Consider the following 70,839-nt stretch of genomic DNA (forward strand, 5'->3'; position numbering starts at 1 on the left):
TTCTGCCCCAGCTGAGGTGACTCTAAATAACATCACCTTCTAAAATTTTTATGCAGTTTCAAAGCACGTATCCAAAATGCAAACGCACACAATACACACCGCACAAAGTCCGAGTGCTCGTTCCGAATCTTATTTCACTTTCAGCTGTGAGGAAAATCACACGCTGTTTGGCTCGCAGCTTGAGTTCATTCAGGCTAGAGTGGAAGCGACAGTTAGCCTATTTACTTTTATTCTGGACTTGTGCTAATTATCTTAACTACACAAGTAATTATCTTTCACATCAAAGGGCTGTGCTCCGAGGCCTGCTGATCCCCCACCTCCCACCTTCCCTCCCCTGCAACTCACCAACCAGCCAGCCCGCCCCAGACGCGCGCCATCATCGGCACGTTTCCGGAGCCAGCTGAATCATGACATTAGCAGATAATTAGACGATCGCCTGACTGCGTTTGATGGGGGCACATGTGACGAGCAGCCGTCTGCGAGCTGAATTATTGAACGGGATTCCAGAGAGATATTATCCCCCAGATTTAACCGTAGCTATTAGATCTTAGGTGTTAAGCTGCAGCCTCAGTGAAAAGCCTGCATAGCATTTTACAGATTAGCAGTAAATAAATGACATCCCAGAGGATCGTTGATTTTTTTCTTCTTTTCTTTTTTTTACTCTCTTTGGTTTATTCCGTGCTGAGCATCTCTTTCATCTCATCCATTAGCACTGCTGTTTCTGATCACAGTCCACTCTGATCAATGAATAATGCAGCTGCTGGTTTGACTGCTGCCCAGAAGCCACGACTTAATGGCATAACCTTATGGCTAGGAATGTACGGCGCATGTTTGTGTGCGCATGCTTTCATTAGCTTCATCTTCGCCAGTGCCTCTGGGCTCCAGCTCCAGCAAACAGACAATAATCAGGTCATCTGGCATCAGGCGCAAAATCCTTCATTAACAATATAACGATAATCTTTGCAGAAACATGTGACTGTGGGAGAAAATTTACATGAACTGCATTTAAATTCCTTTGAAGTTGTTTGTTTTGCTCACCTTGGAAACACTATTTCTACTTCTCCTCTGTGGTAAGAAGTAAACGCACCCCATAAATATTTATCTACCTAGGGCCCGTGCTATTCTGGCCCAGTGTTTTGAACATAGCCACTGGAGACTGGGCCTATCAGGGACCTGCTGAGAGAGACCGAGAGAGAGAGAAGGAAAGAAGCAGGGAGGGAGCAGTGGAGGATAATATTTGTGTGTGTGTGTGTGTGTGTGTTCCAAAATGGAAAGTGGATAGTTTGCGCAATGTTTAATGCAGGAGGATCGGGGCACAGTTCATAGTGTTTCCTTTACGAGTCACCTCACACACCTCTGAACTTTCAGTCGCAAACAAGATGATTCTCATCTGCATTTTTGAGGCTTTGTGCTAGTTGGAGAAATATTTTTGCCACAAATTCACAGTAAAACCCAAGATTTTTAACCTCTCCGGCATGTCTGGCAACGTGATTGAAAAGAACTTTAAAACGTGACTTTTGAATCTAATGTTATTTTGAGCCAACACTGAAGCATGCCCGTGCTGACATATCCATTTTGGCAGGTATTTAAGAGCAGACCAGAGCACTTATTAAACATCTTCTGTTTGAAAGAACAATCACAAAGCGCCGTTTAAGAAAAGGAATCTTATCAAAGATTCCTTTAAAGGGTAAATACGCATGGGATGAAGATCTGGAAACTAAAATCCCAGCAGAGGATTGGAAATCAGCTTGTGATGGAAGCACTATGTTGGGCAGCGCATAAACGCTATAACATTTTAGGAAGCGGTCAGAGTGACATGAAAACATCTCAAAAGAAAGTCACTCCTGCTTAGTTTCACAGCTACACAAATGTGATGAAAATGAACAAAAGCTATTAAACTCGAAATTAAAATTTCATGCAAAAATACAATTATTACTACTTTTGCTGGAAATTAATCAGCTACTCTTCAAAAACTGCACTCAAAGAACTGTGTGACATGGGGCATGCTAGCTGGAACCTAACCAATTTATTGGCAGGCTGATGGTATTGCCTGATATTAGCCATTTGTATCAGCATTCATAACTGCTGTTAAATGAAAACCTGAAACGCAAATAAGAAATGGGCAAAACACCCTACACAATGTTATGAGTGTTGACATTGCACTTTATTCACTAGGGGGAACATCTGCGACTGCAACACGTTTGAAACGTCCCAAACAACAACCAGCTGACTGTACATACACATAACAAATGTTAGCTACACATAACAAATATTAGAGGTTTTTTTAATGTTTCATTTGTATGAAAGGAAAAAGGATTTTTAAGTCACCAAATATCAATTTCAAAAAAGTTTAAATAGTAGAATTTACACTGGACCTCATCTTTGCTTGTTTTTAGAGGAGTCACAGTAGTCATGGCTGTGCTTCTCCTTTTACTAAGTAGCATCTAACCTCATCACACTTGCTTTAACACGCCACATCTGGTAGTTAGCGGTGAGTACTGCCGCCCTGTCCCAGCGGTTCAAATTTCCCACAGAGCTCATGATAATGCAGGATTGTTTTGGTTTTCATTATAGTGAACTTTCTTTGAAGAAGAATTAATGATAAAGTACAGACTCAATCTCCATAGACTCCCATGTTATGTACCCCCATGTCTTGAATTCACATAACTGAAAAGTATGTTTATATCCTTGGGCAAAAACAGTATGGGCATCTATTGTTTACTTTTCCATAACAACTCTGAGTAAGTTGAATTCTTTTTTAATACCTCAACACCTGGATTCCGGCATGGAAGGCATGGCTGCACTGATTGGCCGGTGTCCTAACATTAGCAACTGTAGCCGTGTGTCTGCCGTGCCTCACCTTTGCTAAACTAGATCATTCCATTGTGCTTGTGCCAGTGGTGCCAAATGAACTATGTTGGTTTCAGCAGCTTTTACTTTATAGGCAAACATTCACCGTTTCTCCCATCATTTAGAATATAAAATATAAACAACAAACAAACAACAACTTCTCACAGATCAAGTTGATCAGGGGCCTCTGTGTTATGTTCTTTACTGTTATAAAAATACTCATGGCCACCAGTGATACCCCTCAGCATTCTAGCAGATGCAGCTAATTTGTAAGTCCTTGGTGACTTCCTTCTTGTCACCTTGTTCTTGAGGTCACAGGTCAAGTTTTCTGAAAATCACCTAGGACTTTGAGGTCAAGGTCACTGAGGTTTGAACTCGTCAGAGGTTTTTAGTAGATACCAATCTGAAAATCCCAGGTAACATCTTTCCCAAGTTATCATGTTCACAAGATTTTCAGAAAGCTTGACCTTTGACCTTAACCTTGAGGTCACGGTCACCGGGATTTTAAGTCATCCAAAGTTTTTTGCAGATGGGCCTATGGTATAATGGATTGGATTTATATAGCGCTTTTCAAGGCACCCAAAGCGCTTTACAATGCCACTATTCATTCACTCTCACATTCACACACTGGTGGAGGCAAGCTACGGTTGTACGGTTGGCAGACTGACAGAAGCGAGGCTGCCATATCGCGCCATCGGCCCCTCTGGCCAACACCAGTAGGTGTTGGCCAGAGTAGGCAGTAGGTGAAGTGTCTTGCCCAAGGACAAGGACAACGACCAGGACAGAGGTTACAGATACGCTTCCCAACCCCCTGAGCCACGGTCGCCCTAATGAATGAATGAATGAATTTGAAAATCCTACGTTGCCTCTTTCTCCAGTTACCGTGTTCACTACTCTTTGTATCCACGCCGCACACCTGGGTGATCACAATGCCTCATCGGCTTTTTTAAAAACAATTAAAGTGTGAGTGAAGTGCAGACTTAAAGCTTTACAGCCAAGGGGTAAAATCTGATATGATTAGCCAATTATCAATTAGCTATTGTTTTTTTCTTTTTCCTCTGCTTGCATTACCTTAACTTCATGAACAAAAAACAATAAAAATATCTTCAAAGCCATAAAAAGGCAAATGCCAAATAACAACATCTCTGCTGTGGGTTTGCTGACAGAGAGCGTGCGACACCAGCTCAGATACAAGATGCATCTGCTTGACATTCTTCCTTCTTGATCTGGTGAAAGAAGTCAAAAATGCCAGGCGCCATATTCTATCCCCCCTCCCCCAAAAAATCTTGGCGGCAGGGTGGGAAAAGTTAGTTGCCGGGTCTGACACCTGTGTGCAACGCAGGCAATTCTTGCTGTCACTTGCTGACATGGAGCCAGGAAAAAAGGGCAAAAGAAAAAAAAATAAAGCTGGTGGCACAGGCTCATAACAATCGGCTGCATGACTACGGGATGCACATTTACACCTACGAACTTGTGCTGTTCCTCACGCCTTCATGCAGAGGAGCACGCCTATGTGGGGAATGTGACATTTCCTCCCTGAACCCTGTTGACACTTCTGTGAGGGCCGGGTTTGGGGAGGGGAGCTTGGATTATACATCCGCAGGCCTGTTACCTGGTGAGCTCTGCAGACTTCCAGAACATCAGAGCCCTACGCCTGGATGTTATTGCCACCCGCAGCACCGCTGCCTGAACCACATCTCTAATGAGGCCTGCCTTCAACTCAGTCAAAGTCATCTGATGACACTGATGTGGGGAGATTGATATTCACGCTTGACTCGCCGTCCTCTCCACTTGACTGCCATGTTTACCTCCCCGCGCAATTAGTATCTGGTGAAGACAGACAGACAAAAGAGAGGAGCGAGGGATGGAGTCAGACTCTGCTGTGCGACTGCATTAGCTCCAATTGTTTATGAAGATGGGAGATGTCTTTCAACAGCGGCTTGAAGGTGGCCTTCTATATCACAGGGCCATTACTAGCTCATTTAATCCCCATAAAACTGCTTTACCTCGCTGAATGTCAGGAGCCTGAAATATCAGAAACTGTATTGGCTTAAGTAAAATGCATATTTCAACAGTTTTTCTGCTAAATTTGCATCGAAGACGTGCCTCGCTTTGGCCTTTTAAGATGCACTTAGGAAAAAAGAACCCACAGAGCAAAACTCCACAAGCGTGACGGTGCAGGTTCAACTCCAGCCCACACGAAGCAGTTTACATGCCCCCCCTCCTCTCTGTGAGCTAGCTTCATCGCACTATTAGCATATGAACAAATAAAACATTTAAGATAGAAATTGTCTGCCCACTCGCTGTGGAAAAAAAAAGGAGAATGGAGTTAAGGGTAGAGATGGACAAGGATTGGCATTAGCAGACTTTTTATCTGAGCTGTTGGAGAGAAGAGCCAAACCCATGTCTTCGAAGTGATTTAGCGTTAATTGACAGTCTTCTAATCGGCCGCATTCACCATTTGAACACAGTAATAAAAAACTGTTTGTATGCTGAATACAGATGCCTACCCGAGAGGAGAAACGACCGGGGCTGAGCAAAGCAGGTGGACACTCGGCTACGCCGGGTGTTGTCACGGCGGAGGGGGTGTTCGGATGTGTGTGTGTGGAGCAACAGCGCCTCCCTGTGGAAAGTGGCTGCCTTAATCAGAACAGATGCAAAACTTGTATCCACTAGTTAGCTTAACTGCTTACTCCGACTGTAATTTAACTCTTTTTTTAAATAGTACTTTAGTACGTTTCATAGGTAATTATATAACTTTTATTACATTTATTTATCTTGAGCGTTACTTTTATGTTATTTTTAAGTCCCATGTGTAACTCCACCAAGGAGAGGAGATACAATGTGGGACTTTAAAAGAGACAAAAGCTAAAACAGGTAGCTTAGGATAGAGAATTGTGACACATGTGTTTTTTAACTGTTGGGGCCATAATTTGTTAGAAGGCGCAGTTTTTGTAGTTTTTTTCCTTTGTATATCACCACAATGTTTTTTTAAATCAGTTAAAGCGTGAGTGAAGTGCAGACTTTAAGCTTTAATTTGTATATTTAAATTAACTGCTTAGGACAGGTATATCAAACATAAGGCCCAATTGGCCCCTGGCCCCCGAATCGATTCCAAGCTGGCCTACTGGACAGGTTTGCCAAATCTGAGGGCATGTGGAAAATGGATTTTGAAATTTCACCTGTATTTTTGTAGGTTTCATTTGTGGCCGTTTGTAGTACACCAAAGTAAACAATTAAATGACCGAAAGCTTCCAAAAAAGGACCTTTGTTGTGGATTAATGAAAATCTTTTGCTTTATAAATACAGGACAGTCTGCACAATCTTCTGTTTCTTATATTAAGACATCTCAGGGATAATACATTAGTTAAAGTTCTTTACACTGGCAGAAAAGGCAGCTTCCAGTCCACCCCACTTAACATTAAAGTGAGCCACACATGGCAATTATTGATGTGGAAATTATTTCTATGGTTAAGAAAAACACAACAGCTAACATTGTGTGGGGCATTATTATGGCATGGGCATGTATGTCTGCCAGTGAAATCGGGTCACTAGTGTTTATTAATGATTTGACTGCTGGTGGAAGCAGCAGGATGAATTGTACTGCAGAAGTAGTCCCAGTTTCTCATGGCAAAGAAATGGGATATTTTTCAATGCCCAAGTTAAGCCACAATTTCAATCCACCTGACACAGTAAAGGCCTTAAAGAAGAATTCAAAGGAAGAAACGCAACATTTGGTGAGGTTCAAGATCGGAAAATGCAAAAGGATTTCATTCAACAATTAAAAACAGCCATTATGAAATTATGCTAGTCTAAGCCTCCGATGTATTAAAAGGTTGTAATTAGTTGACAGTCAATACAAATTATTGTTAATCACTTGAATTCAAGTCTTCAAAGTCTGCACATCAATCTTTGATTTAAAATCTACTACGGTGATTCACAGAGGCAAAACTACAAAGATTGTGTCTTTATTCAGCAAATTATGGATCTAACAGTATAAATGCACTCCAAGAGAGCTGAGAGCTTCATGTGGACCAGCAGTAAAACACCACTTACACACTGATGTATTAGCAACAATCTAATAACCATATCCACGATGGGCAACATTTTTCACAAGCACTTTAAGTGTAACAAATAATTAATTTTAGTAGAGAGAGCATAATAAAAGGCTTGTTCAAGTAGCTTTAGATTATTAAACAGGTTTATTACCTATATGACTGTACAGTATGTACTAATATACATCCAGAAGCTGCATAAAAATTAAATTGATAAAACTTCTTGAATGCAATTTTGTACAGCAACAGAATTTTTCAGTTGCAGATTAATTAGAAAAAACTGAATGAGGCTTTAAAAAAATAAATAAATGTGCACTAGCTTGACAGTATACCTAAAAAAAGAAAAAAAGGCTAAATGAGTTCTTATTTGTATGTTTTATTTTTTGCTTTACTACAAAAAAAAAAAAAAAACAGTCCCAGCAATATTTTTGCATCATCTGATTAAAAAAAAACAAAACAAACACAAAAACTACTACAGTTAAATACAAAATGAAATATACCAAAACTACCCAATGCTACCCAGAAAGAAAGAAACAAAAACAGGCACGAGTATAAAATAAAATATCTGGAAGTCTACAACTACAAAAAAAAGTTAGAAAAACGTTACTTAAAAAGAAGGCAAGTATCCACCACAAAATGTGCCACTTTACCACAATCAGCTTGCACATCTTTCCTCGAATATAAAGTAATGCAAATACTTTACAATAAGTTAACGCAGGCGCATCTCCCTATGACTACAGCAAAACCAAGTAACAGTCTAATGTATCACATGGAAATACACTTTTTTTTCTCCTTTTTTGTTTTTGGCAACAGTTTCAACACATCACACAGAGAAATCAATCTAAGACTTCTGGGTAGCAATGTTTTTGTTTTATGTTATTTTCTTGTTTTTCTTTTCTTCTTTTGGTTTCTTGAGAACATATGTTGTGTCCACAACATCACACACTGCCTGCATGAGTTTCAGAGGCTTACAAACTGTATACTATGTATTCAAATCATATAAATATATATTTATATATATATATATGTGTGTGTATATATATGAACAAAAATATACTAAAACTATTTGTAATACAAAATGATTTAATGCCAAATGGAAGCTTACGATAGAAACTTCAATAACTTAAAAAAAATGAATATGTTGATACTTTTCAGAAACATGACAATTTAGCCCTAATCTCCTTAATACAAAGGCTTTTGCGTTTGTTTTACTTTTTAAATTCTTGTTCACACAGCACTGGCAAAACAGCACTCCCCCTAGTGCCAAGAATGCGTCAAGTATAAATACTAAGAAAACACCTGTACAGTACTGATTCCTGTCAAACCTACAAAATAAGTTAATGTCAGCCAACTGTACACAGTATTTACATTTACAATACAAATGGAGCTGACTTGAGAATGTAAAGATAACCATAACATCAACACAGGCTTTGGCCACAAATTTGATGCCAGTGAAAAGCCTCTGTGAAAGCATGAAATGTACGATCTCGACCACTTGAGAAGTTTTGCGGCCCAATTTTGGCGTGAGGACGACTGTGGCTGGATGCCAAATTAACGGTTTAAAGTTTAAGTCAGTGTGACAGTTTCCGTTTTACTCCGAGTCTTGACACCACAGACTGATTTGGTAAAAGGCTACCAAAAACGTATGAAATTAATCACTGACACTTTTTTTTTTTTGCCTTGAAATGATAAAACGGCAGTCATGGGTGACTAGAGTGAGGGTGGCAAGGTGGGATGACAAAAATAGCAGTCTCTAAGCATGGATGTGGTGAGGAGAGATCGACACATTCATTTCAGCAGCAGCCGTATCCCGTCGGGACGTGGTAGGAGTGTGTACAGACAGGAATGGATAAGGAAGAGACACCACCTGTTACAGCAGGTGCCCAGTAAACATTTCAGTCTCCTGCAGAGACAGAGGGGGTCCAGGATGGGTGCGAGGGTGAGGGTAGTCACAAGCTATTTGGTACAGGAGAGGTACAAATCTGTGTGTGTGGCAGAGAGTCAGAGTCAGTCTACGTCGCTGAGGTCGCTGACTGGCTCGTCCTGGACTATGCTCAGGTGGTTCATGGCGCGGCTGAAGGCGATCTGGACAGCCTTACGGATGCTGGATGTGCGTCCTTCCATCATTTTAATCTTGTCTATGGTCTTGTCTATCCCCAGAGGAACCATCTTGGATCTAGGAAGCCATTGCCTGAAGGGGAAAGCAACACTAATGTCACATCATTGGAAGAGCAGCTAGAGGTCATTGTTTCCTATGATTCCTGACAGGAAAATAGCACCCTGCTCACAGGAAAAAGCAGGAGAAAAGCTAAAAACACAACCTTAACATGACAACAACCATATATATTCTGGGTTTTGTTTATTTATTTTAAAGTAACTGACCACAAAAAACTCTTTAAAAAAAATGTAATATTTATGGAATACAATAAGCATCTATAATCATTTTCCCCTTCACAAACAGCTTTAATTATGACCGTTTTATCATTATTAGAAATGTTAATGTCTACACTGGCCCTGCGACATATCAGCAAATATCTTGGTATTTACCAGCATCATATCAACTTTGTGCTTGGTTTAAAAAAAAAAGAAAGAAAAAGATGTGATGAAGAGCTGAAAGACTAACACAGGTCAGTTCTGTCTAATATAGAAAATGTTCTTGTAAGAAAGCACAAAAAAATAAATTTTGCAATCAGTGCATCCCAAGTGTACATACAGGAAAGCTAAAAGGTTTTCTGCACGGTAACGGGAGTCATGCCAAAATAAATGTGCGTGTTTAGGAAGGTGTGAGGTTTTGCAGGGTTTTTTGTACACTATTTAAATGATCCAACTACCCACTTTACCGACTGATAAATACAGACACTGGCACTCACCAACTGCGCTTGTTGTCGAAGAAGAGGACGAGGTAGAGTTTCTCTTCTGCTTTGTACTGCATCTGTTCTCCAATGCGCAGCACGTCCAGGGGAGGCATGGGGATGGAGACCCCATTGTGCTGGCAGCCCACACGTGGCATGTGGGGGTCGATGATCTATTTGCAGTAGGGGAGGTAAAAGGGGACGTTACAAACACACACACACTTATAAAACAAATGCAAAGATATAGCAGAGAGACGTTTGCAATTTACACACACATGCACCTCCACTACCAGCTTGTGCCACTAAAATTTTGCTTCCTCATTTGTCTCTTCATGCAAAGCTCAAATTGCTGGTTTACAGAGAAATGCTGCCACCTAGAGCAAAAACTGAATATTTTTACAAGCAGCAATCTAGCCACCTTGCTGCTGAAAACAACAGCTGTACTGAAAGGATTGTTTCGTCCTGTGGATAAAAGTGTCATAAATTTGCTATCAGTGTGTCCTCAGACTGGGAAGGAGGCAAGAAAACGTCAGAATAAAAAGATTACAGTGTCACTGTCATGCTTTCTCTCCCACAAGCACTCACCAAGGCAGGGTAGGAAGGGTATCCACTACATTTGGCCCAAACTAGCTTTAGGGGTTCCAATGCAACAGTTGCAGCACTAGCAGGCATCCAAATATTGCTGTTGCCAACCTCTATGGAAGTGGGAACAACACCAGACAAGTTATGTGTGAGATTTAAACGCACACAGAAACACATTTCAAAAAAAATAAAGCCATGCTGCAAGTGCAGGGGCACCAAATCAGGGTGGGAAATTAACTTTGGGAGCCACGGTGAGAGACAGATATTAAAATTTACCAGCCACCCTCAGCTGTTAATTAACCAAAAGGGAATTGCAGATGAGGGCCGAGTCTCCAGATGCTGACTGGTTAGATGCCACGGTGGCAGCAGCGTATAAAGACTAGCCAGTCAGTGCCAAAATTCACAAGAACTTGGCTGGTAGCTGCAGTTAATTTCCAACCCTGATTTTATATGTATGTATGAATACCAGGTGTCTGCTGGTTAAATCAAGTTAAACCTCTGAGAGTGCTTTGACACACAGAAGCACAAAAACACAGTTCAGCCACATTATTTAATTTCAGAGACGTTTTGAAACGTACGGGACCAGCAGACAACTGGGAGTATACATAACAATGTTACTTACTAGTCGCACCAATTCAAACCGACTACAATACATATGTTGTTAATGTTGTTAATATAATCCCATTTTCACATATTTACACTAGATTGTCACGATACACTCTGTATATTTTGGTCAAGAAGAAATTGGAGCCTTTTAACTCTTTAATCATCAATTTAATAAAGTTAATCATATTTTATGCAGGAGTTTTTATTTTTTTTCCTGAGAAGGCTGCAAATTCACACGTTCACATATAATCAACCATGTCAACGACTCATTTTGAATGCCTTTTGAAAAAGAAAAAAAACTATTGTTATTCAGTATTTTGTTTTGCACTTGCCTTATTAAGAAACAGTTAATAGCCAGGAGGCATGGCTGACAAGAGCAAATAAAAGAAATTCCCTAAATGTAGGCTGTCAGTTAACCTGCCATTGTCTGTCATATGTTTAGTTAAGGGTAATGTTTTAATCTAATTAACAGGAATTTTATCGCCACTTTTTCAAAACCATGCTGATTCTAATCCAATTAGGGTTTTTTTTTTTTTTTTGCTTTAATCCCATCTGGTTGCAGTTTAACAATAAAAGCTGTCTTTAATATTTGAAATGAATACTAGGCTCCCCAAACACCAGCTTTGTCAAAAATAAACTTCTCTAAAGGGATCTTAGTTTCTGCTTTTAAGGTAAATGACCTGCTCGGCATTGTTTTCAACATTATTAATCTTTGGCTCTATTCTACAGTGTGTCTTTTTCCCCGTCTCCCTCCCCTCACCACCAACCGTTCACAGCAGCCTGGACCTGCCAGAGGTTTCTTCCTGTTAAAAACAAGTTTTTTTCCCACTGTCACCAAGTGCTTTGCTCACAGGGGGCAGTCTGATTCTTGGAGCTTCTTTGTATAACTTAGAGCAGAGGTTGGGGAAATCCAGGCCTCAAGGGCCATTGTCCTGCAGGTTTAAGATGTGTCCTTGATCCAACACAGCTGATTTAAATGCCTACATTACCTCCTCAACATGTCTTGAAGTTCTCCAGAGGCCTGGTAATGACCTAATCATTTGATTCAGGTGTGTTGACCCAGGGTGATATCTAAAACCTGCAGGACACCGGCCCCTGAGGACTGGAGTTCCCCACCCCTGACTTAGAGGATATTTATCTTACAATAAAGCACCTTGAGGTGACTATTACTGTGATTTTGGATATATAAATAAAACTGAACAGAATTTAAAAGGCTGATAATAACCAAGTTTAAAGACTACTCGTAAAATCTGTTTACACCCTAAAATTGTTTTTAAAAAAAAGTTTTCTCTCTGTTGTTAACCTTGCATTTACCTCAAAAACTCAGTTTCACTATAGTTTTAATCGATTTTGTTTGCAGGACTGAGTAAGTTAATTAAGTATATTACAATTTAAAATAGTTAATATTTGTATTTCTGTGAAAGATGTCTACCCACTCCCCAGACATGCATTTAAATTCTTTTGACAATCTGGTCACGTTACCAGCAGCGATTCGTGCGGCTTTTGCAAAATTCCCAGTTTCGATGCAGGCGATTAATTCGCTCTTGTCATCCACAGTGTTTCTCCGGACTAAGGCGGGTTTTCCCTTCCCACATTTTGGAAGACTGAGAATGGTGCTAAAAGCAAAACAAGCAAAAACACAACACAAAGTCAACTTTCAAAAATATCTGGTGGCACGCATGCTTTGATAATACAGATCAGATACACAGCTGCCTAAACAGGCAAACTGCCTGCAGCAGGCCTGTGTTACATTATCTGCTGCTTCTTCATTTGTATTCAGCTGCAGATTATCGACGGGGAGGGGAACAAAAATTTGTACCTGGTGTTTCCCTGCAGACTGCTACATGAAGATATGGATGACTCAGAGGCGCAGCGTCTTCGAGGCTCCACAGGTCTACTAGTTCTGCTGGTTTCTTCTACTTTTTTCTGCTCCTCGACCTGAAGAGCACCACTTGGCAGGCCTAAAAGAAGCAGAGCAGCGAATTCCAAAAATATTAGACTGAGATCTAAAGGCCACAATCTTAAAACCAGCAACTCCTGTTAAATGACGCTGATCAAGCTACAGATTGTTAAGCCATTTTCTGATTAAAGCCAACAGATAAAAAGGAGTAAACAAGGGAAGTTAATTAGGACTGACTGAGATGACTTTTATGAAAACTCTCTGCATTGTTAGTGATGATAGATTAAGAGGTTGGAGGTATAGCTCAATATTAATGTAGTAATTTAATCAGAACCTTTCTATTTCTTAAATACCAGAACACAAAAGCAGAATTTACCCCATGTAAGAACGTTAAAACAAGAGACCACATGCAGAATCAATCAATGTTTATTTAAAATCTTGTGTTTTCAGAGGACTTCCTCAGTAAACTTCTCACCAGTGTCGAGTCGTTTAACTGGAGACTCGCCCGACTCTTCACGCTCTTCCTCTCCTCCCTCATCCTCTGCATCCCTGCTGCCGCTGTGCTTCCTCTTCTTGCCATGAAGCAGAGTCTCCAGCCTGGGTATGACCACTGACAGGAAGGACTTGGAACCTAGCTGTGCGTCATCTTCATCTTGCTCCTCCTCGCCCTCTTTTCCGTCAGTCCTGTCGGACTCTTCGTCTCCGCTCCTGGGTAGCTTCTGCGGGCTGGCTGCCTTCGACTTGCGGAAGAGAACGGCGGTTCTGCGGTTAACCGCGCCTGTGGGCTCTGCGAGGGTCGACGTTGCCACCACGCTCACGTCACCTTCTAACAAAGGGTCCTGGAGGCTGTTGTGTGCGTGGCCATTGAGGCATGCGGGAGAGGAGAGCAGGTCTGGTATTTCCCCATCCAGCTTGGCTCGCTTGCCATGAACCTTGTCTTCACAGTCAGGGGCGGCATCTATTGGTTTTAGGGTGGGGGGTTCGGGATCTGTGTCTGAGTGGATGAGGGGAGGAATGGTATCCGATGGCTCCAGTTTTGGAGGAAGAGACTTATCTCCTGTGGGGGCAGCGAATGAAACAATAAACAGTGGTGAGCTTTATTATCACACAGGGTTCTAACAGTGTAGTGATAGCTCAGTCGCCTGCCAGGCTTAAGTGAACCACTAAGCACAGTGGATATTTTTTAAAGACCAAAGCAACTACTATTTCGTTAGCTACTGTATAGGTCTCTCTGTGTCTCTCCTCCTGGGTGCAGGACTGTTCTAGCTGAGGCACTGCACAATTACCAATTAGCATTACAGTGATGGAGAGCTGCGCATGAGTCAAATACAAAATTAAACTATATATGAACCACTAGCGCTTCCCAGTGCTGCAGCAGCAGACGGGTCTAACAGTATTCCTTGTGGAAAAATGATTTTAAACATCTACGTTTTATACATTGTATTTAATGTAAAGGAATGTTAAATTACTAACCACTGACACAATGAGTTCAACTTACAGTCCCACGTGTATAAATACTGTTTTTATACCATCTTATAAAAAAACAAAATGTAATCCTAAAGCGTCCCTGACAGAGACCTTTCACTAACAATAATTTGCTGCAGTGCCCACACTTTCTCCTTGTGTTTGCACAAATGCTGATGTTGCACATTATTATATGACCTTTTGTTTATCATACAAGTAAAACAAGCAGTGTTTAGCATAAACAGGGTGATCTTTATAAGAAAAATGAACAATGAATTTTTCCTTTGCACTAGCACATTGTAATGCCATCTTTGAATTGCAAACTCTTAATTTCAGTAAGTGGCTTTAAGCTTGAGGAAGCCACTGTGTGTGTGTGTGCGTGTATGTTCGTGTCAAAAGATGCTGGAAGGTTATTTTTCCATAGGTGTGGACAATGCCGCTTCCTCAGACCCATTCAGGGATGTGTTCCAAGAGGGAACACACGAGTGTTTTCGGGATTTAGCAATAACACCTTTTATCTGATGCTAAAGCACAACCACCACTGACAAGTAAACCTCGAGTTGTTCCGATTTGGTTCAGCGAGTCGGAATAAAGACTTCGCAAATCGCTTTGTGTATCAGAAAGCTCTTTGAACAATTCTAGTTTTAAAGTTTAGCCATCCTTTACAGAGTATAGATCAAAGCTAGTGAGTTTTGTTTTTCACACATCTACAGTTTTTTTAACCACCTGTGAAACTCTTCCTGAATAAAAATGAAACAATACTGTATTTTGATACATTTTGTTTCTACAGTCAGACTCGTGGGAGTCTGCAGTAACTATTTAGTGTTTTATTTCATATTATTTATTTATCAAAACATACACTCATGGTGTGCTTAAAGCAAGGAACATTTCTGTGACTGAAATTAGTGGGGAGAGGGTGCAAATGTCTGAGCATCTTTTTTCTCTCCTTACATTCAGGTCAATTTTTATGCACCAATTTGTGGCTTTTCTACTGCAGTCTTTTTGGTCACATGTTCCAAAACCCTGGACTTGAATAGCTTTTATGGGTTTCTTCGAGATTGCTGCTTATGTTCAATGACGTTTAGCATAGTAACAAAATCCTAATCACATGTTTCAGATATGTTAGTCAAACTATTATTTTACAATTAGTGAGCAAATAAGGAAGGAACCAATCCAAGTTTGAAAAATATCACCTAATAGATAGCTTTGTTGTATTTGAATGTTTTATTATGGATACCTATGATTACACAAAGCACATACAAATGTTATTATTAAATGAGTAGGGAATACTGGTCTCCTGTGGCTGTAAACATGCATAGTTAGCCATCATCTTGCTGGATGACAGACTGTTTTTGGGACCAAAATTCAGATAAATGCAACAACACGTGTGTTTTAGTATTATAGGTAGCAGCGTATGTATTGAGCCTGCAGTTCTCCTAGGAAATGACAGGGGCCGCCTACACCTTTAAGGAGTCTAACCTAGCCTCAAAAATTAAGAGGGGGGGGACACCACAAATAGTATAGATACCACAATAGCTCCACTCCAATTTGCTGATAACAAAGACAGTAAGAGTCGGGTATGAAAATATTTTTCTTGTTGTCCATTTTGTTTGTTATTGTGAAATCTGCTTTGTTCCATAGGCTACAATGTTTACAAACCTAACAATGGTTTTTGTTGGGTTCTTTGCAGCTACGTGACTGTGAGCCATGTGATGTTCAATTGTCTGCCATTTCGATGAGTGTGACAGTGTAGTGACAAAGAATAAAGTGTCTGTTACACAGAGTAGTCTGGTGCATGACCATCTGGCAGCCACTGGTCGCTAGGAAAAACATGTACTCTCTGACCAAGTGGGAGAAAGCCTCCTTGGGATTGTTTTGCTCACTTACAGATATCTGCATTTACCTGCCACTAGCAGGAAATATGCAGACTTGTCTGAGAACGCTTGAGAAAGTTTGACTTCAAAGTAAAAGCTGTGTCTCAGGGCTGCAGCCAACACGTGCAACTTTTACTTTGTAACTGAGTTTTCTTCCTTTCTGGTTTGTGTGACATTTTTTAGTATCTCTCAGCTAATAGTTAGAGAATGTTTGCAGACAAAGGCACATCTTCCTACAGGTGACTGGAACAAAGCAACCACATGGAGGATGACTGTATGTTTGGGGATGTGTAAACATTCTACCCAGCAGCAGACAGCATCCAGTCTGTCACCAACATGTCAGTGGATTTAACACGAGTAATTACTACTCATTTTGACACTGATTACTACACTCCTGTATTGTAACCTTTCTACTAGAAATATATCTATTTATCTGTCCATTTATGAATTTGAAAAAGCTTCCTGGGTGGAAAAATTACCAAATTTTACTCTAAACTTGTGTTAAAAATTAATATAAAGTAGCTACTTGTTAGAAAATAATATAACAATCAAAATGCTCTAAGAGTTTTCACCTCATCAACATAGTATACAATTTACAAACATCACCATATCTGAAAGAAATGCTCACTTCCATATAAACAGAGCAGGTTTCATAATCATACTTAAAACTAAACTGTGATATTGTGATTTTCCCGTCCTCCCGACATGCTTTATAGACAGATCATCATGGGACTTTCTGGTTGTGGTTAGGCTAGGTTAAGACTTAGGTCTGACCTTTGACCTGTACTCGTGATTCTCTTTACAATCGCAGAGACTGTGACGATCAGTGGGTCAAGCAGAAAACTAACTTCAAAATAAAGCAGTCACACATACCGTCATCCTCGGAGAAATGCCCATTGGGCTTCAGTCTTTCTTCCTTAGCTGTAACCAGCTCTGGGAGGGAGAGAGCTGTTGAAGACGATGCTGAAGTTGTTGGAGATGACGAGGAAGAACAGTGGTGGTGAGAGGGTAGGACTCTCTTCAGGCTCATTTCGTTGCGCACATCATTGATGGTCTTTTTCAGCAACTTGAGCCGCTTGCTGCGGGAGGGGCTGGACTTCATGGCACAGGTGAGATCAAACTTCTCAAGTAGCTGCTGCAGCTGCTTGTCCAGAGGCAGCTGCTCCCGATTAGCTGGTACTAGTAAACGGTCCACTATGAAGAGAATTAAAACAAAAAACAAACAAGGAATCATTAGAAGATATAAAGTAGTTATGGTTAATCTAACTAGTTATTCAGAGAGGCGTGCTCTTCCCTTACCATCCTCCCAAGAAAACGATGGTGGTGCTTTGACTTCCGGAGCATCTGCAAAATGCATGCCGCTCTCCGTGTCAAAGCCGATTTTCTCTGCATCTCGACGGGCCTTTCTGAGCAAGGCCCCACCCTGGTCTCGGAGTCGCACAGCAGCCCGATAGAAGTAGGTGTCCTTTGAGTTATATTTCATACAATTTTCAATAATGAGGTTAAAGTCATCCTCAAATGTATCAAAGTTGTTGTAGCCTTGGGCATCGATGCGTTTCCGCATGGTGGAAAAGTCCATCGGGTGTTTGATGTGGTCGAGATAATCAGGCACCTACGAGAAAGCATCAGAAATATGAATATTTTGTAAATTACTTTTAATAATGTTTAAAAAAAATTAAGCAATGTTTGAACTTGGCTTTTTAAATTAAAGATTCTTGACAGCAATTCAGCCATGTAGAAATTCCACCCACCCAATAACAGAGTCTATTCCAAGAATCAGGAACCTACTCAAACAGAATCAAGATCAAAAGCTGCGCCCAACGTGGGGCTCGAACCCACGACCCTGAGATTAAGAGTCTCATGCTCTACCGACTGAGCTAGCCGGGCTTATGAGGAAGAGCACCCTTCACCTCCAAGGCCTCCCGACCATGCAGCAGACCATGAGCTCTTGTTACACATTCACCCTAACAGGAAGTCACATTGCTTAACACTTTTACAGAATGGGGGGTGGGGTGGAGTAATGTCTAACATGAGTCACAGAGATCAGAACATGTGACTGGAGCAAGCAGTTGAGCGCTGGTTGCTTGCGTGAAGCTTCTAACAAATGTTTGAGAAAATGCAGAACAGAAAATTCTTTAGTAATTTTAAAAAGTCTTATTTTGTGTGCCGATGATTTATAGTCAAGATGTTCACAGACATAAAATGTACTTTACCAGAGTACAAAAGTGATCTAATTGACTTCCACAAATAATTTATGTCAATGTACCATTTCTGGTACACTCATCTGACAGTCAGGAAAAGGAACTAAAGGCAAAACACAAGGGAAAGTGTAGAAATCTGAACCAATAAGCCAAGTTTGAAGCTTTGTCAAACAGCATGGCAGCTAAATTGCACATTTAAATTTTTTCTTTTTCTTTAATGGACCCATTATGATCGCTTTTAAATCCATGGCATTATTCTTCAGCTCAACTAGATTAACAGTTAAGAACAACCAATATTTATCATTCACTGGATCTTGGTGCAGCTGCTAGGTTCTAGCTGCCTGCTCCCTCCCTTAAAGGCAGTTTTCTTGTTATTGGCTGCCCCTCACAGACAAAATGTCTAGATGGCAGGCTGATGGGGCTGCTGTGCTCACACCCTGATTGATGTGCCTGGGATTTAATATATGCCCTATCCATGATATTATTAACATTCCAGGGGGAGAAAAATGTCTAAAATTGTCCGTTTTAAGCAGTCTGAAGTCTGAGTAACTGTCTCACTTTCTCACACAAGTCTAATATGAGCTGCCACAACTGTAACAATAAGCCCTCTTTATAGCCAAATTTTACAGTTCTTTTGACCAATAGTCTTCTGGCATCTTAACTCCCTCTGTTCTCTTTTTTCCCCTTCAGCTTCAACAAGTTGCAGCAGATGGCTGCCCCTCCCTGAGCCTGGTTCAGTCAGAGGTTTCTTCCTTTTAAAAAGGAGTTTTTCCTTCCCACTGTCACCAAGTGCTTGCTCATAGGGAGTTGTCAGATTGTTGTGGTTTCCCTCTGACATTGTAGGATCTTCATCCTACAATACAAAATGCCTTGAGGCAGCAGTTTTTGTGATCTCAACCAGCACACACCTTAACTATCTATCTGTCAGGGTGTTGCCAGATATTACAGTTGTTCCTACAAGCATGTCAGCACTTTTTCTTATCCACTATTCTTCTTCAGGGAGCTGGCAAAATGATACATGGCACATCCCATGTGTTATTCAGTGTTTGAATTGTATGTGTCATTAGTGATAACACAGCAACAAGGCAGAGCCAGAAAGAAGCCTACAGCTTTAAACTTCTGCACAGAATAATTAACAGTACTACAGTGTGAATCAAAGTACAATCATAAATAGAATAGATTGAAAGTGTTTGAATATCTGCTGCAGATCACCTCAGTGACATCGACAGGCTGGGTGAAGATCCTGGCCTGATCTTTTGCCTGGAGTTGGTCCAAGAGGGCTCTGAGCAAAATGCTAAAGGGTGTTAACTGCATCTCTAGAAGTGTCTCCTGCAGTTTAATCTACAAGAAAACACAAAAGATAACAGTGAGCATCATCACATTTCTGTTTTGTTTGAACTTTTTCTTAAGATATTAAGACAAGCACAACTCTGCCCAACCATGCATCACTCCCCTGTCCTTACCTCTTCCCGCTTGAGCTTCTCCCTCTTGCGAATTAGTTCCAGCAGCAGTCTGGTTCTCTCTAGGTCATGTCGGAGGCGGTGCCATTCCTTCAGCTGTTCCTTAAGTGCCCTGCTTTCCTCTTCACTCTGCCTCTGGGGAACGCATGGAAATAAAATAAAAAATATAAGGCACATAAAAGAACTGAACACCAGAAAATTATCAACTTGCACAAATTCTCAACAAACAAATGCAACAGCAACTTCTTTCATTTGGCACATAAGATGTCCATTTCACAGCAAACTGCTATTGATTCACACAGCATGGTCAAAAATCTCATTAACACAAGCAATAAAGTGTTGAACGAAAACATTAAATTGTAACAAAAGCGTAATTTATGACTGTGCAAATAATGAGACAACATATTTGAAAACCTTGGGAAAAAGATAAATGAAGGCTACAAGTCTTGTGCGCTTAACTGACAGAGGAACAAACCGGTTGCACATTCTTCTGTGACTGCAGTCTTGTCTGAAGGCGTCTGATGAGGGGCAACCCATTCCTGGACTGCCTTTTCAGTCTCCAGTAACTGAGGACCAGCTCTACAAAGACTTTCTTCTTCTGTATTGATACTTGATTCAGAATGGTTTGTAACCTAGAGGGATGAAAATGAGGGATTTTAGAAAACCAAAGCCATTTCCCACTTAAGTAGACGGTTAAAAAAAAATATACCTGTGAGCAGGAAAAGTAGGCACAGTAGCAGGCGGTACAGCTTCACTTTCCACATCAGGCTCGGGCTTCTTGCTCTTACTCTTCCGTTTCTGTTTTCCTTTGGACTGCCCTTTGCCCTTGTCCCCTATCTTACAAAGTCCATTTCTGAGTTTGGCTTCATCATACATGGCAAGAGGTCTCCTCACACACCCGTTAGGTGTGTGGGCGCCACAGTAGGCCGTCTTTTTCACAGAGAAGGTGGGCTCTCCTGTTTCTGTCACCTCTTTGATCGGCTCCATCTTCATGAATAGACCAGCCTTTTGGGCACAGCTGACATGGAAGGCAGTGTAACAGTTGGCTTTGTGGCACTGGATGCAAGCGCCGACCCCTTTCTCCTTGCAGAGGTAGCACGTGAGCTTCCAGCGTGCTGGAGGAATGTGGCTGATGCCGTCGATGGGCTCAATGAAGGTGGTATTGGAGAAGCCCACCTCTGGGACCCAGAGGGCACAGACTACATGGCCCCAGCGGTCATCATCAGTCTTTTTTACTGCTCCGCCCTTATTAGGGCAAAGGATGCACTCTGCTGGCTGAGTCGGCAACTGAAGGCAGTGTCTACAGTGCCACTGACCCTCGGGAATGTAGGGCACTCCGTAACACTCTTGGTGTACGGCCACGTTGCACATGTCACAAAACAGGATCGCGTTGCTGTTGTGACACTCTCCATCCATGCAGATGCAGCAGACAGCATCATCATCGATAGGAGCTTGCCTTTCGCTCCCTTTGTCCAGACTTTCCAGGTACAATTCTTTCTCAAAGCGATCAATAAGGAACTCAAAAACATTGTGAGACACTTGACTAACCCCTTCGCTTCGTCGTTTTTCATTGACCAAATCCAGCCAGGCATAATCTTCTTCATCCATGTCATACTCTGTTTCCTCATCTAGTTCTTCCTCCGTCTTATCTATATATTTATAAAAGGCAGATGGGCGTTTAGGAACAGCTGGAAGATTATATTCTACAGTTCGGAATTTAGGCTCTGGAAGTTTTGGGCTAGAGTGGCTACCAGCGTGGTGTCCACCTCCCTCTACATGGCCTGCAATGGCAAGTGCGGCATTCTTCTTCTCCTTGTTTTTCAGTCTCACTGACCTCAGGAGGACCTGCTGCTTTGATTTTTCCGCATTCTCCTTATTGCTGGTGCATTCCATTATCTCTTGCACCATGGGGTCATCATCCGAGATCACGTCCAGCTTGTCATATATGCTGAGCCGGTGGATGCGGCCATCGAGTTCGAACTCTACCATGCGCTGCGCCTGGGCATAGGTCAAGATCTGCTTGTTGGGCGAGGGCTTGATAGGAGACGGCGGCCTCTGCACCGCAACCCGGTGCTGCCGAGCCTTCTTCTTCATCTTGACGCTCCGTGTTGCTGTGGAGATACACGACAGGGATAGCGGTTAGACATGTGTATGGGATGCCTGGAAGCATCCCAGTTTAATTTTCAAATAAAGGTAATAACAGTTACATTAGAAAATTTGGTTTTTACCTAATCACAGTAAAATACAATAATTTCAATGCAAACTTAAAGACAGACTTAATTCTCTGATACAGCTTCTTTTATAAAGTGTAAACACGCAAATAAGACGTCTGGTAAAAATAAGTGTACCTGTTTAACTGACAACAAGCAACATCTTCTTATTTCTTATTCCAAGTTATGTCTTTTAAATGAGAACGGGGGGGGGAGGGGGAGTTCAACACTTTGTGGGTTAAATGTATTAGAAAGTAACAGAGTTTTGGTGACTAAGAGGGCAAAAGAAACTTACAGCTTTCACCGATGCCCCTGCCCCCCCAAAACACAGATTAGCTGTTGTAAATCAGAACATAGCAGCCAGTTTTTACGTTACAATTTCGTCAATGAGCCCATGCATTTAAATGGGGGAGGGAGGCGGTTTCACTGGGCAATATGGGAGCGCAGGAGTTAGCACTTGCCCATTTGCTGCAGAGGTGTAACGCCTTTTCAGCAAGGACTCGCAGCCAAAGTAGCCAATGTGCTAACAATAACATTAGCTAGCCAGCTAACTAGCAGACGGAGCTAACCGTCCGCTGAACGGAGCGAATCGCGTAAAAAACAAAAACAAAAAAAACAGTAGCCCTTAAAAGGCCGCACTATAGCTAGTTAAGCCTATACATGTTTTTTCTTTTTGCATTTGCACAACATGCCCCCTTTTCGCCAACGCACCGACCACAGCATAGCAAATAAAACCCAGCACATACCTCAAATTCACGAGCAGTTTTGCTAGCCAGCAGTCCTACAAAGCAATGGCAATACGGCCTACTAAGTGGCGCTAATTCCGGGCACAATGTTCTCATCCAACGGGCGATACGGGGCTCTTTTCAGTTGCTAATAAAAGAGGAAGAGGCCGCTTTGTACCTTGAAGTTTCGATATTAAACTCTACACAAAGCACACAAGTATTTGCTGTGTGGGCCATTCACAGGCTAGAGTCACTCGTTAGCCACAGTCGAGCAGAGGCAAATAGCAGTAAGAGCAGCAGCCGCACGAACGGATCATCCCCCAACACAACAATGCGTTTCAGCAGACAACTCCCACCCGTACGCACCGGTCTACGTGTGACGCTGGAGGTCATGTCTGTGGTGAGTCGTAGATTTCACACAAAAGCCCATCTGTCACACAATCAGTGCGTTGCCTTTTGTAATAACCATACTAGCATTGCAAAGACAAAGCTGCAAACCTAACAAAGCGCGAATACGGACAGTAGAGCTGTGTAAGGAAAGCTGAGACATGTCTGTTTTGACTCTGGGGGCCGTGGCTATCAAGTCATAAGAGCAGCGGATAAGAAGACTTTCAGAGTGTCATGCCTGTCTGTCATGCTCTGGGGTTATTATTTGCTCTTGTAGTAATAGAGGACAGGTTGGAGGACACAAGCAGAACAACATGCCACACCCCAGTGACCGGTCCGCTGGACCCAGACGTCTTTTTTAAGGGCAAGAACCCCCCCTCGGTTTAGCGCAGTTATAATTTGCATTGATTAAAATATTTTGCATTTACTTTTTCTTTTGGACCCCAACGTGGCACTCCAGACCGTGAACGCAACACACGCGAAAAGTTATTAATTAACTGATTTATTATTTCGCAATAACAAATGGATGTGTTAGTTTTTTGTCCTGTTACACCTGCAGCATGCGTAGATTTCTAAAAAAAATCTAATTATTTTAATTTCTGTGAAAATAGGTTATTAGGTGGTGTAAACGGGTCGACAAGTTAACTGAATATGCAAATGAAGTAATTGAATCTATCATTAGAACGGACTAGTTAAACATTTCTGTTTATAATTAGTGAAAAGTCAAAGTAAAACACCGTGTTATATAACTTAATACTAAAATTTATTACCCCCTTCGCCATACTGGAGACCCAGTGCCCGGTGACATCATTAAAACCTGTTCCTTCCGTCCGTCGCTGTGTGGAGCTGCTTCGGCCGAACGCGAACTGCTAGCAAACCAGGAGACAAAAGCAACAAAAGTGAACCCCCCTCCGGATCAATCAAATGTGTCATATTTAACCGTTTAGGAACCGAAACCCAGTGAACAAGTCGCTGTACTCAACAGTAAGTATACCGAACTCGCATGCGTGTGTGAAAGGGGCTGAATGTGGTGAAGACGTCGCGGTGAGTCTAGGTCTGATTCGGATCCCGTGTGGTTCGTGTGTCGCCACGGCTGGGTTCTGCCTCGCCAGGTTAGCTAGTGTGTCCTGTGTGTGGCCTAGCTGGCAGCTAACCAGCTAGCAGTCATGGTGTGGTCCGAAATGTGCTGAACGTGTTCCTCGGGGTAATGCAAGGCTAATAAGATAGTTGTAAATGCTGTTATTTTTTGTGATACAAATCCACGCCACACAAGTGTTGTGTCTGCGTGGTTTTTTGTCTGTTATTAGCCTTGCGGCTAAGACAGTTAGCACCAGGATAGCCACCGTGGTGTTTACTGATGATGTAGCATAACTGCCAGTAATGTTTATTATAGAACGTATTGGCATATATTGGTGGTGCAAGTTTAATGGTAAGTGTGACTTTTTGTTCGTTAGGGGTCGAGTCGAAAGCCGGTGTGTAAATACCTATTCACAAGTTCTCTGCTAAGAGAAGATGCAGGCTAGTTAGCGTTGGCTATTTCTGCTGTCCTCTCGCATCTTCCTGACTAGCGCTTTAGCCAAACCCGGAAAACTGGTTTGCCACTGCTCACGTAGATAATTACTTGGTTACATTTGTTACATTTAAAAGCCCCATCTCGTACTAGTATTTCGTTTTAACGTTGGTTGTTTTTGGACACATTTTAATGTGTGATTTATATCTAATCTAAATGTGAATTTTAGATATATTTTTCTCTTTTTTTGTTTGTTTTACTTTGTATTAGAAAGCTCATATTTAAAATAACCAGATTTACATTTGAGCAAGTACTTAAGCTAATGTTCTCAGAGCTGATGTATTTTTTTAGTTGCACACATTTGGGTGTTAACACTGAGTGAGGAAAAATTGCTTCAGCACTGACCCTAGTTTCTTTTATTTGGTTTACACAGCATTCTCTCAGTTAGCTGGCACATAGAGGCACTATGTTATTATATGTTATTATAAATTTGGCAGTAAATATTACTGCCGAATTTTACCGAGGTAATGGAACAGAGGCATAACATTAATTTGTCATTCCTAATGGACCGCATTAGACCTGACCCCATGGCCTATTATGTGTCTGCAGTTAGGTTGAATTATATTTTTTTTAACACCTTTCAGAATGAAAATGCCTCCACCAATAAGGCTCAAGGGGCTCACAGGAATGATTTTAATATTGAAAGTATGAATGAATCCTATGCTATGGCTTTCCTAGTAACTGAATATAACACTCGAGGGAGATCTTGTGCTGATGTGATAGAAAGCTACCTTTATGAAAACACCAAATGGCAGCACATATTGGACAAGACAATAATAAGAATTTTTGTTATGTTTTTCCTTTAATTTTTCACGTGCTTGTTACACCTGGGTATATAAAATTGTATTATATCAGATTATCATACTTTTATACCAAAAAAGGTTATTACATTGTAGGTTAGTACTCTCAAAAGTGTTTTGCTTGCAGTTGTACAGGTTTGTTTTTGCATATAAACTGCTCAAGGATTTCAATACAATTCAATCTACATACTCAAGAATGTACTTGAGTAAAGTTTTAAACAGCTTGGCTGTTGTGCAGCATATTTTTAGTGGTACATAAATGTGATATGTTACTTAATACAATCAGACAAATGGTAAATGGCCTATATTTGTATAGCGCTTTACTTAGTCCCTAAGGACCCCAAAGCGCTTTACACTACATTCATTCACCCATTCACACACATTTACACACTGGTGATGGCAAGCTACATTGTAGCCACTGACAGAGGTGAGGCTGCCGGACACTGGCGCCACCGGGCCCTCTGACCACCACCAGTAGGCAACGGGTGAAGTGTCTTGCTCAAGGACACATCGACTGAGACCGTCCGAGCCGGGGCTCAAACCGGCAACCTTCCGATTACAAGACGAACTGCCAACTCTTGAGCCACGATCGCCCCGTATAAGCCAGATACTTGCGCTGTGGAAGTACAGGATTTTGCAACTTGGAACAATGATCGCATGAAGCAGTAATTCAACGGAATACACTTTGAGCAGTGCTCTGCTCATGAATTTCCTAGGTAGCCGAGTGCATTTAAAAGCTATGACGCAATACTTGAGCATCACAATGATCCTTAAAAGTGCAAGCTGCACCTGAATACTGCAAGACTAAGCCTCAACCCGTCTGTGTCTATTCCGACAGAATGGTTTACCCCTTACAAAATCAAAATTTCTATGTTTACTACAACTGTGCTTGCAGAGTCAAATCAATTAGCAGTCCTTCTTGTAAATTGTACGTTTAATGAAACCTGATTTTACATAAGTGGTTTTGTTTTTTAATCTCTATACTTTCTTGTGGCTGTGTGTGGCTAAATGAAAGTACAATCTGTTGTTTATGGCACAACATGTTGTGTTACTGGTTTTTGGAGTCGTGTTTATTTTTAGAATACCCTTATCTGATCTATTTTCTCTCGCTCCCTATCTTTCTCTAGGTCTTGTAGGGAGGAGTGGAGCTACTCCAGTCATAAATGGAGAGGGACGAGCACGCGCTCTGTGTCCTGGACGGCAACACCCACATCCCAACACCTGCTTGAGAGCTGCTGTATCGATGACCACAGTTGAAAAAAGCGATTGCATTTGACACCGCAGACCTGACTATTCTACAGAAACGCTTGGGCTGCTGCCATGGATGGGGAGGAAGAGGTCTCACATATGGGCGAGGAAATGGTCAGTGAACCTAATGGCTCCATAGAACGCAGAAAAAGAGAGGCAAAAGGGACCTGCCTGAAAATTGAAGGGCAGGATGGCTATGTGTTCAAATCCTACAGCATTAGCCCCCGTGAAACTGCTGATGCAAAGTCACCTGCTTGCTCCTCAATAACACTGGATAAAGACTCTCTTCCTTGTTTCAACTTTTCTTCTCAGGGTGACGGACTGTTTGAGACAGACACGGCAAATAAGAGTGCTGCAGCTTCTCCCACTCTTTCAGACAAATGCCTAAACATTGACACCGAGGGAAATGGAGAGAGTGAAAAGTATGAAAATGGCAGCGAATTGAGTGAACATGGCAAAGGGGAGATCCAGGATGCTAATGGAATGGAAGAAGAAACCCAGGATGATGACAGACTACCCTTTGGCAGCTCAGTTGGCCCTTTTGTAACTAAAGATGGCGATGACTATAGCAATTTACTAAGTGGATACACAAGCACCCTTTATGATGTCGCCATGGACGCTGTCACTCAGAGTCTTTTGTCATCTATGAGGAGTCAGACCAACCCACGGAAAAAATCTCCAGCATGGAATCATTTCTGCATATCACCACGAGACAGTACCAAAGCAATCTGTTTATACTGCATGAAAGAGTTCAGTCGGGGTAAGAACGAAAAAGACCTCAGCACGAGTTGTTTAATGAGGCACGTACGAAGGGCTCACCCCACTGTGCTTTTGCAAGACGGCGCTGACGCATCCTCAAATAATCTGACTAGCCCTCTTGCCTCATCTTTGATACCTCCCTCCCCAAACTCACCAAAAAACGGAGACTTGACAAATAGCATTGTTAGCTCTGCCTCAAAAAACACTTCACCGTCCACCTCCTCAGCTGAAAATTCAGACCTGTCATCCAAAGAAGTGTTACCCAAAGTCGAACCAAAACTAGAACCGTATGCCAATGCCGACGCTGTTTGCAGCACCCTCCCATCCTCACATTCCAATGAAAGCAATGCCGAAGACATGTCAGACGGAGGGCCTGAGCGCCTTCCAGGGACCCCAAAAAGCTCTAGCTCCCGTCGCAGGTCAGCTGTATGGAAACATTTCTACCTGTCGCCTGCTGATAATTCCAAAGCAGTATGCATTCATTGCATGAATGAATTCAGTAGGGGTAAAAATGGAAAGGATCTGGGGACAAGCTGTCTTATCCGGCATATGTGGAGAGCCCACAAAGAGGTTGTAATTGAGGAGAATGGACAGGGAAATCACATTCCGCCACCCTATACTAACCCGCCCTCGCTGCTGTCCCGCACTCAACTACAGGATCCACTGGAACTCAAAAAAGAATCACCCCTTCTTCCATCATCACCAGAAACCATATCAGATGAACTACCCCAAAGCATGGAGGAAAGCATGGATATAAAGGAAGAATCTGATGAGGTGATGCATCTCTCAGGGCAGGAGACCACACTCAACCTCTCCTTCAAAACTCATGGGGAGGACACACCCCTGACTTCATCACCATGTGACCTCTCTGAAGGCCCCAGCCTCAATCAGGATCATTCAGTTTTTCAGCAAAACAAAAAGATCATGAAACGGGTTAAATCAGAAGTGTGGCACCATTTCATAGTGTCACCTGTTGACCAGTTAAAAGCACTGTGCCGTTACTGTCCGTGTGTCATCAGCCGGGGGAAACGGGGCGATTTTGGTACAAGCTGCTTAATGAGACATCTAATGAGACGTCACCCAGATGTCCTCAAAAACCAAAAAAGCACAGATGATAAGGAATCTTCCCCTCATCCCTACACCAATCTCGCTGCAACAGATCCAGTTTCAGCCAAAGAAACTGAGAGTCCCCTTAGTGAGAAAAAAACACAAACCCTGCCTGTTTTCAGTAAAAAGACGTCAAAACTGTGGAATCATTTTTCCATTTCGCCTGCTGACCCTACAAAGGTGGTTTGTTTGCACTGTAGCCGCACAATTAGCAGAGGCAAAAAGACTACAAACCTCGGCACAAGCTGCCTTTTCAGGCACATGCAGAGGTTTCACGGACATGTTCTTGAAAGTAACAATACTATCTCAGGTGATGTGCCGTCTGCTGAAATTCATGTTAAACAAGAGCTCATGGACACTTCTGTTTATGAAACGGAACAGAATCGTGAGAGATTTGATGAACACCACCCGGTTGCCAAAAAAATCACCAAACTTATTGCAGAAATGCTCGCACTGGATCTTCAGCCATCAGCTATGGTGGAGAATGCTGGACTGAATCGACTGCTAGAGTACCTCCAGCCTCAGTATTCTCTACCACCCTCTTCTTACTTTACCAGCACTGCCATACCAGATATGTACGAAAGGGTGAAGGAGGTTGTGTTGACCCACCTGAAAGAAGCTGAAGGTGGTGTTGTCCACTTCACAACTAGTATTTGGGTCAGTAGCCAGACAAGGGAATACCTAACCCTTACTGCCCACTGGGCGACGTACGAGTCAAGTGTCAGACCCCAAGGTCAAGACTTTCACTGTTCTGCTCTCCTAAGTGTCTCACAAATAGACTCTGATCACGATATGCATGACATCCCAAAGCAGCTCGAGTATCTGTGGGATTCTTGGATCAACTCATCAGGGCTGAAAAAGGGGTTCACTGTAACAGACAACACCACCATCAAAAACACTTTGGAGGACCACGGTCACGTCACCATGCAGTGTTTTGGACACACCATCGACCTCATTGTTAGTGAAGCCATAAAGAGCCAGCGAATGGTTCAGAACCTTCTGAGTATTGCACGAAAGATCTGTGAGCGTGTGCACCGCTCAGCAAAGGCCAAGGAGAAGCTGGCTGAGCTCCAGAGGGTCCATCAGCTGCCAGAGAACCAGCTCATTCAGGACGTCCCTTCCAAATGGATGACCTCCTTTTTCATGCTGGAGCGACTGGTTGAGCAAAAGAAAGCCATCGACGAGATGTCGATCGAGTGCAATTTCAGGGAAATGATCAGCTGCGATCAGTGGGAAGTAATGTTGTCAGTCTGCAATGCACTGAAACCTTTCGAAGTCGCCTGCAGGGAGATGAGCAACCGCACTGCCACTCTGGGACAAGTGATACCACTCATTCATATTCTCAACAGAAAAATAGACTTGCTGTTTGACGAGACCGTGGGAATAGACAACATGCTCAAGTCTCTAAAGGAAGCGATGGTGAGCAGGATGTCTGCAACTCTTCACGACCCTCAATACATCTGGGCAACCATGCTGGACCCACGATACAAAACGTCATTGTTCACAGAGGAAGAAGCTGAAAGATGTAAACAAGACCTGATCCGGGAGCTGGACATGTCCTGTTCTACCTCAGTTGCAGTCAAGCCTCTGCTGCACAACGGCTGCAATGAGGCCAACGTTTCATCCAGCACCGCAAATTCAAACAAGGACAACCTCTGGTCCTTGATGGCTGACATCAGGCAAAAGATAAAAAACGAGGAGAAGCCAAAGTCCTCAGAGCTGGCAGTGCTGGAGTATCTTGAGGAAGACATACTCGATCAAAGCTGTGACCCCCTTGACTACTGGAACCTGAAAAAGTTCCTATGGCCTGATCTTGCCAAAGTAGCCGCCCGCTACGTGGGTTGCCCTCCGAGCATCGTCCCAGCAGAGACACTGTTCAGCACAGCTAGTGTCAACTGTGCCCTGAATCAGCCCAGGCCTTTGCTAGAAAACATGGAGGGTCTGCTGTTCCTCAAGGTCAACCTCCCCTTGATTTATTTTCAGTACTGATCATAATTATTTTGTTGAGCATTAACTTGAAAACCCTTTATTTAAGGACCAAGTTGCATAGCTGTGAAATGGGGGGTGGGGTTCTGTCGGGCAAAATGTAAAATATCATTGAATACACTGATTTTCAATGCAAAGGCCAGATCGAGGCTTTATTGTATTCTCTGTACTACTGTTAAAACACTTTGGAGCTGTTGTGATGAAAAGTCTCAGAAGTGTATCAGGGAGGGAGGGTTTTTCTAGCTGTAGGGGTTGGTGATAATGTGTTTGCTTCTAAATCAATGTTTTTCCTTTGTCTACTCTCTCCTTGTGCCTTATCCAAAACTACTTCAGGTCAAAAACGCTGTAAATATTGTTGAAATTGCGCAGATCACGTCAGGATGCTTTTTTTGAATATTATGATTAAAGATAAGAGTTGTTTTCTGAATGAAAACATGGCCCCCAAAAAATAAATAAATGCTGTGACTGAAAGATATTTTAAGTTTATATTATTTAATTTCCATTGTGAATTTGTGGCTCATGGTACTGTCATTTAGAATTAGATTTTTTTTTTTTTAACTTGCTGATATGTTTTTAATGAGATCATGTATAATATTGCTGTATTTTCTGAATAATGGGGTTTGTTTGGAATATACAATTTGTCTCTCAAGCACAATTTAAGTTTATGTCCAGGGGTTTAAATTATGGGTTTATTATTGAGTAAAACAATGTACTGTACATTTTTATATTAAATGACTTCTGAACCTAATTTCATAAATGTTTTAGCATTGAGACTGGAAACATGCAAATTTTGGTCATTTGTAAATAAAGGTTTTCCTTACACAATATCGTAGAGTCTTGTTCTTACCAATGAGACCGAAAAGCTGGTGTTTAGTGTGGAGCCTTAAGGCACACGAGTACAAGAATTCAATGTTTTCACTTCATTTTGAGCATCTCCAGTGTTCAGTGAACTTCATTTATTTTTTGTTATCCTCTGAGCTTAAAAAAAAAATAATACAAAGATTTATTCAGAAGTCAAAATAATTTCACGTTGAAAGTGTGGTAGCTCGTTTCCTTGCATGAGAGCAGATAAGATTTACAGATTCATGACTATGTTAATGCAACACTGATGTTTTGTAGTGGAAATACCTGGAGAGATACTTTTTATTATTCTGTAAAAGCACTGGTTTCACAGTAGTGGTCAGCAAATTTAAAGAAAAAAAAAAATCCAACACTTGTTTAAGTCACTGTTTTGGTGGCCTTTCTCTCCATCAGCACAGTTTTTCTCTCCAAGTGCACTCTGACAGGAGGGAAGTGAAACACACTGAAGGCAATGTTGCGGTAACCTTCTATGAAGGTCAGAGGCTGATGGGTGTCCTGGAGTAATTCTATCTTGGTCGCATTAGCCTCCATCAATAGGTGCGAGTACATCTGCATAGCTGGGCTCGTGGGGCTCAAGTCCTCACGTTTGTCATATCTGTTGAAAATGGGAAGTAAAGTGTTAAAAATGTTTAAAATAATATTTTAAGTTTACTTAAAAAGCTAAAATAAATAAATAAATAAAGCTGTATTAATTTTTGTCACATTGGTCACATTTGATAATGTAACCTGCTTCATAAGGCTTTCACAAACATGTTTATTGAGGTCCAGCATGTTTGACCTGCCTTTCCAAAGTATTTGTGCTGCAGTACCTATTCTGAGATTGTAACAATTTCCTCATTTCCAAATGTTACCCATGTTATAATATTTGAAAAAAACTAAAACTGACAATACAGATACTGAAAACTGAAGTGAGGCCAAATGTTTTTCTGAATTCTAAGCTTAACTCAAAACACCCACAAAAAAATAGAAAATGTAAAACTGTATATTAAAAAAAGATTGATGGACAGATTTCAGATCAAAATAAAACACCAACCTCCAGTTTTTGTTTAGTTGTAGGAAGCGTGAAACTCCAGTCTCAGCAGTGTAGGTGTCAATGTGAACAAATACATCTGAGGAAAGACCGCAACAATGAGAGTTCACTAGAAAACCACGATTCTTTATCTCCTGCATTTCTTTTTTTTTTTTTTTTTTTTGCCTGTCCCATTTGGTTCTTTAGCCGTCAGAATTGTTGTCTGAAGACCAACAAGGATACCCAATGGATTTATTTTGCCAAATGGATCATCATGGCATTGCCGTATTGGTCCATTTGATCAACCTTTGTTTTTATTATTTATTTTATTTTATTTTCAGTTGATACAGACGGGACAGACATGAGTGAAGGATAGGAAAGGGAGAAAGAAAGAGGAAGGAAAAGAAAAACAGAAGGGGAGAGGGACAGTGAGAAAGGGGGGGAAAAAATATCTCCTGCATTTCTGACAGACTTTTAAATATGTAACTGTGTGAGCGCTCCCTTCAAGAAAGAAAAAAAAAAGCTTGATGTGATTCCAACCTGCTGAGGCTGGCAACAGCCGGTGTAGTTCCTGCATTCCTCTGCCTCCAGGGTAGTTGTGGTGAGAAACATAGAGGCAAATACCAGAGTATGCCGTGTTTGCCAACAGCTGGCCAACCACAAATGCAGAACCCAGTTTGTATATCCAGGATTTCTGGTAGTTACACAAACTAAATCACATGGAGGGAGGAAAAAAACAAAACAGTAAAAAGCATGACAAACAGCTTCAGCTCTCGAAATTTCAATGCCAATTTTAAGAGAAAGGAAACTTTTTAGGATCATTCACTCTTCTTTCAATATAAGGACAGGTGCCGTACGTTTCAGCTTACACGAAAGAGCAACCACGCGCAGCCACCAAACTGAGCACGGGAAAAGTGTATATGATGAAACGCAGCTCTTTGTGGGGCAACAGTGAGTAGAGCAGAATGAAGCCCACTGTGGGCAGCAGCAATGCTCTCATTCGCCTGTCAAGGAGGCCAAGGGGGACAAAGAACAGCGTGCAGCCCAGGGCGCGAGGTACAGCAGAGTAGAAGTACCAGAGAAATGGAGAGGTTTACTGGGGAGAACAGTCAAGGACTGCTATAACCAACCAACAATAAACCAACAACAATGTCATAAAATTAAATTCAGCAACATCCTTACCTGAGTTTTAACTGAGCTAGAATGCTAAAGGAGACTGGACTCATACAGGAATATTTTAACAAAGGGCATCAACATGCTGTTCATCAACACGCTTTTAAGATACCATGAAACTAAAACATTTATTAAATTAACAATTATAAACTAAGAAATCTGTTGCTGTGAAATTGTGCAATACAAATAAAATGACTGAAATATTCAGTCCAACAAGGAAAGTCATTTTTCCACAGCCAACAAAGTCCCAGTTATCCCAGTTATCCTCTCCTACTATTTCCATAAAGTGAAATGTCACATTTTCTTGTGGTCGTCATTTCCCCCCCATAGTTTCCCAACTATCAAACAGCTAAGCAAACAGGATGTGCTGGAATAAATCAAAGGATATTCCCCAGTTGGAACTTTTGTTGAGAATGGTGTTGTACCACAAAACCTGGCCTTCAGGCCACAGGAGCTTCCTCCAGAAGAAGGTATCAACAGCCACTGTCAGAGCTGCAGGAGACAAAGGAAAGCAAACACAAACAGTGATCAGCATGTTTTTAATATTGTTAGACATACACTGTATTTATTATAGATGAACCACTAACCTAATGACAATATCCCAGCAGGAACAGTATATTTCAGCAGCTGCAGCAGCCCCAGCTTCCTGCTCAGGAGCGACATCAGTAACATGAGGCCCATAAAGATGCACAACTCTGACCGGAACACAATGATGACCAAAGCAGACAGGGAGATGAACCGGCCATATCTCTGAGCCATCCATGATGTGAATGCTATAAGAACTGCGCCGAGAGTTTTACTCATCATTATAATGCTCGATTATTTAAGTTCCAAAAATAACAAAGAAAGAAACTAGAACTCAAATGAGAGCTGATGGGTTACCTAATGGCAGGGCGAATACATTGGGCAGTGTCCTCGTGCTGTAGAACATTAAATGAAACTGAGACGCACATATAAGGCAGAAAAGGTCTGCAACTGTGGAGCCAAACTGCCTCCTTGCTTCTTTCTGCATGTGCCACAGTGCACCGATGACGCACACTCCCAGGGAAGCTCGGACTGTGCAGAAAGAACAGCACATTAAACATCTCTTAAGAGCTTTTAATTACCTTTACATCTCAGTGGTTTGGATACTAAACAACAAAAAGCGAGATGGTACGCTACCTATAAGCTGTGTGTAGAATTTTGGTGCATCCAGCAGGGAAGACAGAAAAACAACAGGGGAGGTGAGCGTGGAGAGGAAGAGGGGGCCAAGGAAAGTCCGCGGCACCACACCGGGGAACTCGTGATGGTCATACTGAAAAGAAAAACAAGGTACTTTGTAAGACTTATACAGCCACACTACCATACAGTGATTTTAAGGAGCTCAAAAACAAGAGTAAATAAAACAATCTAATCTCTCGCTTTCAATCACATCACATGACCCTAAGCAAGACCTGGAATTTACCCAGATGTCATGGATTTTTTTCTCCCTTTTTATCAGAACAAACAAGTAAACTGTCTAAAGCATCTCTGTTAAGTTAAAGTCAGGACTCTCTTGGCTGTTCTAAAACATGGATTTCTTCTTTCCAATCATCCTGTAGTTGGTTTTTCATTGTCTTGACTCTTCTAAGCTTCGAATCATGGAGTGATGCCCCGGTTTTTTACTGTATATGTTTTTGACTGAATTTGGAATTTATTACTCTCTGCATGTCCAGATATCCAGACCATAAAAAAACAAAAATAAAAAGCCAAACCATGATCCTCCCTCCACCGTGCTTTACAATGTCTTCACAGCATTGTTTCACCCCCTACAATGTACAGTGCATGCTTCTTATGAAGGTAAACCTTTGTCTAATCTTCCCAGAGAAGATTTATCTAGTAAAATTGAGCAACATTCAGGCATTCTCATGCAAATTTGAGATGTGTTGCAATGTATTTTTAAGTCATTCTCACAGTTACTCTGTCATCTGTGGAAGGATACTACTGACAGCTCTGTGCCATGTAGTGTAGTTCATCTTGTAGTGAACACCTAATTTAAAATGTTACAAGCTGTAAAGACTGCTGCAAATATTTTTGCTGTCTATTGGGCTCTTTTTTTGTTTTTCCTTTTTGGGGGGGTGTCTCTAAGTTTCAGGACTGCTTACTGCGCTCTTGACTTATTATTTTTCCGGACACCCTCATCACAGGGAACACAACAGTCCTGCATGTTATCAAGTTGTAGTATATTGTTATAAGCAACATTGTAATATAGAACAAAAGCACTTATGCCACAACAGAACAGAATAAAGCCCAATAGATACTGATATTGAGTAATTTAAAAATTCCAATATATCAACTTATTGTTTTTCTTACACACAAAACATAATAAATGTGAGGGAAATCTGTTTATGTGTAGTTATTTATGAGTCTTTACGAAGGTAATAAGACATTTCTGTTTAAAAATGTTTTATTGTCATGACAAGATCAGCTGATTGTTGAGTTTGTGGCATTTCAAACAGGTTTTACCAGGGTAGCTTCAGAGTGCCCTCTGGTGTACATGCAACGCAACATCAATACTCCGAAAGGTGATTCTCCAGTCTCTTCTTTGGATTTTTTTAATTTTACATTTCTTATAAATCTTGATAGTGATATATCAGAGCACTACAATGAAGGCAGAAAAGAACTGCAAAGCAATGTTAATGCTGAAAGCCAACACTGTAGGTCAAGTCTAGTCAGTTACAAAATTTAGTGACCCTAATATTAGTCCTCATTAGCACCACAGTTATTGGTGGCCTCCATGGCATAAATTCAATAGGTCTCTCTTTGATTGAGGCTTTGATTTTATCCCCAACCCTGGCATCAAAGCTCATAGTTCCCAGTAGGGTCGAGTTACTCCCATGATGTGTTTATGTGTAGTGTGTTTTGCCTTAAAATAAATCAGGTTAAATAGGAACAGTATACCTATGTTCAGCCACCCTATCCCTCAGTTTTGGTCACATTTTTTCCCATTTTTCAACAGAGCTCCTGTTATGTTCTCTTGTTTTATTGTGAATTAATGTATTTTTCTAATATTGTGACGTGAATGGGTGAGGATTAGACCATATTTATTTATTTCTTGTAGCTATAGGTTTACGATGGAACAGTCCACACCGCAGTATAGCTGTCAAACTACTGGTGTGAATGATTTTTATAGCAAGCATCAATAGCAAGCAGAATGTTTCGGACGTAGCATTACATCAAAAGTAGGATTTAAACTGTACCCGCAGCTGTCACACTTTTTTTCATAATGTACCTTATATTTAACATCTTTAGGGCCGTAAGAATGGTATTCTATTTTTTTAAATGACAAAAAGGGAAACTGAATATTACGAATGTTTTATTTACATCCACGAGTGCTTTCTGTGTCCACTTAGCTTATTAACACATCAAATGGCTGCATGCTTACCTTGTCAAAGTCAAGTCTGTGATACAGAAGGTCGTGTGCCGCCTGTAAGTTGAAGCTCTCCTCAACTTTAGTGAACGGGCAAATAAATAAATGCAAGAGAGCCACGGAAGCTAATAAAAACAACAATGGAAGCCCCAAAACAGTCCTCTTTTCAGCCATGACAGCTGAAAAAAAAAGAGAAAAGGCTAGTTTTCACTTCCGGCAGGCACAGGAAGTGAACGATGCAACTTTTACTTTGGCTAAGGCGTTGAGGGTTTTTTTTATTAGTAGGGCTTTTGAGAAATATTACTGAAACCTAATTTTTAAAAAAATGGAAAAAAAATATTTTGAATTTACTTGCAAGCTTCCTGAATTTTCCACGTGGGGATGGTTTTTCTTTTGTTTTTTTTCTATTGTCCCGCGCGTGGCGACTCACGATTGGTTTTCCATTTTATTGACAGGCGGTTACAGCCAATCACCACAAGCCACAATTCGATTAAGACGCTGACGCGGAAAACTAGAACCGATTCAGGGTTTTTTTTTCTCCATGTAACCGGCATGTAAATACCATTTTGTCACACTTTGCATAGATAACGCTATCTTTCATCTAATGTTAGGAACACCTCGCATAGATGTGTGCGACCACTGCAGCACTTTAACATCAGTGGAAAGCTTGCATGCTAGTGGCTGGAGCGCTCGTCTCCTGATATGAAATTGTGTGAATTGATCTGCTGAGATGCTGTCCACCGGTCCAGAGCTGCGGCTGCTGCGCCTTTTGTCTTGCTTAACTCTTGTCTTACTTTGTCAAGTTACTGACGCCAAGAAGGATTTAAAAAGCGCCTGCAACACCTGCCGGCAAATCACCGAGAACTTCAACAAGGTCAGTGAGCGTTTGCAGACCTTCTTCCTTTGTGTTGGTTTTCATTGTGTTGACGTGAACATACGTCAGTCTAATGTAAGATGCCTGGGTGCCCTTTACTCAGTGCAGGGTCCTTCCTATTTCTGGGCTCAAAAATTAAAATGTCTGCGTTGTATGTCAGGGCTTCGAGAGAACAGCAAACCAGAACTTTGGAGGAGGAAACACAGCCTGGGAGGAGAGGAAATTGTCTAAATATGAGACGAGGTGAGACAGCCAAGAGCCCAGCCTACAGGTCACCCTGCCACAGGTCCTGTGATCTGAGCTGTTTACTTTTCACCAGACCTGCAGGCTTTTGAGCTTCTGTGCTTTCCATCAAATGAAGTTGTTTTCTTTTCTTTTCATGCAAATATAAATCTTCTTGTACATTTTGAGATGTATGTTTACAATCTCAAACTAACTTGTGCACTTGTCTCGTCTGCTGCTTTCCTTCCACCCCAGCGAGATCCGGCTGATGGAGATTGTGGAGGGGCTGTGCGACAGCAGCAGCTTTGAGTGCAACCACATGGTTGAGGAGCACGAGGAGCATTTCGAGACTTGGTGGTTCAAGAGGTGGGTCGATGCAAATGACGTGGTTGGATTTTAAAGGGGGACCTAATGAGTGATGGACACATGGTCAGGCAGGCTGGCAGATGCTGATCAGGGTTGTTTGCGTTTTTAAAGGCTTGTTTGATTTGGTAACCTGCTGTTAAACCTCGTCTCTTCCTGCCTTGTTTACCTGTTGCAACACAGGAAAACGAAACATCCCGATCTGCACAAGTGGTTCTGCATAGAGACCATCAAAGTGTGCTGTCCAAAGGGAACATTTGGACCCGACTGCAATGGTGAGAATTTACAGATACATCCACCAGTGCTCCAGTTCCCCCCCCACCCCACCCCGTTTCATCTTAATTTCAGGGCTTCCAATGTTATTATGAAAACAGGTCGCTTGTGTCATACAAGTTTTGCATTTTTCCAATGCTGTCCCAAGTCATCAGTCGTCATCTACTTGCAAACAGTCCATTTCTAATTTGCGCCTCCTCTGTTCTCCCAACTGTCACTCAGAAATAAATGTCGGTGTGTGTGTAAGTGGCCCTAAACATGAGCTATGTCATCAGCAATGTTACACCTGACATCTTAAAGGCAGTTTAACAAAACAGTTTACGATGCATCTGTGGCACACATCTTATTATACTGACATCGCTTTAAAATGAGGCTCACTAAGATGTGAGATGAGGAGTCAGGGACAGTATAGAGTTGGGGGCCATATTTGCAACTTATCAGCCGTTTTTGAGCCTCCTTTCAAACCAAATTAACATGGACAGCGACTACTTGGCAACCACCTACAGAAGTGCAACACATGAGGAAAAAGGACGTAATACAAATTTATGATTTCACACATTACTGATCTTCTCTTGGTTGTGCCACAGGACCTTTAAAGAAAGATGATTTTATATTTAGTGAGAGTTTTTGAAATAAACATTACATTACTGAACCATAGTGTTCAAACATCAGTGGTCTCTATATTACTATGTATAGAAAAAACAATGGCATTGAGTGTTTAAAAAAAAAAAAAAAAAATCTACCAAAGAAGCTTACAGAAGCTACTGTGCACAGAAAAAGAGATCCTAAGAGCGAGTTGTTGTAAAATTTGGTTTAAAAGCACAAAAATAATTTGTCTGTCTTTGTTTTTAAGCCTGTGTGGGGGGTTCTGAGCAACCCTGTCACGGGAATGGTGCGTGCAATGGAGACGGGACCCGTGGGGGAAACGGGAAGTGCAGCTGCCACCACGGTTATACGGGCGAGTTCTGCCTAGACTGCATCGACAGCTACTTCAACGAAGTGAGGAACGACAGCTTTTCTCTGTGCACAGGTAAAAAAAGAAATAATAAAAAACTCAGTTTACCTAAATAATAGAGGTGGGAATCACCATACATCCCACGATATGATATTATCACAATTTTTTTTTAATATTTTGCGATATTCAGATTCTGTACATAAAGGTAAACTTTATCAATATTCATTTTATCTAATATCAAAGTCTCACACTCAGTCTTTCTCTCATTTCAGTTTTATTGTTGACAAACTGAACGGTTTGTATTACAGTCTAGTCCAACTTAACTGAACGCAACCATCTGGTACAATTATAGCTATTCTGAACTATGCAATTTATGAAAACTATGCAGCCCCTTCAGCAACTGAAGAATTTGAAAGTAAATTAAAACAAAATATAACTTTACATTAAATAAAAATGTTTTAAACTTAATTAAAATAAAACATGTCTTAAATTAAAATAAGTAAACTGTCATGTTTATTGCTGCCAAAAAAAAAAGTTAAACACATTTGGACAGTGAAGGAATGTCAGGATTCTTGCTCTGAAGTCAGAGCATGTTCCAGTCCACAAAAACTTTTTTTGTAACAAAATATCGATTTCTGCTGTCCCTGTATCGATACATTATTAGCAAACAAAATATCACGATACCACACAGTATCAATTTTTTCCCCCACCCCTACTAAATAAGTTACCTGCTGTTGCACCAGAAACTCATCACCAACATTAACGTACTGATGGAAATTTGGTCTTCACTTCTGCAGAATGTCACTCCTCTTGCAAGACCTGCACTGGAGCAACCAATCAGGACTGTGACGAGTGCAAGGAAGGCTGGGAGGAAGACGACCAGGAAACTTGTGTAGGTAAGACAACTTGCTACATGACATTCTCTTAACAAAAGTACTCGGATAAAGAGGTCATCTGAGCTATTGTTCTTGCTGTTTGGGTTCCATCATTGTTCCAACTTTGATTATTATACCACTGGTTGGATAAACCTGCAAATCTCCCATCTTTTTGCTGTTTCATAACAATTTATTGACTACACAAATTGTTGCGAAATCAACCAATAATGGACCAGTTAGTTATATTTTAAACTCAGAACAGTACCAGACCACGTAAATTCTTGAAAATGTTATTTTTATGTACATTTATGTTCATTTTAAAACTTAATGCTAGTAGCACAAGTCAGAATGCTAGCACAGGTTCGTCCAATTTAGCCTCAGTTCTGTTCTTGGCTGATACCCGGTGTGGTCTTCTGCTTCTCTGAGGTTTGATCTGCTGTTTATTTAGAGATGCTCTTCTGCATACCTTGGTTATTTGTTTGAGTTAATCTTGCCTTCTTGAAGGCTTGAAGCAGTCTGAGGTGTATATTATGAAGTGAGATTAATGGCCATGTCAAGCTTAAAGTGGACTAAAAGGCTACATGTATAAAGGCCAGTTTATACACCATGGAGTCCTACTTTAAAGAACTGTCATAGGTTTAACACTGTCTATTAGGCTGGATTTAAGAATTAAGAGTTTAAAATCATAACTCAGTGGAAAAATGAGACTAAAACTAAAACGTGGTGTTTCATGTCTACTTTAAAGCAGGCTGACGATCCTTCACCTGTACCTCTGCCAACCCCTGCTTGATTCGTTCCAGTGTCTCACACACACTCTTTTGGCTGTGTACACAAATTATGGGGGCGTACGCCATAATAAGTAGGTTTGGTTGAGCACAAGAATGACAACATCACGGAGCGCAAGTTTGATAACATCATGGAGAAGCTAACGGCTCTCTAACGGGAGATTGAGAGACCAGTGTTGGACTGTTAGAACAGCTTTGAAATTCATATGAGCTGTTCGCACTAAAGTAAAAAGCACCATCACTTCATGCGGATACCCTTTCGGCGCCAGCTGCGGTCGCAAGGCTGGAGCCGAACAAAAACACCCTGATAACGACTGTGTTTAGACTGTTCCTTCCCATTCCACGCAAGGCCACCTGGGTTGGCTGGAAGACTGTTTATTTAGCCTAGCAGGGCGAAGGACACTGTCTCAGCTGAACTCTGGACACGCACACACATACACATACACTGATATGCATTTCTGGGCATATTGGCACTGATGGGCTGCCCCAAACACACCCATGTGGTGACTACTGAAGACTTAGCATTACCTATTGACTGAGCATCAGTTCATCATTATTAATAGGTGGATTTAATGCTAGTTTAGTCCTTTTAAGTGTTATATAGGAAGCATTTCCTATAAACGAAACTCAGGTCAGTCAAAATGAAAACCTACGTGACAGTTTTATAAACTGCCATAGATTTTTAAATAGTTATATAGTATGATTCATTTTGCATTCACTCAATCAAAATTAATTTCCTATCTTTGCGGGAATACAGTATAGCATATGTGCACACAGCCTGAATCAAAACGCCTGGCTTAACAGGGAAAGTTGATACTTATCTCCAGCCAAGGTTTTAATTTAATTTTCCCTCTGGTCATTCTCCTCTGACCTCCACCATTAACATCCAGTTTTGCCCCTGAGATCTTTATTCAGTAACTCTACGCTCTAATCTGCAGACACTCACATTTTTTGTGTTTTCACTCTGTGGTAAGCACAAAGAATGATCAGCAGATGGCGCTGTGTGGTTGCCAGCCTGTTTGATGGCTCTGTCTGATGTGTTGCAGATGTAAATGAGTGTTCCAAAGACCCTGTTCCATGCAAAGAAGATCAGTACTGCCTCAACACGGAAGGTTCCTACTCTTGCAAGGGTAAGAGGTCATATGCCAAACAGTAGCTTTTGGAGCAGTGTGGAAATTTGCTTCCAGCGAACTTATCGCTGTTAGATGTTTCATATTACAATGTCTGATTGTTATCCATTTACTAACAGTTTTGTGAGACCTAACTTTATTCGGTATGTTTTTTCCTCAAAGCCTGTGATAAAGTGTGCTCCGGCTGCACTGGAGCCGGTCCCGATAACTGCCAGGCTTGTGCCAGCGGGTACCAAGACACAGAGGGAACCTGCACAGGTATTATTCACTATTTGAAAGATTTCTGACACTACGTTAAAGTGTCGGTCTCCACTTTGAGTTTAATACAAATGAAGCCAAAAGACGCACTCCTTGGAAGTAAATTCTTAGTGCTTCCATGCTGGCGACCTGTCTAGGGTGGACCCTGCCTCTCGCCCTGTGACATGTCATTAATGTGCATACTGTAAGCATGAGTCTCTCATCACAGTTGGATGCAGGCTTAACTTTAGATCACTTTATTTGCATATTTACATCTTCCCTTTATGTGTCTTTAATTGTTGTAATAAGAAAGGATATTGTGAGCTCCAGACTGCTGTGGATGGACAGAACCTCTTAATTCTACCCTTGGAAAGTCTGCTTTAGTTCCCCTTAACTGATGTCACATTTGTAAGGATAATGCATGAAAAACTTCTCTTTACATTTAAATATATATTCAATTTTTTTAAAAATGTATTTATTTAAATCTTTGCCAGATGTGGATGAGTGTTCGCAGTCAGAGCCAGTGTGCACAAAAGAGCACCAGGAGTGTGTCAACAATCAAGGCAGCTACACGTGCATCTGCTCTGAAGGCTACGAGGAGCGAGATGGGGAGTGTGTGCAAACACAACAGCCAGGTGAGGATGAGTGTTGGCATGAGGTAGCACAATACCCACCCAATACCACCTGTGAGGATGTTATTTAAGCAACATGTTTACTTTGTGTGCTTCACTGACTGCAGTGTGATTAATTCTATAAGTTTTCCTATGTTAGATACAGCCGAGGAGTCGGAAGCATCTGAGGCAACCGCGAGTCCACACGGAGAGCTTTGATGTCACAAACGGGGACCGGGAAGAACAAACTGTTGACATTGCTGCACATTCGAAGCCTCTCCTTCATAAAACTGTCAACCACATGCACTTAACGAAACGACGAGAGCCGAGAGGACGTCGATTTCCAGCGGAGGATGATGAACAGAGAAAAAAAACACAGACCTTTTACGCTCTCACCATGCTGGGTGTTGCTTTTCTCCAGTGTGCTCAGACTCGTTGTCTTTGTCTTATATGGTTTTAAAAAGCAACGATGTTTCAATAAAGATTCATTATGTGAAGTTTATCAAAAACTGACCGACGTCATCGGAATGTGGATACTTTCAGCTTTGGGAGTTTTTGTGTATGTTGCAGCAATCATGCATTACCACAGGATGGCAGTATAGTCTTATGAAATAAAGACGCTCCAGCTTGAAACCATCTGGACAGGACTAGACGGTGCTTCTCTTGCCCTGATCTCTCATAAATATTTTGAAGCTAGGCCACATTACAGCTGCGTATTGTCCATTATATTCAATATCAACATCATTCTTATTTCCACCAACATTAACCCCCACTTATGCCACACGGCCTGATTCTACATGACGTCTGCTTGGTCTTGCAAACCCGAACCATCACCTACCCTTGATTGGCATGCTTTTTGGAAAGGCCCTTCCTCTGGCCCTGTGTGGATCAAAACACATTTTTCTAACCTAAGTCTCACCTTGCGGTAAATCTTCCCAGCTTCCTCTGTGATGATGTCAGCTGTTTTGACTGCAAGGCCCTCGAAGACATAAGAAAGGGCAAGTAAAGGCCTGTCTAATCTAGCAGAGAGGCAGCAGAGAGCCCACCTCTCTGCCTACTGTTAACTCCACCATATGGAAAGGGGTTTTCTGGAGGCATAGGAATATGGGGTTCACCAAATATATATATATATATATATAGCCAAAGCAGAAAATTAGTAGAAGGAAAAAAAATGAGCAAACTTGTCCTTCTTTAAAATTCATGACCAATAGCTCTAGCAGTGTTTTTTCTTTAGGAGAGCACTAGTATGAGTCAGCGTACTGACTAATACATGAGTCAGTGTACCTATTATTGATGCTACAACACCCAACTAGGTGAGTTTAGCTGTTATGAGATGTACACTGTATTTGTTATGATGCTTCCGCCGCCGCCTCAGCCGCAGACCAGCTCAAGCGGGGATCATCATGTGGCGGCGAGGTGATGCAGAGTGACCAGGCACCATGAGTAATCACTGTAAATTCACCTGTTTTTTTTTCTTTCTCTGACGCACAGGGCTTTTCTTATTTATTGCACTCCGAGGCAGTGGCGCAGCAGAGATTTTGTGATTCACTCACAGCGCCCGTCTTATCGGGCCGCGGCACAAAGTGGGATTCATTTCACTTATCTAAGATGCACAGTCACTCTGTTTGGACTGCTGACTTTCTGGAGTCGGGGGGTATTTCTTGAAGCTGAATGCCAAAATGTGAGATCATTTTCTGCGATTATCGATGTGGTTCTTGTTGTCACAGTTTGTGAATGTTCTGGGGTTCATGCTCACTTTACTTCCCCTGGAAGTTAATCATCAGTGTCTCAAGAAAGTCAGAGAAGCAAGTTTCACAGGTCTGAGGCTATCTTGTATTATATCTGTAGATTTATTTCAGATTCTTAGTACACTTTCCTGCAGTAGGTTTTACACGTCATGTTAAATACTGTGCAAAAGTCTCAACCCGCCTATCGTTTCTTAAAATATTTTGTTTCCAAAGAGCCAGACCTTCTTGTCACTTTAAAAGTGGCTTTGAGCAATAGCTCTCCAAAGGTGTCTGAAGGTCTTTCAGAGTTTTCTTTGTCCATTGATTAGTTTTTCACTCATGTTCAGGAACTTTGCGCTTTTAGGGCTTTGGAAATTGGAGTAACGTTAGGTTGAGGGTCTGAGGACACCTGAGGAATGGAGAAGAAGTGTACTGGTGCGTGAGCATCATTCTTGTCTCAGGAACAAGAGTGATTTGAAAAGCTGTAGTGACTACAGAAGGTTTTGATGAGCTGTACCATGAAGACATGGGAAAGAGTTTTCCAGGTTAAGAAGAGAGGTGACGAGTTGCACTGTGTCTTTCTGGATCTGTAGTACTGTAGTGCAGGGCATTTTTGAGGACAGTGGTAAGGTGTGCAGTAGGAGTGATGGATGGATTCGAGTAGGGGGTGGGACTGTATCAGGGATCGGCTTTGTAAGAGAGTGCCAGGAGGGTGGTGACTGCTTGAAGGATAGCAGATTTACGAAGACGGTAGCGAGAGCTGCTATGATGCATGGTTTTGAGATGTTGGTCAGATTGAAAGACTGAGGTGGCAGAATTGAAGATGTTATGGTTTTAGTTAGGAGTGGGCATGACAGACAGGATGAGAAATGAGTACATCGGAGGGTCAGCTCAGGTCGAGCAAAGTTGCAGAGACAAGGATGAGATGGTTTGGAATGAGAGGAGAGATAGTGGATATGTTGGACAAAGGATGCTGAAGATGGAGATGCCAGGCAAAGGGAAGACCACAGAGAAAGTTAATGGATGTAGTGGGATGATCTGATATCATCGTGTTGGTGTTGTTCCCAGATCATCATGAAAATGTTGTTCCAGGTTCAACATTGCAAGTGACCAATCACATTATTGTGACGTTATTCTTTTGCGCACCAAGCTATTCGTACATTTATGAAATTCCAATGTTGCAAGGACAATATCAATTCTGCTTAGCGTTTATTAAAGGGTTAGGGTCAGGGTCCGCTGATCGGCGAACAGAGGCGGTTTCTCGCAGCTTAAGTACAGTTTTTTTGTTTTACGGTGGTTTTTCTCGAAGTTGCAAAAGTCTGACATCACAACATTCTGATTGGTCACTTGCAATGTTGATCCTGAAACACCATTTAGTATGATGATCTGGGAACAACACCAACACGACGATATCAGGTGCGATGTAGTGAGGGGGGATTGGCATGATACAGGAGGATATTGGGGATAAGGTGAGGCAGATATATCGCTATGGTGACCCCTAAAGGGAGCAGCTAAAAGAAGTGTCTCTAGGCACTTTATTACTAGCAACCTGTTACAAAAAATCATTGTTTTCTTGTCACTTCTTTAGTTGAATCTATGAAAAGTTTTGTACACTAGTACAGTAATAGAACATTAGTTCAGTTGATAAATCTACTGTTCACCGAAGCCTCATCAGAAAAAGTTTCGGTGAAAGGGAAGAAAACACTGAGGAACACTGCCTCAGTGTTACAGTGACAACAGGTCTTATGGAGTAAGACCTGTTGTCACTGCCAAATTGTCACCAGTATGTATGTAGGAGGTCCAGAGTGATGTAGAACAGTGTCTATGGCCATCTGTAAAGCACAGTGAAGGCTTGTGATAGTTTGGTACTGCAGTTCAGCCTGTAGTGTTGGGGTTTGTCAAAATTTATGGAATTCTAAACACAGAAAAATAATACCTGGAAAACACCTGATTGGCAGTGGCTTCATTTTTCAGCGTGACAATGCTGTCAAACACACTGCCAATGTGGTAGAAGACTAGAAAACCATAAAATGAACCACTATCAGTCATGGATTGGCCTCCCCAGAGCCCTGAAGTCAACATTATTGAATCAGCGTGTGATCGTCTTGATGGAGAACAGAACAAAAGTCAGACAACATCAAAAAGAACTTTGAATGTCCTTCAAGAAGCCTGCTCACGACTACTTAAAGAAATGCAAAAAGAGAGTTCCGACTGTGTTGAAGAATAAAGGTGATCCTGCCTCTGATAATACATAACACTTTAGGTCTTGATGCATGCTCAATCATCCAGGTAAGTAAATCTATATCTTTTTCAGCGGGAGAAACGTTTCGTCACTCATCCAAGTGACTTCTTCAGTCTCCGCTGACTAAGCCAGACATTAAGAAGTGTGCATAATCTCACACTCAACTTTTACCTGGTACCTGGTGAAAGGATCACCTGTTCCAAACACTTTTTGATTGGAGCAACATTTCAGTGTTTTGCACTTGTGATCTTTCAGATACAGGCCTTCTGATCACAGGACTCGCCCACTTACAGGGTATTGTTTATTCCTGATGCTGGCCTTCATTTTCGTGCAGTGTAGTGAATCCCTGGTCAGTCTCCACACACACACGCAAGAAAAAAAAGAACTAAAACGTGCATCAAGATGTGTTTATGTGTCTACTCATGCATGTGGACCAATCCTCTGTGGTTGGAGGGGCACCCTGCTCAATTTTCTCTCGACTTTGTGGTGTTTTTTTCTCCTGCCAGTAAACTCAGCTGTGAAACACATGGTCCGGCTGTAGCGGGGTGACTGCGAGGACGCTGACGGGGTTACAGAGAAAGCCTAGCATCAAGCAGAGCAGGAAAATACACTGACAGTAAGCTGATGGCACCAGGATCTTCTCAGAAATGCCTTTTCTTTTTCTTTTTTGTTTTAGCCTGCCAGGACACTGTGCCCTCTATTTCCTGGCATCTCTGATTCTCCTCCTCCTGCTCATTCATCAGCGGTTAGATCGCAGGGCTGCTGTTTCTAAAAGCTATCCTTAGACAACAATCTTCATTGTTCCATTGTAAGGCAGTGGGACAGCGATAATCACAGTCCTGAGGTACACTGAGGGAAACTGCATGCTTAACTAGAAGCCAGATGTGGCACCATGTCTTTTTGTTGTCTGTTAGTGGTCTGCGCCGCCTCTGATGTGAGGCACTCCTTAAACTTGGTTCCCTCTCTGATGCGGTTGGGTTTGCCTTCCTTTTACCCAGCTGGATGCTCAGCCGCCAACAATTAAGCCTGACAAAGTGGAAACTCTGCAGGGCTGACCCAAACTGGATGCAGGACTCCTCAAGGTGCCGCTTGGTTGGTCACTTTGAGGACCCTTCAAAAGATGTGCAATGAGCCTGAGTGAAAGAAACCAGCTCTCCTGCTTTAGTATGCTTCATAAAATGTAGGCTTTGGAGAGAAGTGAAAGCATCGGATAGATTTTTTTCTCAGAATAACGACTGTCGGTGGCGCTGTCACTTGGTGTTCGCTCGCTCTGTGGTATAGTATCGCTTCCTGTTCCTGCTCAAACACAGTGGTGTTTCTGAGTAGCTTATTTGCTTAGCAGTTTAAGTAACAACTTTTAAATACATTCTTTTTTTTCCACAGTATAATCTTCACGTGCTTCATCCGAAGCACACTTTCTGTGTACTCACTACCTAATTTATAGCCAAAGTATTCACTCACTGTCTCTGTACTGTTTCGCTAGCTTAGCTCGTAGCCGACCCGTTAGCACCATGGCTACTTCACCTGTCCCTTCTGCACTTTCTTGCTCATTGTGTCAGATGTTTAGTTACTCCTCGGCCTCCTTTAGCAGTAATGATATCTGTAACAAATGTAGCATATTTGCAGCTCTGGAGGCCAGGATTACTGATCTGGAGACTCGGCTTTGCACCCTTCTCTCACCCTTAGCTAGCCAGGCCCCTGTAGCTGGTGCAGCCGAAGATAGCGTAAGCCCCGCTAGCTGTTCCCCGGCAAATCCCAAGCAGCTGGGGAAAGACGGCTGGGTAACGGTGAGGAGGAAGCATAGTCCTAAACAGAAGCCCCAGGTACACCACCAACCCGTTTATGTGTCTAACCGTTTTTCCCCACTCGGTGACACACCCGCTGGGGGTCAAACTCTGGTAATTGGTGATTCTGTTCTCAGACATGTGAAGCTAGAGACACCGGCAACCATAGTCAATTGTCTTCCAGGGGCCAGAGCAGGCGACATTGAAGGAAATTTAAAACTGCTGGCTAAGGGTAAACGTAAATTCAGTAAAATCATAATTCACGTCGGCAGTAATGACACCCGGTTACGCCAATCGGAGGTCACTAAAATCAATATTGAATCGGTGTGTAACTTTGCCAAAACAATGTCGGACTCTGTAGTTTTCTCTGGTTTCTCTTTTTCTCTGGTCCCCTCCCCAATCAGACCAGGAGTGACATGTTTAGCCGCATGTTCTCCTTAAATTGCTGGCTGTCTGAGTGGTGTCCCAGAAATGATGTGGGCTTCATAGATAATTGGCAAACCTTCTGGAGGAAACCTGGTCTTGTTAGGAGAGATGGCATCCATCCCACTTTGGATGGAGCAGCTCTCATTTCTAGAAATATCGACAAATTTATTAAACCCCCCAAAACATGACTATCCAGAGTTGGGACCAGGAAGCAGAGTTGCAGTCTTACACGCCTCTCTGCAGCTTCTCTCCTCCTGCTACCCCCCCAAAAACCCATCTCCATAGAGACTGTGTCTGCTTCCAAAAAGACAAAAAACAAACTAAAAACCAGCAACAAACAACTTAAACATTTACAAAGAAAGAACAATACAGTATCCACATCTGAACCAAAGAGTAGAACAGTGAAATGTGGATTATTAAATATTAGGTCTCTCTCCTCCAAGTCTCTGTTAGTACATGACTTAATAATTGATCAACAAATTGATTTACTCTGCCTTACAGAAACCTGGTTGCAGCAGGATGATTATGTTAGTTTAAATGAATCAACACCCCCGAGTCATTCTAACTACCAGAAATCTCGAAGCACAGGTCGAGGGGGCGGTTTGGCAGCAATTTTTCACACCAGTCTATTAATTAATGAAAGACCAAGACAGACTTTTAATTCATTTGAAAGCCTGATGCTTAACATTGTCCACCCCAGCTGTGAAACTCAGAAACCAGTCTTACTTGTTATCATCTATCGTCCACCTGGGCCTTACACAGAGTTTCTGTCTGATTTCTCAGACTTTATATCTGATTTAGTTCTGAGCTCAGATAAAATAATTATTGTGGGTGATTTTAACATCCATGTTGATGCTAAAAATGACAGCCTCAACATGGCATTTAATCTGTTGTTAGACTCAATTGGTTTCTCTCAAAATGTAAAAGAACCCACCCACCACTTTAATCACACTCTAGATCTTGTTTTAACATATGGCATAGAAACTGAACATTTAACAGTGTTTCCTGAAAACCCTCTCCTGTCTGATCATTTCTTGATAACATTTACATTTACAATAATTGATTACGCAGCAGTGGAGAGTGGACTTTATCAAAGTAGATGTCTTTCTGAAAGTGCTGTAACTAAGTTTAAGAATATAATCCAGCCACTGTTATCATCGTCAATGCCCTGTACCAACACAGAGCAGAGCAGCTATCTGAACGCTACCCCAACAGAGGTCGATTATCTTGTTAATAATTTCACCTCCTCACTACGTACGACTCTGGATACTGTAGCTCCGGTGAAAACTAAGGTCTCTAATCAGAAGTACCTGACCCCGTGGTATAATTCTCAAACACGTACCCTAAAGCAGATGACTCGTAATCTGGAGAGGAAATGGCGTGTCACAAATTTAGAGGATCATCATTTAGCCTGGAGAAATAGTTTGTTGCTTTATAAGAAAGCCCTCCGCAAAGCCAGAACAGCTTACTACTCATCACTGATTGAAGAAAATAAGAACAACCCCAGGTTTCTCTTCAGCACTGTAGCCAGGCTGACAAAAAGTCAGAGCTCTTTTGAGCCAACCATCCCTTTAACGTTAACTAGTGATGACTTCATGAACTTCTTCACAAATAAAATTTTTATCATTAGAGAAAAAATTACCAATAATCATCCCACAGATGTAATATTATCTACAGCTACTCTTAGTTCCATTGATGTTAAGTTAGACTCTTTTTCTCCAATCGATCTTTCTGAGTTAACTTCAATAATTACTTCCTCCAAACCATCAACGTGTCTTTTAGACCCTATTCCTACAAAACTGCTCAAAGAAGTCCTGCCATTGATTAATTCTTCAATCTTATATATGATCAACCTATCTCTAATAATCGGCTATGTACCACAGGCCTTCAAGGTGGCTGCAGTTAAACCTTTACTCAAAAAGCCATCTCTAGACCCAGCAGTCTTAGCTAATTATAGGCCAATCTCCAACCTTCCTTTCATATCAAAAATCCTTGAAAGAGTAGTTGTCAAACAGCTAACAGATCATCTGCAGAGGAATGGTTTATTTGAAGAGTTTCAGTCAGGTTTCAGAGCTCATCACAGCACAGAAACAGCTTTAGTGAAGGTTACAAATGATCTTCTTATGGCCTCTGACAGTGGACTCATCTCTGTGCTTGTCCTTCTTGACCTTAGTGCAGCATTCGATACTGTTGACCATAATATCCTATTAGAGCGATTAGAACATGCTGTAGGTATTACAGGTATTGCACTGCAGTGGTTTGTATCATATCTATCTAATAGACTCCAATTTGTGCATGTAAATGGAGAGTCCTCTTCACACACTGAGGTCAATTATGGAGTTCCACAGGGTTCAGTGCTAGGACCAATTCTGTTTACATTATACATGCTTCCCCTAGGCAGCATCATTAGAAGACATAGCATACATTTTCACTGCTATGCAGATGACACCCAGCTCTATCTGTCCATGAAGCCAGATAACACACACCAATTAGTTAAACTGCAGGAATGTCTTAAAGACATAAAGACTTGGATGGCCACTAACTTTCTGCTTCTTAACTCAGATAAAACTGAGGTCATTGTACTCGGCGCTGAAAAGCTTAGAAATATGGTATCTAACCAGATTCTTACTCTGGATGGCATTACCTTGGCCTCCAGTAACACTGTGAGGAACCTTGGAGTCATTTTTGACCAGGATATGTCCTTCAACGCACATATTAAACAAATATGTAAGACTGCGTTCTTCCATTTGCGCAACATCTCTAAAATTAGAAATATCCTGTCTCAGAGTGATGCTGAAAAACTAGTTCATGCATTTATTACTTCCAGGCTGGACTACTGCAATTCATTATTATCAGGATGTCCAAAAAACTCACTGAAAAGCCTTCAGTTAATCCAAAATGACCACAAATGACCAAAAATCCAGTTTGGCAGTTTATTATAAAGTCTGTATCTGAGGCTCCAAACAGGGAAGTGCGTGCACTTTTGTAACCAAATAAAGGCTTTAGATGAGAAGCCAGATGGTTTAAAGTATATTGGTGATCTAGACTGCAATGTGAAAGACTCCTGGGATAGCTCATCTGATATGAAATATATAAATCTGAACTTATTTAGCAGTCAGTTTAAACAGCTCCCATTTGAATATGTTTATTTGTTTCATATACTTTGGTTAATTTGCCTTTTTTGTTCACCTTGATGATTGGATTTTCACTGTGTGCCTAAACTAGAGCCTGATGAATATATGGTTTGTAAGACCAACGATATTTGTTCTTTTTTTATTTCTAGGCATATGAACTGTTAAAATATTTACCTAACCTTTGTTTTTTGACTCATGTACACTGCGTGACTGTGCTCTGATCAGCTGCTTGGTGTGTTTGTGTTGTTCCAAATATGTGTTGTCATCAGGGAAGAACTAGGCAACATCAACACTTGTAACACGGCTGAAGCGTGTTTCTTCTTTACTCTTCAAAATTTTCATTTATCAACTGTTAGAAATGCTGATATCAGTACATCAGTAAATAGTTGACGTCTGTCCATAACATGAGTGTGCCGATAAATCAGTCAGACTCTAGCCTCAGCTTCTGTGTCACACTAATCGCACTGCTCATGGGAGCAATTTTGGTAAAGAATTCAAAGCATCCGAACATGAATGTGGTGCATCAGGTAAGAAACAACCTCGTCTTAATCCTCAAAATGCAATTAAAACACCCACCGTTTTGAGAATGGATGAGTTCCAATGAGATTCATCTTAGATGCACCAGTGCAGATGCTCAGTGGGCTTTGTAACTGCACATCCTATGCCATCCGTAGCATCTACTACAACTGCCTGTTAAGAGGTGCCTGTGTGGAAGTGTAAAGTTGTGTCGTTACACAAAAACACTAAACTGGAAGACGCTAAAACGCTGATGATAAAATGTAAAATCTGTTTATATCAGGGAGAAAAAGTGGGAAATTACCACTAAATTTATTTTAGTGGTACGTTTGCAGCCCAGTCTGAAGATGAATGTTGAAATGTCACCCCCAAAATACTTTTGTTCGTGTACCAAAAAGCCATCCTTTCATTTCCTGCTTTTCCAATTCAGGGGGTGTCCCAGCTGCCATAGGGAAAAGGGGTCAACCCTGGACAGGTTATCTGTTTCTTGTAGGGTTTATACGTGTGCATGGACATGAATCATCCCATCCATCTGTACATCCATTTTTTTCCCACTTATCCAATTCTGGGGCTGGAGCCTATCCCAGCTGTCGTACAGCGAGAGGCATGGTACCCTCTGGACAGATCGCCAATCTGCTGCAGGGCACGGCCATGAATGAATCATCCCTACCATCACGAATCATCAGTTTTTGTTTTTATTTTAACAGACAGCTCAGCTTTGAAGTGAATGTTTCAATTGGCAGGATGTTTCATGTTCGTGTGGTGATGGATGTTCTTCAGACTCCTTATAGCGCCGTCACACTAGTATGAAAATGCCCTGTAATGAGGAAAAATTAGTGTTTGACTTTGAATGCATTGCAATTTTTCATATTTAGAAACCTAATTTATAAACGCAGACAGATTTCCAACATGTTACAATCAATATGAGTCAGTCTGGACCAATGGGTGCGTACCTCCTTGCAACTCAGTTGGTTGCCACCCAAGTTTCTTCTAGTTAAAATAGTATAAAACCAAGGTTGAAGAGCATGTGAATCTTTCTGCAGTTGAATATCAACCAAGTCAATATTTGTGAAGGAATTTCAGAATTTCTCTTTCAAATCTATCAGGTTCCGTCTGGTCTCCAAATGTAAGTAGTTAAAATGAATTTCTTCGAATGTAGCCGACAGCAGATTTGCAGCAGACGGCAACAGATTTGTGATTTTCACTGATTTATCACAGTTAATTGCTTTATTATCACAGATTACATATAACTGTCATTTTGACCCCATGCTCTTCTAGACTGATTCCATTCTTTCTCTGTTTTTTGCAATAAATGCAAAAAAGACAAACAAAAGTTGGTCTGAAGACAGTAACTGACGGTGAGCGGTCAACCAATGGGACTTCAGCATTACTGGGCCCTTGCTGTCCTGGCAACCAAGAAAACATGAAATAAGTGGTAACTCTCATTTTTTAATCTAAAACGCTGTCTTTTTCTAACCCGAGCCATGTAGTTTTATTTCTTAAACCTAAACAAACAAAGAATGACAAAGTAATTGGAGATGAAGTATCTGAATTTCAGGAGTGGGACCACGCCTCCAAACAAGCTCCTTCCGGTTCTCATCTATATATGTTCCCCCAGTTTTACAAGCTGTTCGCTTTCATTTACGTTCCCCACCGTCCCTCCCCTTTTCAATTCTTTAACTTCTTTACGTCTGTTTAGTAGGTGGGATCTGCCAGGCCTAAGAGCTGCCGCCAGTCCCCTTCGAGGCCTTCCCCAAACCGCGGCTCAATTTATGTCCAAGCCATTCACCTTTATCTACTATAATCACGGGTGCACATAAGCGGTCCGCAGGTGCGCATTCGCTGTCAAAATAAAAGACGTGCACAAGATAAGACGTTGCAACGCGTGTTTGCGTACATAAGATTTTCTGGAGGAGGACAGACATTTGTTTAGAACTCTTAAAGATGTCGAAGAAGCAAGCTCTTTTAAGCAATTACTTTGGCGTTCCTCCACCTCCAAAGAAATGTCAGAAGGAAAAGAAGCGCGTATTCTCGGAAAAGTGGTTGCAGGAGGTGAGCTGGCTTCAAACAAATGATGAACGCACAGAGATGTGGTGCAGAATATGCCGTGAAAATCCCACTCTAGCTGACAAAAACAGTGCCTTTTATATGTCTTTTAGTTTGACAGCGAATGCGCACCTGCAGACCACTTATGTGCACCCCTGACTATAATGCTGTCAAAACTAAAATGAGGACTGTTAGAAATACTGTTAGTATTTCAGTTTTTTATATGATTCAAATGAAAATCTAAGTGATCACAGGTGAGTTTTGCTTAGAATATTCAGCTGCTGATGCTAAAAGTTAACATGTAAGACATCTGGAATCAAGCACAGCTGCACAGTCTGCTGACTTCTGTGTTTTTGGACTGATGAACATGTTTTTCTTTAGCAGATTCAGTTCACTTCGGATGAAAACAAACAGGGAAACAAGATGTAAATCTGAATTATTTAGGTTGATGACTTTTTTTTTCTTTCCCCCACAACATGTGCCGGTATCTGATGCATTAGCCAAGCATTCAATAACACTGCACTTTTCCTTTCATGTGTAAAAACGATACTCTACCTGGGACTGCTTGGTTCAATAAGAGAAATCCAAACATTTTTAATTATTCAGCATGTTATTTGGCTGTGCTGACAGGAAGTCAGTGAGAAAATGGTCACTTTTGTATTTTTCTTTGTTTAAATGTAACCCCGGCTTCTTTTTTACCTGCTGATATAGAGTATGAGTAGTGAAAGCGACACTAGGTGTTTTGCTGTTTTCTTTTATTAAAAGCACAATGATAGCACGAGTTTAGGACTCATCATTTTCTCACTACATCTCAGAGCTGCGTTTATCAGCCGAGCAGGAGGAGGATGAGGAGGAGGGGAGGGTGGGAGAAGACAGGGAGTGGAGCTGCAGTAGCAGGAACACTCTGTGCCGTGCAGAGATTTCACAGACAGGTTGAACAGACTGACACTACCCACCTTTGTTTGATCTTAAAGCCAGCGCCCATGTCTGTTTGTGTCTTTGTGCGCATGCAGGTATCTGTGTGTATTCTGCGCCTGCATATAGCAGTATGATGAGATTTGGCTCGTGTGAGTATGTTTGCAGCACCACCGTGCGACTCGGTCGTCTGGCCTCTGATCTCTCGCGCCCGTCAGGAATGAGAGGAGACAGAAGGGCGACTTTGATCTCGTTTTAAAGAGATCGCTGAGACGGAGAAGTCAAGAGAGAACGAGCACTTGAATGAATCTCCTCCTTGCAGTGTGTTGTCTCGTTTTCTCACACTGACTCAAATCAAACATTCAGATTAGTGGCTGGCCAGATGTGCACGTGCGACACATTCTCGCTCCCACCTTGCCACATTCTGATGCTTGGTCTGAAACTGCTGCTTTGTTTCGTTTTAAAGTGTCACTTAATATTATGTTTTTGAGGAGCAGGCAAAACAAAGCCTTAAAACACTCAATTCCTATCATGTGCCAATGTTTTCTTTGCACTTCCACTTGTCACTCATTCTCTCCCCCCGGTTTGGTTAGGTATGGGCACTAGGGACGTTCAATTATGCATGTAGGCTATAGCAATAGAAACACAGTGGTGCAGTAGTTAGCACGATAACCTCATGCCCGGAAGAGACTGGGTTCAAATCCAGGTGTGACCATTGTTGTCTTCCACACTTCAAAGATGTGTATGGGATTAGGTTATGTGATGGCTAGGTTTAAGAGGGAACTCACAGTTTTCGTTCAAATATGTACTTTCACTTAATTAAAATGAATGGCTAAAAGATAAACATGTCCTGTTTAAAGCATTCATTGGTTATCACAGTGATAACCACGGGTCTCGCTGCATCCATTTTAGATTGCCTATCAGGATTGTCCAGCATTTCTTAACTGATTAAATACTGTTATTTTGTTACATGCCACATGATACCTTGACCCATCACAGGTGGAAATATTGGGCACCAAAACGTTACAGTCCCAGTGTCTAGACCTACAATGCACCACATCAATAAGCTGGAAGATCGGTAGTTTTGATGTGTTTATCGTCCAGGAGACCGCGGTGAAGAATATAATGTTATAATGCTGTGTTTAGATCTGTTATTTTAAAAATTAAATACATAGCATGCAAATATAGCAAATTAAAATGTAACGACATCGTGCATTTGCTGAGGCATGTGGCCCCTCTGTTGAAGTCCACCATATCACTTCATAACTAATCGAACAGATTTCGATGCTGAAAAGATGACTCGTGCTTGGATATCTCCAGAGCCTAACAAAAAGCTCACATAAGTAAACCCAGCTGACAGTTCCAAGCAGATGTTCAGCACCTGGTTGGTTAGATAAACGCAGGACTCCACAGTGAGGCATGTGCTTATTGCTGGGAGCTGCATACCATTTGAATGCTCTTTCCCCGTTGGTTGATCAAAATGATCAGTTTAAAGGTAAAACCTAAGCCTGACAATAGGCATGTCACTCACCAGCGATAGCGCGACCTGCTTCACACTGAGGTTGTAAAACTTTTTGCTATGAGTGGGCAGAATTTTGCACTGTTAACCTATTTTAACACCTGCAGTAACATAAAACACGAGCTAGCAAGCCACATCAAAGGCATTTTTCTCTCTTGCTGTTGGACCCGACTTCAAAGTTGTTTCTTTTTTTCTTTCTTTTTTAACCGGCGGAGGCTGGTGTTCCTTTCTCCTCACACTGGTGTGTGTTGCCATGGTGCTGAGCCGGTGTTGACACTGGAGGGTGTAAACAGGGAGGAGAAGGAACAAGGTGGTGGTGTGTAAGGGAGCGTCAAAAAGATGATACAGTCTGGGCGCTAAGGTGGAGGGGAGAGGCTGGAAGGTCACAGGTTTGATTCTGTGTTTATCTTCAAGCATGTTTTTCTTATGTAACTGATTTATGGTTAAACTCTAACAGCGTGCACAGTGAATACTTCTGTACTTTAATAATCGGTGAGCATGTATACAAAAGATGGCCATTATTGAAATACCTTATTTTCTTTCTAATGACCAACAGAGAGCAACACCTTTGGTTTCAAAAATGAGTTATGACCTCTGTAAACATTTTGCTGATGAGGGTATAGACGAATCATCTTAGTCACCAGTTCCAGCTTTTATTTAGTACACCAAGCATTAAACACAATATTCAGCTCATAAAATTACTCAACTGGGCCATTTCTGCTGGTTTCTTTTCCAGCATTGACTTAAATGTCCACATTTGCGGATCATTAAATCAGGATCAGCAACAGCATGGCTTGAATCTCCGCCATGTGGACTTATTAAACTGGAGCAATCTGTTGTATAGTTGCATGATGACAGTTCGTGGGTCTTTTAGATCCTTGCAAAAAGTCCTTTTTACAAAGATGTCTTGGTACTTTTGGGTAAAAACGTGGCTCGATAAAACAACATACACTGTGCTTTTGATTATGTTGTTATCTCCACCATTTCCATAGAGAGTTATGTTGCATTTTAAGCTAAATGCTCTACTTTTTGAACCATTCACTTGTGTGTATTGGCTACTGTGTATCACAATCAAGTTGAGAGTCTGACTAATAAACCATATGATAACAACTAACAGCTTTATCAACTATTTTTTGCTTGAACATCATGTTTTGCTAAATGAGTTTTAGACCATATCTAAGGTCATAAATCCAGTGGGCACGCCCCATTATACTACAATACTAAGGAGATAGACCCCTGTTGAGGTTTTGGAAACACGTGACTGAAAAGGTGACATTAACATGTCTGTCATTTGGACGTGGAAGAGTGTGCTTCACCATTATTTCAATCCCAACATCACCAAATACATCTGCAACCATCTATTATCTACAAAGGAAGAATATACCACAATGGCATCTAAAAAAAAGAAAACAAACATCAGATGAACCCAAAGACCCCAAGCAGCTTTAACCTACAGTGAAGATCAAGATCTAGTTGCAATGGAGACCATCATCTAGAACCAGAAATCATGCAGAAAAGCCTCCCCAAGAGCCGAACACATACCTACCAAGATCTAGCAGAGGCGAGACAACTCATACTGGACCCATTCTGGCAGCACAGACAACCAGGAAACGGATCCCACAGCACCAGAACCCAGGAAGGACACCAGCTGGCACAACCCTGGTGGCACCACAGGGCATCCACCCAGCCCCCGATGAAGCAGAAAGGACACACTCAACCTACAGGGGCCAGGCATTAGGACCTTAGGCACGCACTGCCAGGCCAGCACGACTCAAGGAGGAAGAACAAGGGAAGTGAAGAGACAGTTGGCAGGAAGCTGGGAACAAGGAGGATGGAACCAGTGCGACTGACCCAGAACCTCCACCAATGAGCAACCCCTCTCACAGCATATGCAGCTGTTTGATCGATTTACTCAGAAATATTTAGATACATGCAGCTTTGACATTTGCGTCATTTAAAGAAATCAGATAAGGGTGAGAAAACACCCTTGGCTCCTTGTTGCAAACTGTGATGGACTTGCATGTTGATCTGGAGGCAGGCTTTTTGGCTGATGAATAGATTGCTGAATGACCATATGTATATATAACTTCACTTATAAGTCTAATTAGTGGAGTTTTTTTAAATGTTAGAAATGGACTCAATTCCCCAGACAGCTGCAGAGTCAAAATATGGCCTTCTGCTGCTGGTCGGTCCCCAAATCATTGTCACATCTTCATCCAGCTTCCTAAACGTGACCCAAGTTGATCCATGTTTTATTGGTCAGTTTAGTGGAATTGTCTCATTGCGACATAATAAGAGAGGACAAGAGTCTCTTATGAATCTTCAAAGCCATGTGGCCACATGAAAGCAAGCAGCAGCCTTTTGCAACAGCCATCAATTCCATTTTCCCCTTATTATAATCGCCTGGATATGAAACAGGCCCGGCTTCTGTGTCGTTCTGTATGAAACTCATTTCCTGGCTGTTATCGGTTCATATGGCTTTGTTTTTTCTGGATGGGAACCCTAGAAAAGAGAGAGCAGCGATCACAGGAGGGCTAGGCAGCTTAGCCACGCTGACCACCCCACTGATGGCAGTTATGCAACCGGCAGGGCTACTTTCGGTCAGCGCAATGGGTGATTCACGTTCAGGTCAACAACCTCAGGGTAAAAGCAAAAATCCTCGCTTTGTGACTGCAGCTCTTGTGAAGGAAACGGTGCCTGCTTTAGGCTGAAGGTTTGATGGTTTATTAATACTAATCACACTCAGTCTTTTGTTTTTATTATGAAGTGTGGCTCAGACAGTTTGCAGGAAACCGAACTTTTGTGCATTCTGTATTGAGGGCTATGCTTGATGAGTCTGCAGTCAGACAGAGTGAGGCGGAGACGGGGCAGCACTGCTGGGTCAGCTAAGCGCTGGCTGTCACCTCTCTGTCAGCTCAGCACTTTTAGACATATATCTGCCACATAGAGCCGCAGGTCCAGCGACATGCCACTCATTCCCCACTTAGGCCTGCTCTGCTAAAGCCTCTTACTTCCCGCATCGCTCTGATGATAACTCTGCTATCTCTACAGTTTTTCTTTATTATGGAGGGCAATGTTACTTATTGGACATAGAACGATGCTAATTGGGTACTGACTAGAGAAGAAGACAAGACACCTTAACTTTAAATCAGCTGAAGCACCTACTTCACTTAAATGAATTATTTCTTTCTTTTTCGTTATTTCTTTTAAAAATTATTACAGAAAAAATATTGAAATTATGCAATTACTTATAAAATCTTCCAATTCCCATGGTAGGTATGTTAACTGCCTCATTTTTATCTCTTGATTGCTGATATTGCACATTTGGACCAAACCCCTGATGATTTCTGGGAAAGCTGCTCTTCCACCTAAGCCACAGCAGCTTTAAATGTTCCAAGTGTAATGATCTTATACTTCAGAATCACAAAACACATGATTTGAGTGTACACTGAGCGAAATTAAGTTTATGTGCAAAATCAGGGGAGCGCTCCTTTAATGGAGAATGGCAGATTTTCCTCAGGGTGTTTTCCGATTACCCCCGTCTTTGTAGAGCTGACCACTAGGGGGCAACCTTTTTGGAAGACGCAGACTGTCCGCTGTCCCACTGTGGCCTAGAGTTAATAGCTGGGAACATCTGGACACATGTGCAATTCAAAGGCTGGACACAGCTGTAGACAGAAATCATCCAGCTTTACTGCTCTGTGTTGCCGCCTGCACGAGCTTCTTTGCCTGAGGACCTGAATTTTTTCAGTTTACAACACGCTGGTAAAGGACACCAAGAACACCATGACTTCCTGTTTTGTTCTCTTGTGTTAGAACATGCCCTTGGGGTAATGATCTCGAGTTGGATAAGCCTTGAGTTTGTGCTCGTTTAAAGAGTAAGGAGTCTGATGTGGCCTAACTGAAGCAATGACTGGATCCTTGCATAAAACGTTGTGCATACGAGGTGCCGCTTTGGGTGAAAGGTCTCCAGTGTTATCTGGTAACAGAGGAAAAATGTGTATTCTGCAACCAGTTGGTTAGTGATTGCTGGCTGTTGCTAGATGACATCAGTCAGAAAGTGGGTGCTGCATCAAAACACTCCTTGTGATTTCCTAGGTCACTAGAAGATTGCTGCAAACCATTTCTGCAAACACTTGCCTTATAACGACTGAAATGGAGAATGTTTATTTTCAAAGTCAAAACTCCACCTTACCAGCATGTTGCAAAAAGTGTGGCTTTTACTTTGAAGGGGAACGATATCTGCTTCTGTTTTTTGTGTGATTCTTAGCAAGGAGTTGGCGAATGTTTGCAGAGAAGACAGCATCTTCCATAAAAACCTCCTGGCTACCAAAGCAATGGTCACCAGGCGGTTCAATGCTGCACTGTATACCTCTTTGCAAGCAATTTCAGCCAACAATGGACAAGCAACTTCCGACAACCACTTGCCATTTAGCTGGAGAATACACATTTTTCCCTAGCAACCTGTGTTTGGTGGCATTAACTGGTCTCTAGACTTAGCCTTAACAGTCAATTTCACAGCAAATGCCAGCAACCACTTCAAGGAATACACAGTTTGTTCCTGGCAACTGGTGGTTTCAAGGAGAGTTCAACTGGTCTCTTGTGAGATGAGTTTCTCACCACAGGATTGAGCTGTTAATGAAGCTGTAAGATGAACTGAGCATGTGCAATTTAATTATACCTTGTGAAAAAGAAAGCTTTTTTTTTTATTAGGTTTGATTGGTGATACTATATGTGCACTTTTGACAACTAAAGTTTAGAAAATTTTAGATGGGAGCTTCTAAATACCTGCCCAGATATACTGCAAAGATGGAGTGTGGTACTGCCTAGAGGAAGTACTTCAAGAAGGAAGTTCACTGATTAAAAAAATAAACAAAAAAAACCCCGATTAAATTAGGTGTGTGACTACAAAGCTTTAGCTGGCAGGTTTACGTAATGCTAGAATCTAGTTTGGCTCCTGCGGCCAATAGCAGCTCCTGTTTGGCCTACATCCTGTTTCTGAGGCTCTTTAGTGATAGCTGTGAATGGCTTTGGTAGAAAACGCAGTGGAAGTGATTGTGGAGAGAATGGAAGGCAGTGAACAGCCCACTCACCAGCCTGCTGCTGCCCCCGCACACAGAAGCGCACACACAAAAAATACATACACGCGTACGATGGAGTATTTGCATGCCGGCAACAAGGATGACGCTGATACGCGGCCATTCAAATCGTCAGGTGGAAAATTAGAATTAACTAAATTCGATTCTGAAGTGAATTTGATTTAATCGATTGGACTCGAAGCAGAAGGGAGCTGGTGCGCACACACATACACAGAAGCACTCTAAAAACACACACATTCACTCACTTGACTCTTTCCATCTTGCTGTCGCCCACACACTGACACACTCTTGCACATGTTTGTACGTGCCAATACAATAGTCCCAGATGGACTACTACCAGAGCAGGGATTACATAACAAGAGCCTGTTTCAAACGGCAAACTTTAAACTTAAACAGCGAGAAGCAGTAAGAACATTTTCTTCCACGTGAAGAAACATTTATCATTAACAGCTTAAACTGAGCACCTGAGAAATGTACTCTATTTGTAGTTCAAGGAGTAGTGACTTATTTATTTTTAGCCAACTTTGATTGGATGGAGGTAAACAGTCCATATGGAAATGCATTAGGCAAAATGCAATTGCATTTAATGATGGTGATGATGATGATGATGGTTGGAGGTAAAATGCCTTTGCATGGTCTGTCCAGCTACAAAGATGAATTGATTTAAATTTGCAGTCTCACAAAACAAGGGTTTGGCTGTAACATACCAAATCATACACTAGAAAACAAAAGTTCACCAATAAAAATACTAACACAATAAACAGATAACATCATGAAGTTGTGCAACCATGCAGTCAATTTCCACGTGACGTCTCGATGTTCGAAAACGTTTCTCTGGCCGTTGTTGAACTCGGGAACTGAAGGGAACATTGTGACCATATTTGTTTTGTTTCATTAATCTCAGCTAACTCCCTCTAAGTCTTCTACTACATACTGGATATTATATGAGTCTAGACAATCAGTGGCGAAACCTGCAACTTGAGTGGTTGGCAGAGGCGTATAACTACAGATAATCCGTCTGGCTCTCAAACTGGGTGGAAACAATTTATCTGGCTAGTTTGGCCTACTTTTCATTGAATTAAGGTGATTTGTGCCTCCAAAAGGGTTACCTACATTCTGCCAGGAGCAGTAGCAATGAAGTACACAGTCAACAGTGTTGCAGTTTGCAGTATTCACCAAATAAAAGTCTTACACAGGTACACAATGCCTGTGCAAAACATCATAAGAAACGATATGCATGCCTGCATTTCTAATTTTGGGCTTTTAGCCTTTTTTTGAAAGCAAATGGGGAAAAAAAACCCATACAGTGTTAAAGTCCTGGGATGGAATTTAACCCAGCCCCCTGACATAGCCTTTCAGCACATTAGGCACTTGCAGGTGGCAGTGGGTAATAGCTGGGGGCCCAGCTCTCTGAGAACTTAATGTTTGACTTTGACATCTTATCTGGACATGACCAAAATGGTGACGTTGAAGAAGACCAATTTTAATTTAGGTATGTTTTTGGATTTTTATAGGCCTGTTAGTAGAACCTTTTTAATCACATCACGTACACATACAGCACATACAGCTTGTCCCTTGTTCTTTGGATATAAGTATCTGTGATGTCAACTACCAAAATATACATAAACCCACTTATAGATCATGTATCAAAAAAGATGCTTCATACACTGCCTGCCCAAAACTCACTGCATAACTATTTTTTAGCATTCAAATAATATATGTATGGTTGCAAGGATGCTGCATAACAAACAGAAACTGGTAATAGCAAAGCATTTGCACCACTTTCGAGCTATCACCCTAGCGACGATTTGGTTACATAACTAGCAGTTGTTAGAAATCAAGATTTCCTCCAAATTAGACGCATCTTACCACATCTCACCCCAAGCAGCAAGGCCTTTGTCCCACACAGTGCAATTTAAGATATTGAGGAAAAGGGTGACTGAGGACAGAGGTAGCTTAAGCCTCACACAAACACACACACACAGACAAGAATGCTCAGGCCTGTGAATCCTGCTCACTCTCGCTCACATTTCCTCACAGCATTATATCAATATCATCTGCATCTGTTTCCATTTTTGTTTGTTTTTTAAATTCTGAGCTTTCCCACATTTCTTTCCTGGTAACATCAAGTGTCACCTTCCTCCTCCACTGGACATACAGCTGACTTTATGTGAAAGAGAACCAAAGAATAAATCTTGGGGAGGTGCAGGCGAAATTTAGATGATATTTCTGCTTTATCCTTTTTTGGCATCTCCACTGTAACACACCTTCACTCAAGCACCTGTTGAACAATGTCCATGCTGTCAAGGGCGTAACACTGGAAGGTGTTGTTTGATGGGGAATTTTCCCTCCCTGTCTCTTCCTTCTCTTTCCTGGGATATGTTACATAAAGAGTAAGACAATAACCTTGTTGTTAACTCACTCTGGAGGGAAATGCAAGGTTTCTGGCTGTTATTCAAGCCTAATGCAAACTATAATCTGAACAGTTGTTCTTTTATGAAACCTGTCATTTACTACAGCTGTATGCAGATCATGGGGATCATATTTGGTCTTTTGGTACTAAATGAAATGCATCCTGCTTGTGCTTTTGAAATGTTGGTTTGGCCTTAAAGACATTTTGCCACTCTGATGAATCTCACATGAGTGCCATCTGACCTCAGTTGCTCTCATGTGACATCAAAGCTTTGGCAGTGCATAGAGGTTAAAATGCCCGAGATTGTGTTGCAGTCAGCAGAGGAAACCTCTCAGATAAGTGAAAAATAAGAGCCATACTTCAAGTCTAGTTGTGCTGGACCTGCTGATACTCCTCATTGATTTCAATTAAATGTACGCTAATCCTAAGTGAAGACATCAAATGAAGTGAAGTAAGGTTAAAAGGGGATTTTGTATCATTAAGTGATTAAGCCATTTAATTTGTGCAGAAGTTGCAGCAGTAAAAGGTTTTGTTGACTAATTTCTCTGTTTTGTAATAGTATTGTCACTTAAAAAGACTCAATTTCTCCATATCATGCAGGACTGTGTCAAAGTCTTGAGCCAACCCTAATTTTTTTATATCTTGCTTCCAAAGAGCCAGGCGTTCTTGTCATTTTCTTAACGTCATCTTAAGCAATAGTTCTCAAGGCTTTCTGTAGGTCTATCAAAGGTTTTCTTTGGACATCAGCTGGTGCTTCATGTAGTTACAGTCCACAGCTTGCAGCTGAATATTTTCAGAAAATCTTTATTTCATTTTTTTGATAAGTCACTTAACACTAACCTATGACTCATTTATGCATAAAAAACAGCACCTTACTCAAGGGATGAACCAGTGTTGTGTCTACATTTAAAAACAACTTAACAATTAATACATTTCAACATAAGACAGTTTAATATTCATTACATTAGTATTAGTATTTTTGCACCAACAAAGTGATTCCCAAAGAGCTGCTAGCTGAAAGTGTAACATATCTCGGCACAGTGTGCAGTGTGTAACAGCAGTCTGGCGAGTAAGGAGTGGCTAGCAGGTCCAGTGGGCATGTGGTGTGGAGGTTTGACGGATAACTCGAAGCCAGTCAGTTAAATCGAACAACAGATTTTTATTTGACGTTAGCAACATAAGACCATACAAGCCAGGTCTCCACGGCTCTACTCCGTCTGTGCATACATGTGCGGGGACGTGTAGTTGAGGGCGCCAGCCCGTTACAACGGTAAGGTCTCTCTGAACAGACACACGAGCAGCATGTAATGGCTGCCAATATACTCACACACACTAGGACAGCGGTCCCCAACCTTTTTTGCGCCACGGACCGGTTTATGCCCGACAATATTTTCACAGACCGGCCTTTAAATACAACAAAATAAAACTAGTACCGGTACCAAAAAAAAAAAGATTTATTCATAACACACGTGAAAAGACCCAGGAAAACCGAGTTAACGATAAAAATGATAACAAAATAACGCTGAAAACCGATAAAAACCCTGAAAACTATACATTTCACACCTGAGCCTCAACTCTCGCGGCCCGGTACCAAACGACTCACGGACCGGTACCGGTCCGAGGCCCGGGGGTTGGGGACCGCTGCACTAGGAGACCCCCTAGCAGTGCTATCCCACAATAATAAGCAACCTTGTTGTATGCAACCTTAAACATTTTGAGGAAACTGGACAAGCAGAGGACAAAAACGAAGGTGGTAAAAACATGAAAGAAAGGACGTGAAAACAAGCGACATATGCATAGCTTCTTTCTACAGCCCATCACTCTGATGAACACTAAAGACTCTAGTATGCTGTATATGACAATACTGTAAAGTGTACTGTTTTGTTCTATTTTACATGTCTCTATATCTATATATTGCTATTGCCAGCATAGTAACAGGTGCCCAGTTGCTTGTATGTGTACTCAAGTTTGATTGGTGCAGATACTGAGGCAGCAGACTGGTTAGTGTTTATCAGCAAAAGGAGTAAAAGTGAGAAGCTGTGAATGAGCCAGTCATTGTGAACTGTGAATGAAACAGCTGATGCTAATCAGCTAACACATGCACAAACCTTCAAAATTGTGTAATTTTAAAACTGTATATACTGTGTATTTATTATTTCACTCTTATTGCCTGTTCTTATTGTCCTTATCTTCAACGTTATGCTGCTCTGTTGTTTGGTAATTGCACCTTGGGGATAAATAAAGTCTTCTGATTCTGATGACAGCTTCAGTCCGCTGCTAATGCTTTGCTTTGTTTGTCACCAGGGACAATTTTGAAAACATTTTTTGCTAGGATGTTCACAGTGAAGATTTAACAGGCGAGACACCAACCACCTACAGCAGCTAAAAATATTTTTTAACAAAGCTTTTTGTATTACTTTTCCCCAACAACCTAGCCTGCGAATGCAATGGTATTTGACAGCTGATGCTGAAATCGTAAAGATGCACATTGTTAAAACCACTGACAGATACTCATTGACACACTTTGAGTATCTTGTTATAATGGATTGTTTTGTTTGGAAACCTTTGGGTCCTGACACTCATTAAGCTGTTACTTTGACATGCACCTAAACATTATTACCGACCAAGAAAACCTTCCTTATAGCAACAACACTTCCCGGAGGGAGCAGTTTCCAGCATCTCGAGAACACAACAAAGATCTAGAGGCTTTGCCTCAAAATCCCCAGGTGGCAATCCAATTGAGCACCTATGGGATGAACCTGAAGAAGACAGGTACATGAAGGCCCCACCCTGCAACCCACAGGACCCAAAGGATTCCCTTCTAGCAACATCACAGGGTCCACTCAGGGCTACATGCCTAGATGAGCTGGAGTTATTGAATCTGTAGTATTTGGTGTTTATATGGCTGATGACTCTGTAAGGCAGATTTTTTTTCTCCTGAATTTAAACTTCCATCAGGGCAAGAAAAAGGATTTTTCACCGATGGACTACAGAGGCCTGGACGGAAAAGAGAAGCCATGACAGCTAAAAAAAACGAGGGCCCTCTTCTGCTCCCCGCTCTCTCTGGTATTACATCAGGTGACAGGCGCTTCCATGCTACAAGAATGCATCCTGCACTCCCTGATGAAAAAAGCAGGATGTTGCTGATGCTCATAGGTTCTTTCAGCCATCAGGCCCCACCCAGTGCCCCAGCTAATAACAAAAGACTCTGCTGCCTGCTCTAACCGATTAACCAAACAAATGCTCCCGGTGGCACAAAAAACATGTCTGTAAATGCACGTGGGCATTCCAAACATGCCTGCCTGTTTATGTGGCAGAGGTTCAGGGGGGTTCATTCATTTGTGTGCGTGTCTGTGTGACTGAGGGCAAACGTGCTGGATGGATGCTGCCAGTGAACGGCGTGAGTGAACTCTCTGGCTGAATTCTGCTTTTCTCTTGACCTCCTGTTGTAACTACTGTATTTGTGCCAGCTACAGTGTCCTGTAGCTGGCCAACAGGGAGCAGATTGAAGAGAGCATCTTCTACTGATGGTAATGATAGCTGCGTGGATGCTCACAATCAGCATGAATCAATATGGAGTCATGGTAAAAAATAAATAAATAATAAAAGTGAATGCTCTTTAAATTCTAAAGCAACAATAAAAATAATATGGACCTTATCAGGACTTAAAATTAGATAAATACAACCTCAGATGACCTACAAAACATGACATATTACACCATGTGATTATTTATTTAACCCTCTGGAGTCTGGGGTCTAATTGGCCCTTTTTGACTACTTTTGAGTTTACCTTTATATTTCACCATTTGAAAAACTCTTAACCTGGCCTTGTTTGGTATCATTCTTTTCAGCACAACCTTATGTGTCTGAATTTACAGTCATTATTTGTCATTTTGACGTACTGTATTCACACAACTGACCTAAAATTGCAGAAAAAACCTAGAATCTGAGTAGCAAAAGGTGAGATTTTGCTCACCTTTCAGCCATTAAGTTGACCATGAACACTGCTGTATATTAGAGTATTCTGGAGCTAATGCTAAAATTAGGTCAAAGAACAAGGAGCATGTTATGTTCAGAGTTTCAGTTTAAAGTTATCTGGAAACGGCACATTTTCATGTTTATAGTATAGATTCTCTGCTTGGGGAATACGCACCTTTTGTTCACTTCCATTGCCGCCGTTATTTTTAGATCAGATCAGATTGAGTACATCATTACCACTTAGTGAAAAACTCACTGTGTTTGAACTGACAGCACTAAAATGCAAGCACTCAACAAAGTACGAGTGCACTACAAAGACATGTACTAATTGAGTATATGAACTGATAAACAAAGAAAACGTGATGCTTGTGATGTGAATGAATTTGCGCAGCTGGAAGACAGAGGCTGTCAGCATAAATTATGGGGGAATATGCATTTATAAGACCTGTTTCTCATATGCTAATGCTTCTTGAATGAAAGAAATATATTTTTCTGCAACTCCCATTCTCTTCCTCATTCATAACCTTAGCTAATATGACAAAGACTGACGTGGAACCGGGCGTTACCCAACAGAAGGGAGAGATCCAGAAAAAAAAGGCTGAGAAAGTGAAAGTAAACAGTCATGGAGAGGTGAGACGTGTTAACCTTACAAGAGGTGACAGCTAGAGAACAAAATGTGATATGGTGGGGGTGGACATAATGCAACGGTGTGCACGCACAAAATCTGTTCGCCAGACAGTGACTTCTCTCGTTGATGGTTTCCATGGATGACGAGGAGGTTCATTCACACAGGGCGAGTGACATCAAACAACGTCATTTGAGGGTCCTTTAGTATTCAGGTTGTGTGACTGTGTGGAGCTTGTTACACCATTTCCTTCAACAACTTTAGTATTCTGATACAGTGGAGCTCAGAATCAGAATCCATTTATTATCATTAAACATCAGCTGTTTAACAAAATTATTAGCTCTGTGGAAGCAACATTTAGAAGACATAGCATAAAAAAAACATAAATAGCTGACAATAATACCAAAGAATCTGACTAATGTTATTCAGTATATTTTATCAGCAAAATGACAAGACCTAAACATCCAATGAGCTGTCAGTCTGAGATGCTCTGACAAACCCCTCAGTAAACATGAAGCATTAATCTCTAGCGATCGAAAGTTCTGGTTCTTCAAGCAGCCACTTGAAGTTGTCTCCCAAAGCAAGTTAATTTCTATACTCTGATGTTAAATTTTTTTTAACCCAGTGCAAGTGTTTTTGGTCTCTGTAGGTGACCTTTCATACCAAGGTACCTATTTGATATTTTGTTGGGGTTTAGTCAGATTTGTGGTAATTTTGATTGATCTGTGCAGACACAGGTAGATGTAGCCGATAACTGTCTGCTGGGCCTTTTCTCTACTAAATAATATGTCTTGCCATTAGGTACAGTGCACCCAAGAAGTTTGTGGTCCAGCCTTGATGAGTAAAATTCAACTATTTAATTAGTCTGTTAACAGGTTTTGATGCTAACCAAGCTAGCTACTGTTTACTAATTATCCAGCAAACAGCAGTTTGAAACAAACTAATTACGTACTAATAGTACATTTTACTATACTACAATGTGTAGTACTTAATCTAGTGCAGAACTTAATCAAAAGGCATCTG

The 70,839-nt window shown here is 41.5% G+C and overlaps 4 protein-coding genes and 1 non-coding gene across 11 annotated transcripts; 2 read left to right on the forward strand and 3 right to left on the reverse strand.

The window, feature by feature from the left end:
• Window positions 1-7,265: 7,265 nt before the first annotated feature.
• On the reverse strand, window positions 7,266-23,342 carry LOC102795026 (bromodomain-containing protein 1). Of its 5 annotated transcripts, none has more exons than XM_035908947.2 (13): window positions 23,146-23,342; window positions 20,554-21,955; window positions 20,308-20,476; window positions 19,848-19,979; window positions 19,597-19,725; window positions 17,483-17,795; window positions 17,057-17,377; window positions 13,321-13,902; window positions 12,765-12,906; window positions 12,428-12,561; window positions 10,343-10,452; window positions 9,776-9,930; window positions 7,266-9,096 (listed from the first exon to the last, which is right to left on the reverse strand). In XM_035908947.2, exons 2-13 carry the CDS (start codon window positions 21,936-21,938, stop codon window positions 8,913-8,915), a joined length of 3,756 nt encoding a protein of 1,251 aa, XP_035764840.1. In that variant the 5' UTR covers window positions 21,939-21,955; window positions 23,146-23,342; the 3' UTR covers window positions 7,266-8,912. The 5 variants fall into 5 exon arrangements, with proteins under 5 accessions (XP_035764840.1, XP_035764842.1, XP_035764830.1 ...); XM_035908949.2 differs by lacking the exon at window positions 23,146-23,342 and adding an exon at window positions 22,801-23,132 and having other exon boundaries at window positions 20,320-20,476; XM_035908937.2 differs by lacking the exon at window positions 23,146-23,342 and adding an exon at window positions 22,801-23,132.
• Window positions 17,998-18,070, reverse strand: trnak-cuu (transfer RNA lysine (anticodon CUU)). The gene has a single exon. It is a non-coding gene; the product is annotated as a tRNA-Lys (tRNA).
• Window positions 23,071-31,477, forward strand: zbed4 (zinc finger, BED-type containing 4). 3 transcript variants are annotated; one of them, XM_006780565.3, is made up of 3 exons: window positions 24,007-24,150; window positions 26,664-26,898; window positions 27,097-31,477. In XM_006780565.3, the coding sequence occupies exons 2-3, from the start codon at window positions 26,857-26,859 to the stop codon at window positions 30,637-30,639; spliced, it is 3,585 nt and encodes a 1,194-aa protein (XP_006780628.2). In that variant the 5' UTR covers window positions 24,007-24,150; window positions 26,664-26,856; the 3' UTR covers window positions 30,640-31,477. The 3 variants fall into 3 exon arrangements, with proteins under 3 accessions (XP_006780627.2, XP_006780628.2, XP_006780626.2); XM_006780564.3 differs by lacking the exon at window positions 24,007-24,150 and adding an exon at window positions 23,071-23,179 and having other exon boundaries at window positions 26,664-31,477; XM_006780563.3 differs by having other exon boundaries at window positions 26,664-31,477.
• A 270-nt stretch (window positions 31,478-31,747) lies between these two features.
• Window positions 31,748-37,253, reverse strand: alg12 (ALG12 alpha-1,6-mannosyltransferase). The gene is made up of 9 exons (XM_087830802.1): window positions 37,083-37,253; window positions 34,841-34,973; window positions 34,562-34,735; window positions 34,267-34,461; window positions 34,067-34,171; window positions 33,376-33,598; window positions 33,047-33,216; window positions 32,531-32,606; window positions 31,748-32,092 (listed from the first exon to the last, which is right to left on the reverse strand). The coding sequence occupies exons 1-9, from the start codon at window positions 37,239-37,241 to the stop codon at window positions 31,855-31,857; spliced, it is 1,473 nt and encodes a 490-aa protein (XP_087686928.1). The 5' UTR covers window positions 37,242-37,253; the 3' UTR covers window positions 31,748-31,854.
• A 304-nt stretch (window positions 37,254-37,557) lies between these two features.
• creld2 (CRELD disulfide isomerase 2) lies at window positions 37,558-44,029 on the forward strand. Its single transcript, XM_087830497.1, has 10 exons — window positions 37,558-37,941; window positions 38,102-38,184; window positions 38,419-38,529; window positions 38,710-38,801; window positions 39,653-39,829; window positions 40,552-40,650; window positions 42,461-42,544; window positions 42,707-42,802; window positions 43,276-43,416; window positions 43,553-44,029. Exons 1-10 carry the CDS (start codon window positions 37,798-37,800, stop codon window positions 43,609-43,611), a joined length of 1,086 nt encoding a protein of 361 aa, XP_087686623.1. The 5' UTR covers window positions 37,558-37,797; the 3' UTR covers window positions 43,612-44,029.
• Window positions 44,030-70,839: the final 26,810 nt, after the last annotated feature.

Source organism: Neolamprologus brichardi, chromosome 17 (genome assembly GCF_056152115.1).
Source record: "Neolamprologus brichardi isolate AB-2024 chromosome 17, ASM5615211v1, whole genome shotgun sequence".
Taxonomy (NCBI): domain Eukaryota; kingdom Metazoa; phylum Chordata; class Actinopteri; order Cichliformes; family Cichlidae; genus Neolamprologus; species Neolamprologus brichardi.

Excerpts from the sequence above, each read along its gene's own strand:
- alg12 (XM_087830802.1), bottom strand. The coding sequence starts at position 37,241 with ATGGCTGAAAAGAGGACTGTTTTGGGGCTTCCATTGTTGTTTTTATTA. Across the intron at positions 34,736-34,840 it reads ATTCTACACACAGCTTATAG|TCCGAGCTTCCCTGGGAGTG; the intron begins GTAGCGTACCAT and ends CTTTCTGCACAG. Across the intron at positions 33,599-34,066 it reads CAAAAGTTCCAACTGGGGAA|CCTCTCCATTTCTCTGGTAC; the intron begins TATCCTTTGATT and ends CTCCCCAGTAAA.
- zbed4 (XM_006780564.3), top strand. The coding sequence starts at position 26,857 with ATGGATGGGGAGGAAGAGGTCTCACATATGGGCGAGGAAATGGTCAGT.
- creld2 (XM_087830497.1), top strand. The coding sequence starts at position 37,798 with ATGCTGTCCACCGGTCCAGAGCTGCGGCTGCTGCGCCTTTTGTCTTGC. Across the intron at positions 42,545-42,706 it reads AGGTTCCTACTCTTGCAAGG|CCTGTGATAAAGTGTGCTCC; the intron begins GTAAGAGGTCAT and ends TTTTCCTCAAAG. Across the intron at positions 43,417-43,552 it reads TGTGCAAACACAACAGCCAG|ATACAGCCGAGGAGTCGGAA; the intron begins GTGAGGATGAGT and ends TTCCTATGTTAG.
- LOC102795026 (XM_035908947.2), bottom strand. The coding sequence starts at position 21,938 with ATGAAGAAGAAGGCTCGGCAGCACCGGGTTGCGGTGCAGAGGCCGCCG. Across the intron at positions 17,796-19,596 it reads AGCCTGTCGATGTCACTGAG|GTGCCTGATTATCTCGACCA; the intron begins GTGATCTGCAGC and ends GCTTTCTCGTAG. Across the intron at positions 10,453-12,427 it reads AGCCGCACGAATCGCTGCTG|AGGTTGGCAACAGCAATATT; the intron begins GTAACGTGACCA and ends CCACTTCCATAG.